This window comes from Lagenorhynchus albirostris, chromosome 20 (genome assembly GCF_949774975.1).
Source record: "Lagenorhynchus albirostris chromosome 20, mLagAlb1.1, whole genome shotgun sequence".
NCBI classification, from domain to species: domain Eukaryota; kingdom Metazoa; phylum Chordata; class Mammalia; order Artiodactyla; family Delphinidae; genus Lagenorhynchus; species Lagenorhynchus albirostris.
This window is the reverse complement of record NC_083114.1, coordinates 36,729,798-36,787,894: the sequence shown is the minus strand read 5'-3', so window position 1 is coordinate 36,787,894 and position 58,097 is coordinate 36,729,798. Positions and strand designations below refer to the sequence as shown.

General features: G+C 51.6%; 3 protein-coding genes and 1 non-coding gene across 11 annotated transcripts; 2 read left to right on the top strand and 2 right to left on the bottom strand.

Annotated features, from left to right (window-relative positions):
* The first annotated feature begins 2,819 nt into the window (after positions 1–2,819).
* On the top strand, positions 2,820–2,891 carry TRNAQ-UUG (transfer RNA glutamine (anticodon UUG)). The gene has a single exon. It is a non-coding gene; the product is annotated as a tRNA-Gln (tRNA).
* A 9,373-nt stretch (positions 2,892–12,264) lies between these two features.
* GNGT2 (G protein subunit gamma transducin 2) lies at positions 12,265–16,597 on the bottom strand. Of its 4 annotated transcripts, none has more exons than XM_060135074.1 (4): positions 16,470–16,560; positions 14,214–14,301; positions 13,365–13,470; positions 12,265–12,915 (listed from the first exon to the last, which is right to left on the bottom strand). In XM_060135074.1, the coding sequence occupies exons 3-4, from the start codon at positions 13,446–13,448 to the stop codon at positions 12,790–12,792; spliced, it is 210 nt and encodes a 69-aa protein (XP_059991057.1). In that variant the 5' UTR covers positions 13,449–13,470; positions 14,214–14,301; positions 16,470–16,560; the 3' UTR covers positions 12,265–12,789. The 4 variants fall into 4 exon arrangements, with proteins under 4 accessions (XP_059991057.1, XP_059991059.1, XP_059991060.1 ...); XM_060135076.1 differs by lacking the exon at positions 16,470–16,560 and adding an exon at positions 15,257–15,586; XM_060135077.1 differs by lacking the exon at positions 14,214–14,301 and having other exon boundaries at positions 16,470–16,597.
* Positions 15,713–26,279, top strand: ABI3 (ABI family member 3). Of its 2 annotated transcripts, XM_060135067.1 has the most exons (8): positions 15,715–16,163; positions 20,996–21,163; positions 22,195–22,371; positions 23,857–23,942; positions 24,125–24,220; positions 24,399–24,532; positions 25,048–25,185; positions 25,495–26,279. In XM_060135067.1, exons 1-8 carry the CDS (start codon positions 16,047–16,049, stop codon positions 25,656–25,658), a joined length of 1,080 nt encoding a protein of 359 aa, XP_059991050.1. In that variant the 5' UTR covers positions 15,715–16,046; the 3' UTR covers positions 25,659–26,279. The 2 variants fall into 2 exon arrangements, with proteins under 2 accessions (XP_059991051.1, XP_059991050.1); XM_060135068.1 differs by lacking the exon at positions 20,996–21,163 and having other exon boundaries at positions 15,713–16,163.
* A 214-nt stretch (positions 26,280–26,493) lies between these two features.
* On the bottom strand, positions 26,494–33,487 carry PHOSPHO1 (phosphoethanolamine/phosphocholine phosphatase 1). Of its 4 annotated transcripts, none has more exons than XM_060135071.1 (4): positions 33,180–33,487; positions 32,001–32,099; positions 29,927–30,036; positions 26,494–28,163 (listed from the first exon to the last, which is right to left on the bottom strand). In XM_060135071.1, exons 3-4 carry the CDS (start codon positions 29,969–29,971, stop codon positions 27,405–27,407), a joined length of 804 nt encoding a protein of 267 aa, XP_059991054.1. In that variant the 5' UTR covers positions 29,972–30,036; positions 32,001–32,099; positions 33,180–33,487; the 3' UTR covers positions 26,494–27,404. The 4 variants fall into 4 exon arrangements, with proteins under 4 accessions (XP_059991054.1, XP_059991052.1, XP_059991053.1 ...); XM_060135069.1 differs by having other exon boundaries at positions 26,494–28,272; positions 33,180–33,486; XM_060135070.1 differs by having other exon boundaries at positions 26,494–28,272; positions 33,290–33,486.
* Between the last annotated feature and the right edge of the window lie 24,610 nt (positions 33,488–58,097).

The window sequence follows — 58,097 nt, the reverse complement described above, 5'->3', positions numbered from 1 at the left end:
ATATGAATACTTTCCATGTTGACTCCTCAAAGCATTATTGTCCCTACTCCATTGTCTATATATTTACAGGCTCATAAGAAACTTGGGAAAATATCTTTAAAGCCCCTAATCCTGGATTTCAGCCCTCTTTTCTTAACCCTTGGCCTCATTGTACTTTCTGGGGTACACTCTGCCCCAGTTCAGCCCTCAGCTGGGATGCCACAGTTGAAGCCACAATAAACCCACCTCCAGCAGAGCCCTGGGCTCCCCCAGCTTCAGGAGCCGCCTTGTGTGGATGCTTGAGAGTCTGTTCTCAAAGATGTCATGGGATGCCATCTTTGGGATGTCACGTGCAGTGGATTTATATTAAAAGAACCTAGTCACACTGGGGCAGGGAGATTACATATTGTCTCCGTTTTCTCTGTTATCATTAAATATATATATATAGAATATGATGCTATAAAGGGTCTCTGAACACAAAATTAGAATGTTGTTTCTTCCTCCTAAGTTCTCCTGTGCCCTCTAAGGGGGTTCAGGGGAAATGTCTGTTAAGGCACTAGCCACACATAAAGGTAAGCAAGTCCCAAGGAATTCACAGCCCAACCAAGGGGAAGAGAGAGGGAAGATGGGAGAGACTGAGCCGCAGAACACAATTTCTTATAATTCCAGTGAGTCATGACAAAAGCAGTAAGGGAGATGATCCTTTTACGTTCCTTGAGGAATGAGCAAGTGGAGGATTTCATTTGGGCTGGTAAGATTTTCTTCAAGCTGAGAAAGAAAGTGGAGGGAACTGCAAAGAACTAGGGAGTGGAGTAGGGAGAGTGGGAATAGGAGGGCAGTCATTCCTTCTCCTCACACCGGATAGAGAAACTGTCATACACTTTCAAAGGATATAATCATCACCCTTTAGTAGCTTTCTACAGTAGTTTTTGAAAACTTAATTTCAATACCCTCTAGCCAGTACAGAACCCTTGTAAGAAGCAAATAGATGGGAAATCTGAGGTCCAGAGCTGCTAAAGTCATTTGATGTTAAGTCAATTTGATATTAAGTCACTCCAGCCTTAAGAGAGGGACACCCTTATCTCATAGGAGCTGAAGGGGAATTTGGTTCATTCTTCAAAATGGAAATCATTAATGTTTCTTCGGACAATATACAAGAATCATAAACGATTTTTTCAAGCAATACAAAAAAACAGGACTTCATAAGTTTACTCCCAGGAGATAAATGTCATCAACAGATCTTTTCGGATTTGGGCTAAGCAGGTTCTTGACTATATGCAACAGAAAGGGACTCTGGGTACCTTACATAGAAAAGGAACTTATTAGGAGGACGTTATAGAGTTCACAGCACCAGAGGGAAAGCAAACTCAGAAAGATGGGCAAGAATGAAGGGGAACTAGGCAACCAGGAACTCAGCCAAGGTCAGGATCCTGGACAGTCTAGTTAGGATGCCACTTCTGCTGCCAGTGGACATGGCACGGCTGCCATCACTGCCCCTGAGGCTCTGGATTGGCACAGCCACCACCGGCAGCCAACTAAGTTCTAAAACGTTCCTGCTTCTGGATTTTAAATCCCATTGGCCAAGTTAAGGACACACATTTTCACTCTGGCTGCCAGAAGCCTGGAGAGTGAGCGTGTCTACCTTGGGGCACACCTCTGCTGTCACCCAGTCCCATGCAATGTTGAGTCTCTCAAGAAACGAGTCAATCAGACGGCCGAGGGCAAATAAATGGCAAATATTCATTACCTGTGTATTCATTCAGCTTTTCTGTTTGTGTATAAGTTGGATTTTATTATACACACTATTTGGCAAGTAGATTTTTGTTTTGGTTTCTTTAGGACAGTATATCTTTTCATGCCAATACAATAAATTCCTGCACGGTATTTATTGTATAGATATTGTCAGTATTTATTTAATCAAGTTTCACTCAATGGACATTTATTTTTATTCTTTACTCTTAAAAACCACACAGCTGAGAACATCCTTGACTAACTGGCACTCGTCCTAGTAGCCCGTTAGGATAAATTTCCAAAAGTGCAATTGTTGAGCAAATGGCATATAAAATTTTATCTGTCGCCAGATTGACCTGAAGAAACATTATCCTTTTACACCTTCACTAAAACTTATGAGAAAGTCCAAAAGGGATTGTCTCTTTCACTGATCTGATTCTAATCTACACGTTAAAAGGAACCATGCCCCCAAGCAGCGTTTAAAGTAGGAGAGGGAGATGGAAGCGGAACTTTCTGTGCAGATTTCTCGGTGGCTCTAGCTACGTGTAACCCCAAGGAATCAGGTGGGGCGCACTTCCTAGCGGCGATTCGCGCTTGGGGCACCTGGGCCTTGAACGGCTGTCCCTCGACGTGCCAGTCAGCTTCCCTCCCCGCTCGGCCAAAAATAACCTCCCCGGGGTAGTCGCTGTGTAAGTAAATAAATAAACAATACGAAGCCCAGGATGCGAGCGCCGAGCCTCCTGCTAGGGGTCTATGGGTCGGAGTCGGCCTTCTCCGGTCCAACACCGCGGGCCTAGCCCCGCTAAGGCCGACCCCGCCAGCCTGCCGCCCCACCCCCCACCCCCCGCGCTTCCTCAAACCCGGTGAGGACCCCTGGAGGAGAGCAGGGAGAGAGGCAGCAAGAAATGACACCCTGGGACCGGGATGGTATAGGACGCCGGGGACGCTGAAGCCCTCGTTGCTCCGTTCCTGCCCGCCAGTTCGACTTGCGGACCAGAGCCCAGGACCCAGAGCCGGTAAACCCGGCACCCACTGCCGTTTTCGAAAGGCAGCCCGGCACGCCCGCTATGTGACTTGAGGAGGCTCCCGGCCGCCAAAAGTAGCGAGCGGGTCCCATGGTGTAATGGTTAGCACTCTGGACTTTGAATCCAGCGATCCGAGTTCAAATCTCGGTGGGACCTCTCTAAAACCTTTTGGTTCTACAATTCCTATTTTGGAGGCCCCTGGCGGCAGTGGCCATCTCAGGCTGTGCCGGCGCCCCCCCGTGACCTACCTGACCGCGATTTAGGGTCCCTCCCTCTTTCTCAAGATGCTTTCGTTTCAGAGCCTGCTTGAAGGTCGCGGTGCGCATGCGCGAGACTCGGGGCGGAAAAGTAAGTGTCTGTGGGAGCTGGAGCGTGACTTTAGCTTGCCGGGGACGGCCGAAGGTGCCCGAGGGATCCCGAGGATTCCGCTTCGGGCGGGGAACAGTGGCAGCCTTCTGGTCTAGGAAACGCCACCGCCACCGCCACCCCCACCCCCGCCCCGCAAGCTGCCGGGAATGCTTCTCCCCATTGGCTAACATGCAGAAGGGCCAAACACTTCTGCTCTGGAAACAGCGAACGAAATAGCCATAGGGAGCCGAGGGGAGCGGGAGGGAATAGCCGACTGCGGAGGAGGGCGTGTGTTTGGGGGTCCGTCCTCCCGGAAGTCGGCCAGATACTGAAGTGTGTCTGTCTGGGTTGTCCGGTACTCGGGCAGTAGACTGCGAGGTTGTCTTTCAGTTGGAAAAAAAAAAAATCCCTTAGTCAAGGAATCCACTCTTCAATCCGTTTCAGCCGGTCAGGGTATCTTCTGGCGACGGTTTCTCGCCGTATCGATGGGCTATTTCTCCCGAGCAGACGATAGGAATCTCTATGGGGTTCACCCGCAGGGCTGAGCGAATCTCTTTTGGCGAATTTGTCCAGGGTCGCTGATTTGGGTGCTGACCAAGCGCACGTGATTTGCAGGAAAGGTTCTACCTCTGGGGTAGCGGGGAAGAGACGTACACGGAGTATTGTCTTCTTTGGATTGGTATCTGGGTTTTGAGAGCTGTCTGTCTCTCGGGGACGAGTGACGAGGGAGCCCGCTCACGCATTTGTGATCCCCCTACAGGGTGACTGGCACTGTGGTTATACGGCCCCGCGCCTTGGGAGGATGCCATGGAAACAGAACCCTCGCTCTGCTCTCCCCAACTCTCTCCTGAGCACCCTTCCTCCCCACTCCACCCCACACACTCCTTAAACATTTGAATGAATTTGTGTGTATGAGCGATCCCAGCTTCAAAAATACCTAAACATGAGACGTGGGAGGACTTGCACTAACAGATATTAAAGCTTATTATCAACTATTAACTGTAGGAATTAAGACAGTGAGGTACTGGTGAAAAGAAAGACAAACATACCAATGGAACAGAATGGAGAGCCCAGATAGAGCCGCATACATACTTGGACCAGTGATTTATGACAAATATAGCACAACAGAACAGTGGGGAAAAGGACCTTTTTTCAATAAATTATTCTGGGACAATTGAGTGTCCATATGGAAAAATATGAAATCAAATTCCTCCCAGTTTTCACTAACACAGCAATACATTGCATGTGAATTATAGACCTTTATGTTAAAAAAAGAAAAAAAAGAGCAATAAAACTTTGGAAGACAACATAGAATATCTTCATGACCTCAGGGTAGGGAAAGTCTTCTTAAGCAAGACACGAAAGGTTCTGAAAGTTTGATATATGTCACCATATTAATATGATATTCTATGTTTTTCTTATCAGAAGACCCCAAAAAGGAAGTGAAAAGTAAGCCATAGAATAGGAAAAGATATTTGTAATGCATAACTGACAACTTGTATCCAGAGTATATTAAAAGCTCCTAAAATTCAGTAAGAAAAAAGACAAACAACCTAATGGAAAATAACAAAAGACTTGGACTGACACTTCATAAAAAAAAAGGAAATCCAGAATAACCGGTACACATGAAAAGATGCAACACATCAGTCACCAGGAACATGCAAATTAAAAGCTCAGTGAGATACCATTGAGATACCACTCACCAGAATGACAATGCTGAATGTTATTGAGAATATGGAATAATGTGAATTCTCAAAGGAGCGTAAATTGGTGGAAAGCAGTTTGAGATCTACTAAAGTTGAAGATATCATACCCTATGATCTAGCAATTTTACTCTTGTACATATACCCACAGAAATGTGTGCTTTTGTGCACTTAGAGACATGTGTAAGAGTTTTGAGCAACATAATAGCCACAAATTGGAACTCAAATGTCTACCTACAGTAGAATGGATAAATAATTTGCAGTAAAGGCCACACAATGGAATATTACACAGCAACAAAACAAACGGACAACTACATGCAACGAAATGGGTGAATTTTTTTTTTTAAGTATTGAACAGAAGAAGGTAGATACAAAAGGATAAATGATAAATTATTCCATTTGTATAAAGTTTCTTGGGACTTCCCTGGTGGCGCAGTGGTTAAGAATCTACCTGCCAATGCAGGGGTCACAGTTTTGAGCACTGGTCCAGGAAGATCCCACATCCCACGTGCCGCAGAGAGCCACAACTACTGAGCCTGCGCTCTAGAGCCCATGAGCCACAACTGCTGAAGCCCGCGCACCTACAGCCCGTTCTCTGCAACAAGAGAAGCCACCACAATGAGAAGCCCGCGCACTGCAGCAAAGAGTAGCCCCCCCTCCGCCCCCGCTGCAACTAGAGAAAGCCTGCACTTAGCAATGAAGACCCAAAGCAGCCAAAAATAAAATAAATAAATTAATTAATTAAAAAAAATAAAGTTTCTAAACAGGCAAAACTAACTACTGTATATTGTCTAGAGCTGCAAACTTAGATGGTAAAATTATCCAGCAAAGCAAAGGAGTAATTCACATATAAGTGAGGATATGTAATACTTTGGGGAAGAGAGAGGGCCATGATTGGAAAGGGGCCAGCAACAGTCTTCCAGGGGTACTGGTACTATTGTATTTCTTGTCCTTGGGTGGAGGTTACATTGATTGTTCACTTTACAAAATTTTGTTAAAGTGCGCATTATGTTGTATGCACTATTCTGAATGTCAATTTAAAAAGTCAAAAAGTGATAAACAACAAGGTCCTACTGTATAGCCCAGGGAACTATATTTAATATCCTGTGATAAACCATAATGGAAAAGAATACGAAAAGGAATGTATATATATATGTGTGTGTGTGTGTGTAACTGAATCGCTTTGCTATACAGCAGAAATTAACACAACATTGTAAATCAACTATACTTCAATAAGTTAAAAAACAAAACAGGGGGCTCCCCTGGTGTCTCAGTGGTTGAGAGTCCACCTGCCGATGCAGGGGACACGGGTTCGTGCCCCGGTCCGGGAAGATCCCACATGCCGCGGAGCCGCTGGGCCCGTGAGCCATGGCCGCTGAGCCTGCGCGTCCGGAGCCTGTGCTCCGCGACGGGAGAGGCCACAGCAGTGAGAGGTCCGCGTACAGCAAAAAAACAAAAAACAAAACAAAAAAAACACAAAAGAAAACAAACAAACAAAAGTCAAAAAGTACCTGCCTAGAGACATGTTTCTGCCATGGTCACAGATGAGAAATCCGAGATCAAAAGTTGTCCACAGAGAGGGAGTCAGGATAAAGATCCTCCATTCTGAGCCAGCCGAACCACATTCAGAGGATCAGGTTCAATTCTAGGGATCCCACAAAGACACTGATAAATTTCATCCTGCCACTAACTGGGTGGGTGCATTTGGGTAAGCAATTTAAATGTTCTGAAATTGTAACTATGTGAGGTGATGGATGTGTTAACTAAACTTACTGTGGTAATCATTTGGCAATGTATACGTGTATAGCAAATCATTATGTTGTACACCTAAAACTTATACAATGTTATATGTCAATTACATCTCACTAAAGCTGGAAAAAAAACTCTGCGCCTCATCTGTAAAATGACAATAACGGTGCCTTTTGCATGGCAGTGCTCTAAGACTTAATAAAATAGTAAGCAAAAAGTCCTTTTCTCTGTGTCCCATCCATGATAGGCTCAATAATGTTAACTGCTAGAAAGATAACCAGAATAATAAACACTGTGGAAAGTCAGATTCTTGAGAAAAAAACAAATGCTTATATGGGAAGGAAAATAAAACTTATAGAGCACTTGTTAGTTGTCAATTTATTTGCTTAGTTGTTCCTAGTCTTGGTTGCAACAGAGGCAGAGAACGAGGACTCGTGGGTGGAAGTTAGAGGGGCAAATGGGAAGAACTTTCTAACAGTCTGAGCTGTCCATCAATGGAACAGGCTTGAGAAATTTTGAGCTTCTGGTGCCTGGAAGTCTGGAGTCAGGGAGCTCAAAGGTCTTTGTCACATGGGGTGTAGGAAGATTTCTGCACTGAGATAGAGGTTGTGCTCCACAAAAGTTGCCCTGCCTTCTGCCCTGAGCTTTGATTTTTTTTTTGAATTTCTGAATTTTATTTTATATATTTTTTATACAGCAGGACCTTATTAGTCATCAATTTTATATACATCAGTGTATACATGTCAATCCCAATCTCCCAATTCATCACACCACCATCCCCACCCCCCTGCCACTTTCCCCCCTTGGTGTCCATACGTTTGTTCTCTACATCTGTGTCTCAATTTCTGCCCTGCAAACCGGTTCATCTGTACCATTTTTCTAGGTTCCACATATATGCGTTAATAGACGATATTTGTTTTTCTCTTCCTGACTTACTTCACTCTGTATGACAGTCTCTAGATCCATCCACGTCTCTACAAATGACCCAATTTTGTTCCTTTTTATGGCTGAGTAATATTCCATTGTATATATGTACCACATCTTCTGTTGATGGGCATTTAGGTTGCTTCCATGACCTGGCTATTGTAAATAGTGCTGCAATGAACATTGGGGTGCATGTGTCTTTTTGAATTATGGTTTTCTCTTAGCTTTGATTCTGCTGGGAATCCTCACGCCCACTGAGGACTTACTCCCCAGGACCTTTCTCATCATGTCTCCAGTGGCTTTCACCATGTTTTGCTTGTTTGTTTGTATGAAGATCCTCAGTAAGATATCGTTTTACATCACAAACCAGTTCACACATACACAAAACAGAAATAAAAGTTTGGGAAACAATATTCACCTTTATTCTATGTAAATTGCACTCTGATATTTTCTATGTTTTTATTTTTTTAAAGCTGGTCTCGGGACTTCCCTGGTGGTCCAGTGGGTAAGACTCCACGCTCCCAATGCACGGGGCCCAGGTTTGATCCCTGTTCGGGAACTAGATCCTGCATGCATGCCGCAACTAAGAGTTTGCGCGCCGCAACTAAAGATGCTGCCTGCCACAACTAAAGATCCCATGAGCCGCGACGAAGATCCCGTGTGCTGCAACTAAGGCCTGGCACAGCCAAAATAAATATAAATAAATAATAAATAAAGAAATAAATACTAAAAAAAAATAAATCTGGTCACAGCTACTAAAGTGATTTCACAACTACTCACTAATGGTTCTGAACCCACCACCATCCCCTCTTCCTTCCCCTCCTAGCTCAGCTTCTCTGAGACTTCTCTCTCTGACACCCCCCTCCACCTTTCCTCCCTTTTCCATCCTCAGTAGCTGAGGGAGAACCTCTCCCTCCTCCTTGCCAGCAGTCTGAGGAGCCCCTACCATGGGTTTATTTCATGGAAGGGCCCCCAGGGACAGCATTGTTGGGAAGGTAGCGTCTGCAGGATGTTGTCCTTGCCTAGAATGACCAGCAGAGGGCAGAACACCAGGACCTCCAGGGAAGCTGGGTCTGTGCCTAGCCTGGCCCCTCCATTATGCTAGATTCCCAGGGCTGTCCATTCATTATCTTTGGTTTATTCATTTGTACATGACATAGTGTATATTCAATACACAATGCCTGGCGCATAGTAAGCCTATAAAGAGGAATCACTCAGTCATTCCACACCCATTTGTTGAGCACCTACTATGTTCTAGGTGCTGGAAATACAAAAATCAAAGATTTGTCCCCCGCCCTCAAGGAGCTTGAAACTTGACTAATAAATGGAAGACTAAAGGAGAGTTTAAAATGAAAGGTTATAGGCTCAGGAGTACATGTAGACACCAAAGGTAAGTGAAGCCCAGCTAGGTAAGGTTAAAAAAAAGAAATCCAGACCAAAGCTCAGAACAGCATGAAGCGCTGTTGTAAAAAGAGGGAAAATGCGCTTGTGTAAAAATGTAAAAAGTGCTTGTGTAAAAAGAGGGAGAATGTTTATATGTGTTGACTCGTATCTGCATAAAACATCTCTGAGAGCTCATGTGAGAAACAGTTAATGTCGGTTTCTCCAGGGAGGAATATAGGAGAAGAGGAGGGAGGCACTGTTCATGGTATGCCATTTTACACTTCTTTCTTAAATTCTGAACTACCTAATTTTGAATGACCTATTCATTCAGTCATAAAGGAGAGAATCTGGGAAAGCTTTCCTAGAAGGGATGCTTCAGCCTAGTTGTGACCCTACATGAATTAGCTGGATACAGAAGGTGTCTCAAGCCCAGCACGAGCTGGTGGAGGAATTAAGAAAAGCTCCACTGATGGAGCCCTGGGGGCAGGTGGGGTGAGCAGTGGGGAGAGCTCAGGCCTCAGGGGTAAGCAGGGGTAAGCAGGACCCTTACCCATGGTGTGGGAAGGGCCTCGGTGCTCAACCCACAAGTCTTGACTTGGTCTTACAGGAGGAAAGCAAGGGAGCCACAGAGAAACACTGCAGCCAAGCGTTGGGGGTGGGAGTAGAGGGGCCAGATGAGGGGAGCTCAGTGGGAGGCTGTTGGAACAAAGGGATAGACTAGATGAATGTGTGAGCAGGGTAGAAGATAGAGTCTTGAGGAATTTGCATCTGATCAGACGGCATGGGGCAGTGGGCAGAGTCCTCGTCTCTTCTTGGCCTTTTTCTCCTTTCCTGGCCCCACTGGTTTGTTTCCTCAGCTCCGATGCTGCAGGTGATGTCACCCCCTTCACCCATTTCCGTGGTCTGGTAGAGAAAAGTCAGAGCGGCCAGGGGGACATGGAGACACTACTGCAGATAAGGTAAGGGGTCCCTGGAGAAAGAGAACCAGGCATGACTTTCTTGACATAAGAGAGGCCAGTTTTGGCCTAAGCCATTTGGTGATGTAAGCCTGGCCACAATGCTTGCCCTTGAACAGGTCTCAGTAATTAAAGATTTTAAGGGAACAAAAGAATGCAAAAGCAAACAACTGTTATCAGGCGAGAGAAGTTATTGTACTATATCAAAGATAATATATCAGTTGTAAAGACTCCCAGTTTTGCCTCACTGGTAAAGATTAGCCTGAAGCGCTCAACCACCAGATCAGCTGGACCCTAAGGGATAATGATGTGGACCTTTTCTGACCCTCATGACTTCAGTCAACTCAAGCTTGGACTCCTGTGGACCCTTCATGAATATGCACGTATCCTTAGCTTAAAACTTTCCCAATGTTATTGTTTTGGGAAAGATCCCTGGTGTTCTCCTTACTTGTTGTAAGTAATAAATCCTTCTCCCGCTCTTTGGCTTGGTTGTGTCTTTTAGCTTGAAACCCACCAGGAGGCAGACTGGGTTTTTCAGGTAACAAAGGTGAGCAGAAGAAACCACTGCTCTACCTGGAGCCCTGATAAGGGTTCAGAGTCCTGAGGAATGAAGGTGGGAGTCCACCCCTGGACCAAGAACTCCAGCCGAGAAGGAAGACACAGCCCATGACCTACACCCGTGTGACTGTAGCCCCCATCTGCTTTTCCTCTCTTACTGATGGAGCCGTATGAAATATTAACACTTGCCCATTAAAAAAAAAAAAGTATTATATTTAAATGTTTCCTCTTCTTTTCCTGCTCTTAAGCAGAGTATATTGGGGTGGCTGAATTTATTATTATTTTTATTTTTTATTTTTTTTGCGGTACGCGGGCCTCTCACTGCTGTGGCCTCTCCCGTTGCGGAGCACAGGCTCCGGACGCACAGGCTCAGCGGCCATGGCTCATGGGCACAGCCGCTCCGCGGCACGTGGGATCCTCCCGGACCGGGGCACGAACCCGCGTCCCCTGCATCGGCAGGCGGACCCTCAACCACTGCGCCACCAGGGAAGCCCCTGAATTTATTATTGAGGTCACAGAATGGAATAGTGGGGTTACTATGGAATTGGGAAAGGAGTGGATGTTTCCCGGGAGATCCTGGATTCTGACCAGTGGCCCATGACCTCACCTGTAGGAGCAGGACACACCGTAGGGCTGTGGCCCACTGGGGAGGGGCTGAGGGAGTTGCAGCTCAATGTATTATGTTAGGTTTGTTTTCAGATCAATGCATTATGTTAGGTTTGTTTTCAGATACTTGCTTTCAATTCTCTCTCTCACCCCCCAAGCCAGAAAGTCGTCAGCATCCTTGACCACCCCCTGTCCCTCGCTTATCTCTCAATGAGATGTCAAGATCTGAAAACTTTATTTCGCAAAGAACTCCCCCTCTAGACTTATAGCCACTGCCCTAACCCACCTCTCCCCTGAGCTCACAATCATCTCCTTAACTCCCTCTCTGCCTCCACTCTTTCTCCTTTCCATCTTGTCAAAAGCTATTCCCTTCTAAATGCAAACATTACCAACCCACTCCCAGCAGATTCAGTGGTTTAGTATTGCAGACAAGACCCTCTGATGGTCTCCAACTCCACCTCTCCAGCAGCAGATCCTAAAAATCTAGGCCTTTCTCTTGACATTCCAACAACTGATCTGATGAGTGTTTGCATACAAACCCGTGTTCTTTTTTTCTTCTTCTTTTTATCTATTCCTCTGTTCATACTGTCCCTTCAACCAGATTAGCCACCCATCCATCCTTTACAACTTAACCCCTTAGGACTCAGCTCCAAGTATCACCTACTTTTCAAGGCCTTTCCTGTCCTCCCTCCCGGGATGCAACGCAGCCACTCAGCTGGATTTGATAGCCCTTCTATGTGTCCCCCTCATGCTTCATGCAGACCTCTCTGACATTGCACTGAATGCACTGCATCATGAACGTCTGTCTGTGGCCCCTTCAGACAGTAATCTTCTTGCTAACAAGGCCTAGGAATTAGTCTTCCCGACCTTAGCAGGATCCAGCCTCCCTTATGCTAATCAAAACCTAGCCTTCTGTGGCTTAAATACCCTCAGCAGCTGCCTATTGCAATGAGGGTCAAAAAGAAACTTCTTACCTGAGCTCACAGCAAGATCCTTTAGACTTGAGCTCATCTTCCTCTCCAGCCCCATGTTTCACCCCTCCCAGGTCTGTCCTCACCCCCCACGCCCCCACTTGCCTGCAACAGTTCACTTTGACAGTTCACATTGCCCTGACTGTCCACCTGTTGTGTGTTCCTGCACCACCCTTGACTTTCTTTTCCCCACAGCAGCACTTACTGATTAAACTGTATCCCTGTTTCATGCCTTCTATGCTAAATTCCATGAAAATAAGAGCCATTTGAATTTAGTTCACTTTTCTATCCTAGCCCAGCATGGAACAGGCACTCAATAACATTCAATAAATCATGACATCATGACTTTACGAGCTCTTTTTGTCACCAGGCCATCTGGGGTGATCCAAATGACCAGGGGGACTTCCACAGGACCGGCCATGAGGTGGGGGGAAAGGACGCCCCCAACTCCAGTCCTCAACCCGAAAGCTCTGAATGGGAATTCTGGCTCCTAGGCAGACAGTGGAGGGGGGAAATGGGAGGAGTAACTGTTTCCCAAGGACTGTCCCAGGTCTCAGGCAACTGCAGTCTTTTCAGACCCCACGAGTTTAGGTGTCCACTGCTGAGCCAGGGAAGCTTTCCTGGGAGTGTTTCCAAGTGGGGTCAGCAGTGACCAGGCGGGTGGTAATGGGAGAGAAGAGTTCAAAGCAGGACTGGGGAGTGGATTCATGATGTACGCAGCCAGGCATCTTTACTCATTCTGTGACTAAGAGAAGGTGAACATCCACTGGTTCCCTGGGCGTCCCAGGATACTTGATTCTGGATAAGGAGGGGGCCGAGGAGGGGCAGGCATTCAGGATGAGGGGCTCCAGTGCCATCAGCTTATCATACAACCACCTTTTTCCTTGAAGGGATTCTTGTCCTCAGGGATGCCTTTGAGAAGAGGGTCGTTTCCCGCTTCGGCCTCCACGTAATCCTTGATTTCCTTTCCTGTCTTAGAAATCTGCGGGAAAGTAAAGTGTGCGTCTAGCCCCTGTCTGTGGCTCGGGATTCACGATTTGTTCAGTCCCAAGAAAGCAGGCTTCTGGGCAGGGTGGGGATAGAGGCCGGAGAGGAGAAAGATGAGAGGCACAGGCAGGTGTGAGTACCTTGACCAGAACTGCAAAGCCTGACTCTTACCCTGAGGGACTTTTTGGCCAGGCCCAGCCCAGGGACAGGGCCGGACACATTGAGCCCTCGAGGCTCTGAGGTTATCTCTTACACACCTTTGTGGGATCAAACCCTGGCCTCCTTCCACTTCCCATCCCATTCCAGAGGCACCTCCTGCTCTTTCTACTGTCCTGGAGAAGGCCCACCACCAGGCTGTCCATCACTTCCTCCTTCGTGTCCCGGCTCCATGAGGACCAGAAGGGGATGGAGAAGAGGAAGCAGGGAAGGGAATAGGAGGCTTACCGGAGCTCTTGGGTTCTTCACTTCCTTCTTCAGCTGCTCCACCTCCATCTTTAAAAGCTCCTTCTCACTGAGCTCCTGGGCCATCCTGCCCTGGAGAGACCAGGTCCTGGAAAGGATTCCACAGCTGGGATTGCAAACCCCCTGGGCTCCCCCAGCTCCCTCCTCTGTACTCCCCACACCTCAACTTCTACCCTCTTCCCTGCTCACCGTATATTCTCATCACTCACCATAGATTCACTGCACCCCCGCCCCCATCCCATTATGAGTCTAGCCTCCAGAGGAGAGGATGCTCCCAGCCTCATGGGGGAGGCACACCCAATCTTTGCCCTTTAGATAAGACCTGTCTATGGAGGAAAAGGGAATCAGAGCATGGAGAAGAGAGACAAGAGTTTCTTTCAGTGAGGCAGATTTGGGAAGCAAAGTTATTGTTCCACCTAATGACACAGGTAGAGGTTTTCAGGAAACTCCAGGTCCTGTCAGAAGAGAGAGTAGTTTAGTGACTAAGAGAAAGACTCTGGAATCTGCCAGCCTCCAACTCTGATCGTGACTCTGCTGCTTCCAAGTTGTGTGGCCTTAGGCAAGTTGCTCATCCTCCTTTAGCCTTAGTTTGCCCATCTGCAAAATGGGTATAATAATGCTAGCTACCTTATATGATTATCGTGAGTGCTAAGAAAATAATGCATGTAAAATATTTTAACACACTGCCTGGCACATAATGAACACAATACATTTATCATCATCTTCATCCTCATCATCACTACTACAGGGTTATCAGGAAGGCCTGCCCAGTGCCCAACCCAATAACTCTAAGGCTAGCTCCCAGCCCAGTGCAACCTTAGCCCCTCTTACCTGCCAAGAAAGAACGTGCACTTCAAGTCTTGTCCCCAACCCAGACAAGATGGAGTTTGAGCCTCCTAGCTCCTCAGCAGCTGAAAGTCTTTGGATAAAGCAGATGGTTTGGAAGCCCAAATCTCTGATGCCTAAGCTGATCATAGGCTCAAGGTTCTAAGCCCACCCAGCAGCCTGAGCCTCCAAGACTGCCACCACTGCAGGCACCCTGCCCCCTGCGTCGGCCCCCCTCCTGTAGTGACCCCTCTGGCTTACAGCCCGCTTCCCTGTTCTCACCCTCCAGCCCTGATTGCTCCCCTTCCTTCTCTCCCAAGCCCTCTCCTCCCCACCTCTGAGCCTGCTCTGAGGCTGTTCTTCCCAATGAGGCAATTCCTAGACCAGCTCCTAACTTCCCTCACCCGAGAAGCCTTGTGTCCCCATTTCGAGCCCCACCATTTCACCTTGCAAGGTTCTCCCAGCTCAATCTTCATTCACTCATTCAGTAAAAATGTACTCACTTAGGACGCTGTGCCTCTCAGCACTTGGGCCCATGGCCACACCTCTAACACCTGTGTCCCCACGTTTTTGCCTCCATGCCTCCCCTTGAGCCCCATGTGTGGGTCTCCCTCAGCAGTCCCCGAGCTCAGGGCCCACGTCCTGATCTCTCTCTTGGTCTCCTCCCAGGACCACCCAAGGGCTGTGCCATTTAATAGTCACTGAGCTCCTGCTCAGGCTGACGCCCGTCCAATGACAAGAAACCCTCTCAAGGAGCAGATGTTAAGGGACCAATGTGGTCAGTGAGGGATCCTCTTCTTTCTCCTGACTCTAGAATGAATGACAGACTCCCCAGTGGGAGGGGCCAGGAGGAGGCCCAGAGTCCATCCTAACTTCCCCTGCTCCAGGATCCAAGTCCCACTCACAGCTCTGAGCACTAAGAAATTGAGATCAGGACAGGACCCCGGAGGTCATCCGGTCTGAGTCTCCTCCTGTGAATGCAGGAACTGGAGCACAGACCTCCTGAGGCGGGCTCAGTGCTCTGGCCACCGCTGCCTCCTAAGACTGACCTGTTAATCTGGAATTTAAACTTAGTGCTTCTCAAAGCCAAGTCCTTCCTGTTGTCCCGAGTCCCTTGTTCTACGCTTAGTCAATTTCATCTTGTCCTGCCGCTATCAGGCACAGAGCATGTATGTACACCAGATCTTCATTGCAGGTAACCCTTCAGAGACTTGATAATGATTCTCAGGGGGCCTCTGGCTGTATCTTCCCGGTGTCCAGCATGGTTTCCCTGGCTGCTGCATCGGTTGTTTTCCACTGTCGCGGCACCACTGCCCTAGGGCCCCCAGCACAACCGGTCTCCGTATCCTCTCCACCCTCCAGTCCCCTGTCTCTTGGTGACTCATCCCCGAGCTTCCCAAGGAAGCCCCCACCCTCTGCCCTTTCCTCCCCTTCCATGAGTGGAAAATCCATCTCCACCCCCAGAGCAGGCCAGCCCCCTTCCTCCTGTCTCCCATCCCAGCCCCCGCTGCAGTTTCCTCTCCAGGCCCAGGGAGTAATCACAGCCGCCCCGACCTTGGCTTCCTCTGCTGGGAGGGATTGGGGGGCTGGGCCCCTGCAAGGGGCCCCCAGCTTCCCCCTTCCCCTGGGCAGGGGACAGAGAAGCACAGGCCCAGGGAGCGAGGACTAACTTCCTCTTGTGCCGGAATGAGCATGTCTGCCCTTTGCAAGTGGGTTTGGGTCTCTCAAGCAGAGGAAACCAAAAGCAGTGAGAGGGAGGGAAGGCAGAGCGACCAATCAAGGGCAGGGTGAGGCGCAAAACCAGCGGCTCCCCGGGGAGCCAGGCAGAGGCGGGGGGCCATGGCGGAGCTGCAGCAGCTGCAGGAGTTTGAGATCCCCACGGGCCGGGACGCCCTGCAGGGCAACTACAGCTCCCTGCTGCGAGTCGCAGACTACTGCGAGGACAACTACGTGCAGGTAAGCAGAGCAGGCGCAGCCCTGGTGGCCCAGCCCCTCCAGGGGCCCGGACCCCCTCCTGACAGGTGCTCGGCCTGGGCCTTGGCTAATCTATCCTCCCACTCCAGGGCGGCTTCATCCCAGTCCCGCAAACTCTAACGCTGACTCGTGCTCTCCAAGCCCCCACTGTGCCCCTTCTCTCTCCCAGAGCCTCAGACATGCCCGGCAGGCAGCGCTACCCCGTCCTGCTACAGGCCTCATCCTAGGCTCATCTCCCTCCTAGCCTTTCACTCAGATCCAGAGGCCCAAAGACTTGTCCTCACACACCTGTTGATGCCATCATTCCATGTTCAGGCTGGCTCTGGGCGAGACTTCAGAAGAACTTCCCATTGTCATGAGCTTGAGATGGACGAGGGAAAGTTCTGCTCCTGAGACCTGAGGGAGAGCCGAGAGATGTCAGACTACGCTAGGTTAAAGAGATGGGGTCTGACTCAGAGGCAGGGAGATGGACAATAAGACTGACGGGAACAGGCTACCGGCAAAAGATAAGGATGGTGGCATTTTAGAATAGTTTTCTAAATTGTGGGGTTGTCTCAGTACCGCAAGTCTGGAGCACGGGAAACTTAACAACGGTCGAGCACCCTGTTATTTCATTAACCTTTTTTTTTTTGCGGTACGCGGGCCTCTCACTGTTGCGGCCTCTCCTGTTGCGGAGCACAGGCTCCGGACGCGCAGGCCCAGCGGCCATGGCTCACGGGCCCAGCCGCTCCGCGGCATGTGGGATCTTCCTGGACTGGGGCACGAACCCGTGTCCCCTGCATCGGCAGGCGGACTCTCAACCACTGCGCCACCAGGGAAGCCCTCATTAACCTTCTTAACCACCTTGTGAGACAGCATCATTATTCCAATTTCATAGATGAGGAAACAACAGTTCAGGGAGGTGAGGTGACTTGTCCAAGTCATACAGCTTGGCAATGGTAGAGAGGGCATCAGCCCAGGACTCCTGACTTCTGACGATGAGCCCTCTCCTCCCTGCCTTCCCCTCCCTGACATGCTGTATGACTTTAAGACAGTTATTTGCACTGGGACCTCCCGGCTCAGTAGGCGTGTGGGAAAAAATAATAATATAAGGAGCAAGTGCTTATGGGAAAATGGCAGATTAAAGAGAGTCAATGGTAACAAAAGTTAAGCCGCTTTGCTCTGCACCCAAACTGCTCTCATTGCCTCCTTCAGTCCTCACCCCAGTCTGTGAGGTGAGGACCACTCCTACTTCACAACCAGGAGGCTGAGCTTTGGAGAATTTAACTCACTTTCCCAAGGTCTCTAAGCTAGTGGTAGAATCTGGATTCGAACCGGCAACTCTGACTCCAGAGCAGCACCCCCAAACCTCTAGTTGAAAATGTTACCCCACGTGTAGATATTGAGTGGCTGATTGTAGCCACTGCATATGAACTGGAATGTGGCTTGTGAACCAGCTCTATTCTCCAAGCACTGGAAGGCATGCTCCTTCTATGGACTAGGATGGAGGCTGGCCTTCCCATTCCTTCAGTATCTTCTGCGCATCTCAAAGCACTTCCAGATGGGTTCTCGTTTGCACACAGTGTGCACACAGAATTTGAGGTTGCAAAGAGCTGAGTCCAATTTCCAAATCCTGGACCTGAGACAAGTTTCCCCTCTGATTCTTTTTTTTTTTTTTTGCGGTACGCGGGCCTCTCACTGTTGTGGCCTCTCCTGTTGTGGAGCACAGGCGCAGGCTCAGCGGCCATGACTCACGGGCCCAGCCGCTCCGCGGCATGTGGGATCTTCCCAGACCAGGGCACGAACCCGTGTCCCCTGCATCGGCAGGCGGACTCTCGACCACTGCGCCACCAGGGAAGCCCTCCTCTCTGATTCTTATACCCTCCTTCTCGGTGGTCATATGGGTTAAATGTAATAATGTATTAAAGCATTTAACCCAGTGCCTCCTCCTTAAGAAGGGCAGGATAAATGGCAGCTGTTACCATTATCACCATCATCATCATCTTTCATCAGAAGGATGGAAGACACATACAGATATTAAAAGTCAATTCTAGTGAGGTGAAGCAGCCCTTGCAAAAACACTCAGGGCATCGGAAGCCCTGACCCAGGTCAGAATCTGTAGATTTATGCTTCCTTCATGCAGAACACTAACTACTAGACCACACAACCAGTTACCTTTCCTGACTTCTCTGACGATCTTTGTCTGGGGAGCAAATGCTAAGGAAGGGTTTGGATGACTTCTCAGAACTGGTCTTAAACAAAGCCTGGTTCCCACACCCTCCCTCCCTCACCCCTCCCTCCACCCCAACCAGGTGTCAGGAAACCCATGGGGAATGGGGGAGGGCAGGCGGGGGTGAACTGCAGAGTTCTCCGTCAGGGTCCATTGGATTTGTAGACAGGGTGATTTGCATGATGAATAAGCAATCAGCCATGAAGATGGATCCCAGACCTTTGTCTCTCCAGACCTCACTTTCGATTAAGACCAAAGCCAGGGGTCAGTAGGCATCCAGGCTCTAGCCTCCCAGAGCTGGGCCCAAGCAGACATTTTTCCTGTTTGGACTGACAGGAAAAATCCAGTGATGAATTCCATATGCCAGTCCAGGGAGGGGACAGTACAGGAGAGGCCAGCTGAGACCAGAGAAGTAGTCACTGCTCCATTCTGGGCCTTCGTCCATCTCCTTGCCTACTAAAGGAAGGTCTTGGACTAGAATAAGACCTGCTATGATTTCCGGTTTGATTTCTTTGCCTTTTCAAGGCACTTGGTGACATATGTTGATGAGATGTAAATTAGATGCAAACGAGCAGCTCTTTCCCTCAGTTGGAACAGAAAGGCAGGGAGGAGCACCTGAGGGGAAAAGCATGGAGGGGGTGTGTGGGGCGGGGTGTGTGTGTGTGTGTGTGTGCTGTCCAGAAGGTTCTAGGCCTGCCCTTTGGCTCAAGCCTGGCTTGGGCTACACTGGAGGCACCCAGGTCTCTCTCAGCACCCTTCTCGGACAGCTTCTAGGTCTGTTCTCCACTGCAGGCCCAGAGGAGTACCTGAGAGCCCTTAGCAAGGAGACCTCAGCGTGCAGCCTTGCTGGTCACTCCGCTGGCCTCTCCCCAGACTTGCCATGGATTGGCCCGCTACCCTCCATGTCCCTGACCTGAGATGAGGAAGCTGTCTGGGGAAGCAAATGACCGGAGAAGCTTTGTCCCAACCCGCACAGTCCGATCTGGGACGGAAAAAAAACCCTCTTCTGTCTTCAGCCACTCCCTGCCCACCCCACCGCCACTGACTGGAAGTGTGGCCCTGGCCAGCACCTGGCACAGTGCCGGGCACGCAGCAGGAAGATGCCCAGCAAGTGTCTGGGTTTGCATTCAATCCGCTGAGTAACTCACAGACACATATTCATTAAGTACCGTCTGTGTATTGGGCACTATTCCAGGACAGGATACAGAATATGACAGATGCGCTCCCTGCCCTCACAATGCTTACGTGTGTGTGTGTGTGTGTGTGTGTGTGTGTGTGTGAGTGTAGATAATAAAGTACATAGATAAATAATTTCTGATAGTGCTAAGTGCTATGAAGAAAAGAGAACAGAGTAAATCTGATAGTGAGTCAATACAGAAGTGGGCTGGGGGAGATCTTAGGGTGGTGAGGGAAGGTGTCTCTGAAGCGCTGAGACTTAATAAGGATTCTAGAAAGAAATACAGCCAGTGCAAAGTCCTGAGGTAGAGGAACTCCCCTGGTGGCACAGTGGTTAAGAGCCCGCCTGCCAATGCAGGGGGAGATAGGTTCGATCCCTGATCCGGGAGGATCCCCTATGCCACGGAGCAGCTAAGCCCGTGCGCCACAACTACTGAACCTGTGCTCTAGAGCCCACGTGCCATGACTACTGAGGCCGTGTGCCACAACTACTGACGCCTGCACACCTAGAGCCCGTGCTCCGCAACAAGAGAAGCCACCGCAACTAGAAGTCCGTGCACCGCAATGAAGAGTAGCCCCCGCTCGCTGCAACTAGAGAAAGCCCGCATGCAGCAACAAAGATCCAACGCAGCCAAAAAAAAAAAGGCCTAAGGTAGAAACGATCTTAGCTTGATCAGGAAGAGAGACCCAATGGCCAGTGTGGCTTGAGGGGCGTGAGTGAGGGAGAGTGGAAGGCAATGAGGGTGAGAAAGAAAGCAGGAGCCAGCCTTGTGAGGCCCTATATAGGCCACGGTTAGAAGTAGCTTTATTCTCAGTGTGTTGGGAAGCTGTTGGAGGGAATGAGTGATTGAAATCACCCTTCCTGGGCCTCAGTTTCTTATCTGTAAAATGGATCAGATTATCGCTTCCCAAACACCAGCTTGAAGACTGGAGATAAACCAGGAGCACAGGAGTCGCCTGAGGAACTTTTAGAGGTACAGATTCATTGGTCTCGCGCCCAGGGGATTCTGGTTAGAAGGTCTGGGATGGGGGCATGAGGTTGGCTGTTTGGTTTTCAAGTCTGAGAATATCTCTTCCAGCCAGTATTGACTTCCTCTTTCCTTTCTACCATTCACCCTTTAGCTCCCGCCCCCACCCCCCTCAAAAAATATCTTCAGGAGGATGGTGGAGCCAATCCTGTGTGACTATTTGAGCAGGGTGCCTTTTCCTTCCCTTGCACCCAGTCCTCAGGGCTGCAGATTCACTCTCCTGATGTCCCCTGAGTCCTTCTTACCACATCATTCTTACAGAAACCTCCTCAAACAGCTGAGGGTTGCCACTTCCTCCCAACTCAGCCCCCACATTTCCTATACCCCATCCCAGCCCAGCCCACCCAGCCGCGGCCCCAGTGGAATATGCTGGCCTCAGTCCAGGGCTGTGTGTATTTCAGGCCACAGACAAACGGAAGGCGCTGGAGGAGACCATGGCCTTCACCACCCAGGCCCTGGCCAGTGTGGCCTACCAGGTGGGCAACCTGGCTGGACACACTCTGCGTATGTTGGACCTTCAGGCGTCCGCCCTGAGGCAGGTGGAAGCCCGTGTGAGCACGCTGGGCCAGGTAAGGGCTGTGGGAAGGCTGCTCGCCTCAGACCCCAACTCTTCAGCCCCACCTGGACATCTTCTGCAGCAAAATTTCTTTCTTGCCTCCCTCCATGTCCAAATGCCCACCTGTATCACAGAAGCCTGGCACTCCCCAAACTTTTTGAGCCTTCTAGTCTTTGTGGCTCTGTCTCGGGGGTGAGCCTTGCTGCCCCATCGGACCAGGAACTCCCCGATGGCAGAACTTTATCTTTCTCTGAATTCTATCCTACATGGTAGAAAGCAGGCTCTCCCTATCACGGTGGCTGCATAGGACAGGAAAGAGGAAAATGGACCCTGTTTCCATATAAACACGGGTGGTGATTTTATAAATATCCCAGACTCAGAGTGCTTGCTTGGCAAGGTCATCCTCAGCCCTGGAAGCACTGCCACCACCACACAGCAACCCCAGCCCATCTAGCATACGCACCCTCCTCCTTCCTTCCTGGATCCTTGGCCAAGGAATTGCCCCATAAACCACACGCACAGATCCAGTTACACATGGGTCTGGCCTGTGCATCTCTCCCATGTTCAGTGTGGGTGTGTCTTTTCCTCTCACCCCAGCAGATTGGAGTTCCCACCCTCTCAGTGCTGTAGGTTTCTCCACAGTACATTCCAAGAGGAAGTTAATTCACTTATATTATTGTCCCCCCAAAGGAACAGCTGATCCAGCCACAATTCTCAGCCACCTCCACTTTATCTCCCTCTGCTCCCAAGCCAGCCCCGTCTCTTCCCAGCATCCCCAGGGATGTTGTGTTTTCTCTTCCTCGGTTCCTGCTCAGCTAATAATAACCCTTGCTCTCTTCCACCAGGAAGTTGCTCCAGAGTGGTTCCATTCTCAACTGGCAACCCTTTCCCCAAATGCTGTCTGCCCTTGAGGACAAGGGCACTTTGTCACTCTTTCTCTGGACTTCCCTGCCTCCGATGGTCCCTCCTCCCACCCCAAAGCCTTAAGGGGAAGGGTGCTGTGCAGAGGCTGCCCCACTGTCATCTCCAACCCTGTCTTTGCAGATGGTGAACATGCATATGGAGAAGGTGGCCCGAAGGGAGATCGGCACCTTAGCCACCGTCCAGCGGCTGCCCCCCAGCCAGAAAATTATCGCCCCTGAGAGCCTGCCTCCCCTCACGCCCTACTACAGGAGACCCCTCAACTTCGGTTGCCTGGATGACATCGGTCACGGGGTCAAGGTAGAGAGAGGGGCTCCTCCTCTTTCTCCAGAGCCCACCCTCTTCTCTTTTTTTTTTTTGGCTGTGTCACGCAGCATGCGAGATTTTAGTTCCCTGACCAGGGATCGAACCTGTGCCCCTTGCAGTGGAAGTGCGGAGTCTTAACCACTGGACCACCAGGGAAGTCCCCCCACCCTCTTCTGCCTCATGGCTCTCTTCTCTCTAGACCCTCAGTTTTCTTCCACAACCATGTTCTTGTCCCAAGCTGCAGTCCCTTTCCGTCCTCACTCCCTAAAGCCACCACCCTAAGTGGCTACCTTACTCCACAAGGCCTCCTTAGAGGAGTCCCTTCACCCCCTTCCTCCTTAAAAATTCTTCATGACCCCTCTCTTCATAACTGACCTTTACTCTGTATCACACGATCTGCTGCGAGTGACATCTGGGCACTCCACCCCTCCTTGTGGGTGGCGGGTGTGTGTGAAAGGGAAGAGGGGGGAGGGAGAATGTCAGGGTGTGTATGAGAATGGCGGGCCAGCCACATGAGATCGGCAACTTCCTCTGTCTGGAGGTTTGAGGTCACTGCACTGAACAGTCACCCCAGAGCTGCTGTTGGGTGGGAAGGGGCTGGGACGCAGCCACTCACAGGAGGACACGGTGAATGACTCTGGCATTTTCTTGACAACCCATGTCCTTCTGAGAGGTGGGAGAGGACACACACCCCCATCACATTTTGCTGATTATTTGTCCCCACACTCCAACATTCCAGACTAGATTGGACGTTCCCCTGCATCTAAATGGCCCCTTGCTATCCTTAACACGCCATCTCCCCCCAGAAAGAGAAAGCACACGCCCTCCTTCAGTCACCAGGCCTCCTCACCAGTAAGTTCTTCCTTCTGTCCAACTTCAATTCTTTATGCGTGGGCTCGAGTCCCTTTTTGTCTTGTCCCTTGTGAAGGATAGCAGAGGACATCAGCCCCCATGCACCCCCTCTAGGTAGGGGAAACCCTGTCACTAACAGAGGTGCTCTCTTGCATGTGGGTTTGCACCTTGTCACGGGTACACTAAATGTTCTGCTCCTCTCTGCCCCAAACTCCCCAAAGCCAGTTCCCCAGGCCTGCGAAAATGACAGGTGGGACATTTCTAAGTCAACCTCTACCTCCTCAGCCGCGCACTGGCGTTGGGGTTTCTCAGAGTCAGGGACCACCAAGCTGAGCGCTGAGACGCTTTTGCGAGCGGGTGGGGCTCAGCCGCTGAGGCTATGCAGAGGAAGTGGCCTTCTGACCGTGCCTGTCTGAGCCTAGGCAGACTTGAGGCCTGGGATCCAGGCAGCGAGCAAGAGTGGGTGGGGCGGGGGTGGGAGAGGGGGGCTGGGAAGTGGAACCGGGAACTTGCTGTGTCCGCGCTCTCCCTCCCAGTTCTCGTCTGCCCCTCCCGCATTTCCTCTCTGGGATGAGGGGCCTATTGCAGGCCCCCCCGGTGTCAGCCCCGCCCCCTGTTCCCCCGCAGGATCTGAGCACACAGCTGTCGCGGACCGGGACCCTGTCTCGAAAGAGCATCAAGGCGCCTGCCACACCCGGCTCCACCACCCTGGGGTGAGGCCTCCCCGCAATTCACACCTGCGCGGCCCCATCCAGAAACCCTACTCCTCCATAGCCCCCTTCAAGCGGGGCGCCAAACTTCCTCCTCCGCCAGTTGCCACCTCCTCCCCGCACCGACCGCCTGCTCGCCTGATGCCTTCCCCTTGACGACACCCCTTCTCTCTGCCCACCCCCAGGAGAGCGCCCCGGATCCCCGAGCCAGTGCAGCTCCCCATGGTGCCGGACGGCAAACTCTCCGCCGCCTCCTCTGCCTCCTCCCTGGCCTCGGCCGGGTGAGCCGCACAGGTCCAGGTTGGGGGTGGTCGTGAAGGGCGGGGGCTTAAGAGGACTCAGGGTCACGGGGGCGGAGCTTATGACGGAAGGGGGCGAGGCCAGTTGGTTGCTGAGTTAGGAAGGTGTCCCCCCCCCCGCCCCCAATCTAGCCGAGCGCCCGCTTTCTCTGGTCTTCAGCAGCGCCGAAGGTGTCGGTGCGGTCTCCACGACCCAGGAGCAGGCAGTACCCCCACCTCCACCCCCTCCACCTGCTGCCTCCGAAGGTTTCCTGCCGCCCCCTCCGCTGGGGGAACTGTACCTGCCCCCAACGGGTAAGGAGCTCTGCCCTCTCCTCCTAGCTCAACTTTGGGGTCGTTATCACCTCCCAATACTTCTCCCCACCCTCACCCTTGTTGGGTCCAACTGGGTCTATGTCAGTGACCACTTTGTCCAAGGCAGGAGTACCGGGAAGAAAGGCAGCGGAGGGAATGAACTAACATAATTTAGCCCCCGCTTTCTCATCCATTTTCTCACTTTTACTTAACCTCCTAGGATCTTCACACTCCCATTTAATAGATGAAGCTGAGCCTGAGAGGTTAAACTAAGTGCATTGGCTCACTCAGTCAAGTGGCAGAGTCTGACAGCCCTACAACTGTTCAATGTTACCGTATTTACTGAGCACCTACTACCTGCTAGAGGCATTGTGGGAGGACCAGGATGAACGGGGGCTGAAAGCAGATTGCAAAAAATGGGTAGATCCTGGGGCCCTGCTCTCCAACACTGAAGTTTCTTGGCCTGGAGGCGGTTGCCTGTGTGACACTTGCAGCCTTTCTGCTTTCCCTCCCAGCCCCAGAGCTGCCCATGCCCCTGGACCTGCCCCCTCCTCCACCCTTGGATGTAGATGATTTGGGGCTACCACCTCCGCCACCACCAGGCTTTGGGCCTGAAGAACCCAGCTGGGTCCCTGATGCATACTTGGAGAAAGGTACTTGACTCCTGGGACTGAAAGGCACCAGATCCTGGGGTCAGGATTCCCCGCTCTTCTAGCCCAGAGCCATTCTCCCCTCTAGCTGCAAAGGGGTGAGGCTGTTGTTCCCCACACCCCCATAGAGAAGAGAAGCAGCCGGCCTGATATTGAATATTATCTCAGCTGGGGAGGAGTCCCGGGGCTTTGGAGAAGGCATCTCCTGCTCCACCCCCCACGTTGCTCCCTAGGGTCCAGTATGTGGGCTCCAGCATCCCTGTGGCGGGGCAGGAGGCACATCTCACGGCACCTTCTCCTCCTGCCCTGCAGTGGTGACACTGTACCCGTACACCCGCCAGAAGGACAACGAACTCTCCTTCTCTGAGGGCACCGTTATCTGCATCACCCGCCGCTACTCCGATGGCTGGTGTGAGGGTGTCTGCTCAGAGGGGTCTGGATTCTTCCCCGGCAACTATGTGGAACCCAGCTGCTGACAGTCCGGGCTCTCTGGGATGCTGACCCAAGCACAGCCTTGAGTGAGCCTCTTTTTCTGAGTCCCACACCGAAGCCAGCTCCACAGTCAAGACTGGACCAGGCCTGCACACCTCCTGGGCTGTGAGCTGTGTCTGTTCCTTCTCCAGAGGCCTGCTGGAGACAGGAAAGAACTGGAAACCAAGGAGTTTGGTGACCTTATCCACAGGGGACCCTTACGCCATGCATGACAGGGTCTCCAGCTGCAAGCGCCAACTTTGAATAAAACTCTGATGCCCTGATTGCCCTGCAGGGCTGGGGAACCGAGGGACTGAAAGGCAGCCCACTTGTAAGGCTCCCGCTAATTGAGCGCCCCCGCCTGCCCTGAGCAGCGGTATCCCCCATCTCCTCGGTGCTCACTGAGCCCTCTGCACTTGACCCCTGTGCCCCTCTGCAGAGACGGGCTGCACCCTGCTCTTTTGCCTGTTGCTTGCTTTGTTATGTATTTAGTTTTGGTTCCCCAAGCTGGGCACTCCTCCCAAGAGTGGGGACCAGCTCCCTCACTTAAGTGGGGCTCTCTGAGAGCAGAGATCACCTCGCCCTCATCCCTCAGGCTGCGGCGCAAGAGATCTCAGCCACCTTCACCTCCTTTCTCTTTTTCTTTTTTTTTCTGTACGCGGGCCTCTCACTGTTGTGGCCTCTCCCGTTGTGGAGCACAGGCTCCGGACGCGCAGGCTCAGCGGCCATGGCTCACGGGCCCAGCCGCTCCGCGGCATGGGGGATCTTCCCGGACCGGGGCACGAACTCACGTTCCCTGCATCGGCAGGCGGACTCTCAACCACTGCACCACGAGGGAAGCCCCTTCACCTCCTTTATAGCTCTGAAACACCAAAAGAGGGAGGAGGGCCTTGGGTTTCCGCTGGCTCTGCTTTAAAACATCATGGCTTTCTGTTCCATACGGGAGAAGGGGGACTCAGAGGGCCCAGTCGGCGGGGCAACTTTGGTTAAGTCCCTGGTTTCTTGCTGCATAGACGAGGCTGGGGTGCGAGGAGATATCTTCGGGGTCTGTGAGGTCCCTGGCTGGCCAGACCCGAGCCCCGGACAGTGTGCTACCTCATTCGACCACAAGGAGGTGTCTGTGCCCTCTGGCTTTTTTCCCTGTGGGGATGCTGACAGGGTTGGGGGGGGAAGGGAGGCCAGGAGTACAGTGTAGGGTCACAGTAGGTAAAACAAGATCTAGGCCTGGGACCTTCGGCAGAGAGCGCCACTCCTCTCCGCGGGGAGTCCGGTGCGGGGGAGGGGTGGTGGAGAGTGCAGGGCCTGGGTCCCCTTGACAGAAGACTGGGGGTGGGAGGTCATGCAGCCCAAGGTTTAACTAAACCTTTAGTTAAAGGTTTAGTTGGTTTAACTAAACCAACGCAGCGGGAGATGTTCTACCCCGCCAGGGAACCCCTTCCTCCCAGCTGGGAGGACCAGGTTTTTGGAAACGCTGCTGCCTGCTCAGGTATGCGCACCACCCGGGTGGGGCAGACTCCGGAATTTGCTTGCAGTGGAACTGGGGGAGGCAGCAGAGCTGGGTTAACTGCATAGACGGGGACAGCTCCGAACTCCCTCTTTCAGTCCCCAAATGGACGAACCTAGGATTCCGGAAATTCCCGGAGGATCATAACAAAGCGAAAGGGAAAGGGGGTAATAAAGCTAGGTGTGTCTTTCCCGACCCCCACCCCCTCACCCCCTCCCCGCCCGGGTGCCCCCTGCAGGCCCCGTCCTCAGCACGTCTTCAGCACCTGTTGCAGATGGAGGCGCACTTCGGTGGCGGTTTCCCAGGGCACCACCCTGGCGCAGAAGGAGCTGGGCTCGGCCTTCTGCGCCTCCTGGATAAGGCGGTGCATGGGGTAGCCCCGGCGCGGGAAGGCCACGTCGCCTCCTGCCAGCACCCCCATGGGGCAGAAGTCGTTGGCGCCGTCGCCCACGTAGAACAGGCGCTCGAAGTGCACGCCGTCGTGGGCCCGCTCGCGCAGGTAGTCGCTGAGCACCTTGTGCTTGCACATGTTGGCGGGGCAGCGAGCGCAGCTGTGCGCGTGGAAGGGCCGCAGCGCCAGCAGCCCCCGAGCGTCGGGCCCCGACGGGTTGCTGAAGATGCGGCGGAACAGGCCGTGGTGGCCGGCGGCGCGCAGCGCACTCTCCACGCCAAAGGTGTTGGCGTCTGAGATAAGAATAACCTCAAAGCAGGCGCCCTGCTTGGCCACAAACTGCAGCAGCTCGCCCATGCCGGGCGACAGGGGGATGGCCTCGTAGATGGCGCGCAGGTCCCGGGGCCGCACGCCCTGCTCGCCCAGGTACTGGAAGACGCGCTGCATGTACTCGTTGTAGAAGCCCTCGCGGTAGGTGGCACGCAGGCTCTCAGGCAGCCGCTGGCCCGGCGCGGCGCGCACGATGGAGTCATCGCTGTTTTCATCCACGATAGTCTCGTCGAAGTCGAAGGTCAGGAGGAAGCGCGGTGCGCCCTGCGCAGCCATCCCGCCGTCCTGGGAGCAGGGGAGAGAGGAGGGAGCAAGCGAGAGGGGGCGCGGCGGGAGCCGGCCAGGCAGAGGCTGGTTAGCGGGCCTCGGCCAGAGGCGCTGGCACATCCAGGACCTGAGGAGGACCCAAGGCTGGTTAAGCAACGCCGTCCCCACCCCCAGCCTTCCCCGCCCACCCCCTTGCATCTCTCGGTTAACTGCGCTGGGGTTTATCCTCAGGGGACCATCCTCCTCGTGAACCCAGAAGGGCTTCTTTGACACCTGCTGCTTCTACTCTCATCCGGGGCTGTGGGGGCTTAACGAGGGTCAGCGTAAAGGAGTGGCAGAGTGGCTTCCAAGGGGGCGCTCCTTTGGGGAGGTTTCTGGACTATTCTGGAGACTTCCAGTGACCCCAGCTGTCCATTGGATACAGGGAGGGTGGGAGGGACTCTCTACTCCCTCTTCCCTAACATAGTTAAGGAAAACCACCCGTTCACCCAAATGCAGCAGCCTCCTCGTTCCCCTTTTTGGCCATGCACAGCCGATGGCTTGTGGGGCTGGTGGACAGGAGGAGCCAGGGAAGACTTGCTAGCTCCACCCAAAGCATGTGGGCGATCAGTGCCAGGCCTGGAGAGGTAGGGGCCTGGGCTTCTGCACTGGCCAGAGAATTGGATTTTAGCTCTTGGAAGAGCCAGGTAGGTGGATTGACTATCCCAAATCCAGGCAGGCTCTCTGTGAGCTGCCTCCAGCCAGTGGCACTGGGCAGGGGTCCGAAGATGGGACACAACTTCTCGGGGGAGTTTTAGGGCCCTGTGCTGACAGCTCATCACTAATCACTTGCCAATTCCCTGGGAGGAACTTGTCAGCAGGTGGGGTTTCTGCGAGAGTCCGAAGCAAGCGGGCAGCAGGAGAAGCAGTGGGGCTTGGGGAAGTCGGAGCCTCCCACACCAGGCCACGACATACCTGGGAGACAGGTAAGGGAGAGGAAAGAGAGCAGCAGTGGCTGAAAAGGCAGAGGAGGCAGCAGGTAGTGGGGACATGGGTGGGGGGGGGGATGAGGCAGGAGTGGGGAAGAAGAGGGCTAGAGGAGGAAGTCGTGCCGGGGCCACGGGGAGGAAGGAACAGGAAGTCAAGACCCTGGGTTAACCATGTTGTGGGGGGCGGGTGGGAAACACAAGGGAGAGGATGGGAGGCAACAGGGCAAGTGTGAGGGCGCGAAGGCAAGCAAATGGAGAGCAGAAGCCCTCTGCAGCCTGGCCCTGCCTCTCTGCCTGCCAGCAGCTTTATGTGACAGAGGGGCAGCGAGCAGATTACGTACAGCTTCAGAATATCCACCATGCTGCCTTTCTGCCTCTCAACCCCCCACCCCAGTTAGTTGAGACAGAGCCACTCCTCTTTCTGGTTTCTTCCTAACTCCCTTTCCAATATTCCTGTGATGTTTATGGCCTGGTACATCCTGTAAACAGAAGGCCAAGCTCCTGATTTCCAAACTGGGATTTGAACCTGCTATCTGCCTCCCTAAGAGAATTGTCCCTTTGACTTCCATCCCTAGAGTCACTCTCTGGTCTCACCAACATCTATCTGTGAGTTTCAGTGGCCCACGATCCCTGGAGTGGAGGATGTAAAGCATCAGGGCCCCACCCCTGGGATGGAAGCTTCCAGGGATTAGTGGAGGCGCAGTAGAGGTGAGGGCAGGCTTAAAAGGGGCTGGATAGGGCTCCTCCCTCCCCATGATGGGAACATGGGAGCTGAGGCCTCATCCTAAGAGACCCCTGGAGGGACCCACTTACCCTAGATAGGCATCGGAGGCCAGCAACTGGAAAACACCCGCTCATGGTCAGTACATCACCCTGGGCACCACCTGTAGGGACTGTTGGCCTCCAGCTGTCGTCCAGAGCTCCTAACAACCACACAAGGTCCGTTTGAGGGTCCCAGTCAGGTGGCTTTGTTTCCTTGTCCTAACCCCTCTCCTGAGCCCCAGGAACCACTCAGTAAAAACAGCCCCTCAGATAGGCCAAGGACCACAAAGCCCTTGCTGGGCACCCTCTTAACAATCCCCTACGATGCTGGAAAGGTTACAGATGATATTATTGGAGACCTAGAAAGTTTAACCAACTTGTGCAGACATCACCCACTGTATGTGGCAGAGATCTCAAAACCAGATCTCAGAGTCTGAGACCAGTGCTTTTTTCTCTGTATGGTCATTGCCCCATTCTTGTGTACGGCACATCATAGTTTACAAATCATCTTCGCTCACATTCTCTCCCTGCTCATCACAATCCCATGAATTCAGCAGATGAGAAGGGCTCAGAGATTAAATAACTTGCCCAAGGCTATGATGGTTCCATGGCACAGAGCCTGGTTCATGAAAACCTGGCCACAGCCTTGCCTGCCCTCTGCCCTCAAAGGGGAAGGGGCAGATGACCAGGCTCACTGCACCACAGCTGGAAGGCCGGGACCCCTGGGCACCACAGGTGATCTGGGACTGTCTTCCTCCCTGGTGCTTCTAGAGGCTGGCAGTCAGCAGGAGTCGGGTTGAAATTTCTGCCGGACTTTGCTATGTAACTTTGGGGACAGGGTTTGGCTTCGTGGGGGGCTTCACCAGTGTAGCTACAAACCCACAACTTCAGTGCCTCCCCTCCATCCTGGGGTTAAATGAGAGACTAGATGCAGCTGGGACAGGTCTGGAAAGCTACTGTGAGCCAGGAGACTAGACAGGCTAAGGAGCAAAGGAGCAAAGGTCTGGCTGGCTGCTTCCCTCTGGTGGTGAGAGTGGGTGACACTGGGTACCCCTCTGACTTTGTCAAGTTGACTCTCCCCAGAGCATCCCAGGACAGCATGGAGAAGCTGTAGCCCTCAAGACAGAGACTGGGATATCCCAGGAGGGAGGGGCTCTCTCGCTCTCCATCTTGAGGTACCCCATCCCTCCCCACTCCCTGACCACACATGCGTTAAACCCTTTTGCTAGGGATGGGATGTGGGTTTCAGCCTTTTCCCTAAGAACTTGTAATCTAGGAATTGAAGAGACACAGTTCAAGAAGATGGGAGAGGGCTTCCCTGGTGGCGCAGTGGTTGAGAGTCTGCCTGCTTATGCAGGGGACACGGGTTCGTGCCCCGGTCTGGGAAGATCCCACATGCCACAGAGCGGCTAGGCCCGTGAGCCATGGCCGTTGAGCCTGCGCGTCCGGAGCCTGTGCTCCGCAACAGGAGAGGCCACAACAGTGAGAGGCCCGTGTACCGCAAAAAAAAAAAAAGAAAGAAAAAGAAAATGGGAGAGAAGGGGAGGGAGCCATGTGAGGTGAAGGAAGGGCACGTTTAGGGGGTTAGAGGTGGGAGGGCTGTCCCCAGGCCCCATCTAGAGGGAGTTTCAGCCTTCCAGAATCCTGGCTGATATCACATGTTCCCCAGGGACCAGGCAAATCCAAAGAGAAAAGGTCAAGGGATGCCACTCCCCTTGTAAAAGCAAACATGGACAGACATGCGCCGGGCAGACACAAAGCTAAAAAAGGGTCTCCAGGAGCCACCCAGAAGCCAACTTTCACTGCCCTTGGTGCTTTTTCTTTTCTTTTCTTTTTTAAATTTGGTGGAATAGTCTACTGGGTTTTAATCATGTTCAAAACTTCTCATAGCAAAAGAAATAGTTACATTTTTTCATCTAATACTAGTATTTAGGGAAATCAGTTAAACATTTATTTGGTGAGTTGCCCTTGTTTTAGCCCCCACAGCAGAAAGCAAGGCATCCTGGGTTTCTCCCCTCGAAACTGAGAAGGCCATGCTGTGATACCCACCCCTACCCCAGAGTAGTCAGAGGGACCCCAGGCCCCGCTTGGATCTGCCTCCTGTGACATTCAAAAAGGTACTCACCTCTGCTAGCTTTGTCCTGAGTGATCAAAACCTTTTGTGGTCACCAAAAAGGGTCCCTCAGAGGAAAGGGGGACAGGACCTCTGAGCTTCTCCTGCAGGCTAGAGTAGAGAGAGAAGGGTTTCATCAGGCTGGCAGGGAGTCCACGTTCTAGTCCTACCTAAAAGCACTGCTTCTCTCCTCCCCCCTCCCCCCTCCCCACCCACCCCGTTCACCTTTTTACACAAGTGCTGCTACATTACATCTATGGGAATAGGGTGCGAGGACACCTGGGGATGAGGGAGGGAAACAAGAATAGGCCCTAAGTTTGAAAGGCCCCTCTTAATGGATGGATGGAGTTTTAGCAGCTTTAACGGTTTTCTACGAGAAACGTGCAGGATAAGGATGTGGTGGGGGCAAGGACCCCAGAGATACTATAGTAACGCATCCTCTTAGTATCAACCACTAGAAACCAGATTCCACCACTAGGCTGGAGTTCTCTCCCTCCCCCAGACAGCACTCCCAACTTCGTCATGGTCTATTCCTTGCTCACCACCACCAGCAGTGAATAGGAAAGGCCCAGAGAGGTCAAGCTAACATCCTGGGTCACACAGCATCAGAATCAAGATTAGAACTCAGGGGTCTCTACTGCCTCTTGGGAAAACTGCAGCCAGAACTTTCCCTATTGGCCCCCTGGGTTGTGAGCTTGCAGTCCTGACTAGCTGGGTTGAAGTCCTGGACCTCTCGTGCCAGTGAGGAAGCTGAGACCCTGAGTCACCTCTGGTCTCGCCCTGCCTGGGTGGACAAGCTCGGAGGGGCTCCTCAATGGGCAAGGAGGTGGCAGCTGGCGGTGGAGCGGGGGGAGAGATATTTTTAGAGGTGGCTGGAGAGCAGGCACTCTGGGACACCCCCAGCTGGCGGGTGCTTCGCTCCAGTGAGGGGCGGCGGGCGGGCAGCTCGGGAGTCGAGGGGACTCGTGGGTGGCAGGGAGCAAGGGAGCACGGATTCCTAAGCCTTGTCCGAGTCGGGGACGGACCTAAACCCGGACAGCCCGTTCCTGGGGTAGGAGAAGGGGGACTCATTCCTCCGCCCCGGAGACTCCCCCAATGACACGCGCGTGAAAGAGCGCTCTCAGACTCAGCGCAGCCGCCACCCCACACTGGGACCCCAGCACTCCCCACCTCGGGAAACCCAGGACTCACGTGGGGAGCGGTGGCTGCAGACGTCTGTCCCGGCTGAGTTGGGAGTGTAAAGAGTGGGGAGAGGGGCTAGCTGAGGTATTTGGGCGCAGGATGGAGCAAGGGGTGCTTACGGGAATTGAAGGGGACGCGGTGTCTTATCCGCCCCCGGATTTCTTGGGCTCCGGCTCTCACGAGTCCCTCCACTCCCGAGGGGCCGTGGATGATGTGCATCTGGACCGCTCTCTCCACTTGCCCCCCATCCCCACCCCGGGCTGCCGCCGCGTCCCCTTTAAATACCCGGGAGCCTGAGCCGGAGCCCAAGCCGCGGTTGGCGCTGCGGCTGCCGCAGCACCCGGGCCCACCGCAGTCCCCGCACGTCACAAGCGGCTGTCCAATCACAGTGGCGCCGGAGAACATCAAGGGGGCGGGCCTCCTCAGGCCACGCCTCCCGGCTGCCCCGGAGGCTCCCGGAGCGCAAGCGAAGGTGGGTTTGGGAGCTGCGGGGAAGGGTAGGAGAGTGGAGGTGGAACGCGTCCCTTCAGAGGGGCGTGGGTGGAGGGCACCCTCATTAGAGCGGCTGCGGGCCTCTACGTAAGTCCCGAGCACACACCTGGAGGTGCCCGGGCTGTGGACTTTCTCCACCGCCGCCTCCAGAGCTCTGATCCCGGAGATTTGCAGAAATGCACCCCCATCTCCAGCCCTTATTCCGTTCTGCTCTCCTAAGCCCAAGAGCAGGGATCGGTTGACCCCGCCGAGGAAAAGCAATTCCTCTCCCACGTGCGCATAGCTAGGTGCCCTCTGCCCTCCAGGTGGAGTCACTGCGCCCCGCTCCTTGGGACCCTTGCTCCCGTTACAGGTCACAGGGGGTTGCCGACTTTCCCACTCCCCTACCCTGTAAACACTAAGTTGGGGACCAAACTCTCTGCCCCTTTGCAAGTAGTGTGGTAAATAAAAAACCCACTTTCTCCTCGCTCGCTGAGTCCTTTCCTAGCCACACCCGCCCCACCCTTATGCCCTCCCACCCTGGTGGTGAGGAGGAGAGAAGATTATGTTTAGAGAGGAAAGAAACTTATTTACTGAGAACGTACTATGAACCGGGTATCGTACTAGATCGCAGCACTTATGGTTGAATGTTGACAGCAGGAAAAATTGAGTTCAAACCCAGGCACACCTAACTCATGGGGGTCACAAAGGGGCTGTGTGGGTGGGGAGAAGGTGGGCAGCCCCAGGCCTGGGGCTAGTCTCCCTGGCTCCACTCCCGGGAGAAGAGGGGGTGCAAATGCAAAGGCCCTGAGTGATCTGGAGGCCAGTGGGACTGGAAACCAGAAAGGGAGAGAGGGTCAGCCAGGGAGTACCCTAATCTCTGTGCCAGGGGCTAGGAGTACATTGATGAATAGGACAAACGTGTGCCATGTTTCCATATATACAAAGGGGAAGCAAGGCTTTAAATCTGCAAACCTGACCCTTAAAACCCTTGCCAGTAACTCCCAGTGCCCCAGCTCCTTCAACTGGTTTGCTGCTCCACTTCATCTCACAGCCCAGTCTTCACGCCTCACCCTTTCCTCCTGCTCCCCTGCAGGGGGCCCTTTCCTTCTCAGGACCACACCCACCCCATTTGCTGAGCAAGTTCAGCCTGGACATCATCTCTTGTCCTGTTACACATCCTGCACTTCCTTTTATTATACTGATCACGTGTGTGCTAACAGAGCGCGTAGTAGGTGCTGTAAATGTAGGGGGTCCCTGGAGAAAGCATGGCTTTCTCGACATGAGAGAGGCCGTTTTTGACCTAAGCCATGTTGTGATCTGATCCAGGCCACGGGCTTATTGTTAACAGGTCTCAGTAATTCATGAGTTTAAGGAAAGTGAGGGAATGCAGGAAAAAAGGAAAAGCCGTCAAGAACCGATAGCTCAGCTATAAAACAGAGTCCTGGATCCTCCTCAAGGGATCTGCATGACAATCTGATACATATCTTTGAGTTCTGTAGGAACTAAGGCCCCTGCCCAGGTGGAGGGTGGAATGAAGATGTTGACCCTCCTGACTTCAATCAAGTAAAGCTTGAACTTTGTTGACCTTTGCCCCAGTTCTATGCTGAATCTCCTTTGGGAAAGATGCCTGGTGTTCTCCTTATTGACTTTTTTGTTTTGTTTTGTTTTTTGCCCTACCGCCTGGCTTGCAGGATCTTAGTTCCCTGACCAGGGGTTGAACCCGGGCCACAGCAGTGAAAGGGTGCTTTAAATAATAAATTCTTCCTTCTCCTGCTCTTTGGTTTGGTTGTGTCTTTTGGCACCCACCAAGGGGCGAACCTAGTTTTCAGGTAACATAAATATTTTTCCATATGTCAGTTCATGAAATCCTCACCACCCTGTGAAGTGGGTGCATGGCTCGTTTTACTGTTGGGAAATCAAGGCACAAAGAGTTGAGCTAGACTAGGGTCACTCAGCTGGTGAATGGTAGAGCTGGGCTTCCAACCTGGCTACCTCAATCATCACACCACACCCTCTCATTCAGTGTCTGCCTCGCTGCTTCTCCAGTAGGCAACGTGAGGGCAGAGACCATGCTTGTCTTATTTATTAGTGTCCCCCTAGTCCCTAGCATATAGACCCTGGCACATAGTAGGCCTTAGATATTTGTTGGATGAAACAAGTCCCCTGCTGTGTTTACCTCAACATTAGTCTCCTCAACGTTAGTGCTCCACTTGTGTTCCCTGTTAAATCTTCACACCAACAGTCACTTTGGATTTATTCCCATTTTACAACAGGGAAATTGAGATCAAATGACTTGTCCAGGGTCACATGCTCTCAGGAGGCACTAGATTCTAATCCCTTTGATGCAATTAGCCCTTTTAACCTTGTTTCCAAATTCACCCCTGGGGCTGAAGGAGGGGTGGGCAGAGAGCTTCCTGTAGCCGCCTGTAGTGAGTTCTTACTGCCTGGTTTCGCCTTCCAGCCACAGGAATACCAAAGTTCAACAGGGGCTTCGTGCAAAGCACCTTTATGGAATAAATGTAGAAACTCCTAGCTCTCCCTGCACTAAAATTTTCAGGACGCAAACCTATTTCTCTCTTTCTTTTTTTGCGGTACACGGGCCTCTCACTGCTGTGGCCTCTCCCATTGCGGAGCACAGGCTCCGGACGTGCAGGCTCAGCGGCCATGGCTCACGGGCCCAGCCACTCCGCAGCACGTGGGATCTTCCTGGACCGGGGCACGAACCCGTGTCCCCTGCATCGGCAGGCGGACTCTCAACCACTGCACCACCAGGGAAGCCCTGTATTTCTCTTTAAACTTTCCCCTCTCATTGTGCCAATGAGTAAGCAAGTTGGATGCTCAGCCATGTGTCTAAAGATGGGGACAGAAGGAATGGGAATTCTCACCTGCTGCCACACCCCATCCCCACCCCCAGCAGGTTGAGGCCTCTGCCCAGCTCTCTGGCTGCAGAACTTCCTCCCCTCCCATGGGGTTCACCTTAGAACTCAGCTCAGTCCATCTGGCAGAGAGCTTGTGGAGATGGGAGTCATCTGAGGTGACAGGGACAGGAGTCCCTGGTGAGCCCTGACTCAGGTGGCCAGGCATGGAGCTCTCCATCTGGTCTTCACAAAGACGATGTAACTCTTGCCCGAGGTTTTGGTTGTAAGGCCTGGGAGGCCGGGAGGCCAGGAATGTGACCTCTGACTCTCCAATCTGCCCGGTGGTGAGAGGGGCGCTGGCCAGAGGGAGGAGCAGATCGCCGCCGGGACGATTGCATTCAGGCACTGGGCACCAATGGGATGCCAAGAACGTAATCCCCACATCAACCCTGGCAGATGGGTTTTAGTATTTCCATTTTACAAATAAGAAAGCAGAAGCTTGGGGACATTAAGAAAGCACCTTGCCCAAAGACGCTGTGTAGCAAGTGGTGGTCAGTCCCGATGTTCAGGTCAGCACTTCTCTGTCTGCAGAAGGTAGAGGTTCCCTTGGGGATATGGTAACTGATGCAGGTGGGCTTAGTGGAAGAGGCCACTGGGAGTGACCCCGCCGAGGCAGTTCTGCAAGATCTGTTTTAGGTGCTCTGGGTCTAAGGCATTGTGCTGGGGCTTAGGGATCAGGGCTGGATAAATCCCTTTCCAGGTTTTTCGGGTAACATTTCCCTCCCTGCCTTCTCCAGGGTAACATTTCCCTCCCTGCCTTCTCCAGCCCCGGCCCCTTCTCCATACAACGGGCTCACCCGGACTGAGCTGTCTGCTGTCCTCTCATTTGGCTTCTAAGCTCCCTCCTTCTGTGAAACAACTTTCAGAGGCTTGAAATCCGCCACTCTAGTCTCTTCATTTTTGCAAATGTCACATTAGAGAGAACAGGGCGATTTAGTCTCTGCCTGCCTCGTGTCCATGGTTACTTCTTGCATCCCTCTCCTCCTCGTATTGTGTGCTCTAAACATACCAGCCTTATTTCAGACTTTCACGTGTGCTTCCACAGGCCCTTTGCACATGCTGTAGCCTCTTCCCACACCATCCATGGCCTCTCACTGAGTTCAGGGCTCAGCTCTGTATGTCACTTCTAAAAGGAAATTTGTTATGCCCACGACCCCTCCTCCCACCTTGATGTCAGGACCTCCCATTCCACATCTCCACAGCACCCTGTACTTGTCCTGGGTGATGGATTAATGTCTGCCTCCCATCAGACTGTCACCTCCACGAGGATAGGGCCACAGTGCGTTTGCTCCCAGGATATCCGCAGCAGCTGCACAGGCCTTGATCTAGAGCAGCCAGCCGCACCATAAATACTTGTTGCCTGAAGGATTGCAGGAGTCTACCTCATCTGCTGGTATAGGGTGTGGCCTTAGGCCTGGAATGAGACCAAAGCAAGCTGTCTCAGCCTCAGTTGTGTTGCAACCTGGCCGTCTGACTGTGGATCTGCTAACAATAGATGGTGCTGGCAGCTCAGCATGTCTTTACACCTTCCTCTGAGCAAGCTGACCCACCCAGGAATCTCCTATCCCAAGGCAGGCCTGTGCTGCTGGGAGCTGGAGGCCTTGAGGGCAGGTTGATAGGAACAATATTTTGGGTTCCTTTTGCCTAGGTCCAGGTGCACCAACAATAAGAGTCCCTCGTGTTTTCAGTAGACTTTGGAGCTTACAAAACACTCTGGGGACTTCCCTGGTGCTCACGTTTCCGCTGAAGGGGGCACGGGTTCGATCCCTGGTTGGGGAACTAAGATCCCGCAAGCCGCGCTGCAAGGCCAAAAAAAAAAAAAAAAAAAAACTTAAAACAAAAAAACCACTCTCTGTAATTCACATTATTTTCCTGATGAGGAAAATGAGGCTGAGAGAGGTTAGGTGACAAGTCCAAGGTCATACAGTCAGTAGAGTGGATAAGGCAAAACTTGAACCCAGGTCTTATGAAACCAGCCAGTTTTCCAGAGGTGATTATACCAGGGGAGGTGATGTGCTGCTAACCAGCAAAGAGTCCAAGATTCTGGCCTTTTTGGCAGTTGACTCTTTTGTTCTTTTTTTATTCATTCATGCATTAATTTGTCCAAGAGACATAAGCTCCTCATTGCCTTCAAGAAGGTCACAGTCCAGTGCTAGCATTTTGAATCTGTGGTCCATCTGGGAATGGCCTGAATTTATTACATACATTTTTGTGTGTTTATGTACCAACATGCATTTTTTATGTAAACTTTCAAAAAGTTTCGTGACACCACCTGCCCTCCTCTCCCCTTCCTGCAAAAATGTTAAGCACCACTGGGGTAACACGTGCTACTTATTGTAAATGGACAGCGGCCCATGTGCTCAACAGTCTGTCCTGCTTGTTTGGGTGACTAAGGCCCCAGCACGTGACCGTCTCTGGCCCACATGACCCATCCTCCCCACTGAGACCCTGGACAGCTCCTCTCAGCCACTTCTCCTGGAGGAGTCAACATATAGAAACACACACACGCCACACGCAGCTCTAAAACTGCTCCTGACGCCAGGAAAATACTTTGGTTTTTCCCTCTGGTATTAGTAACACACAGTACGGCCCACGATGGCTACGTTTCTTGAGGGCTGTGTGGGTCAGACACTATGATGCTTACACCCTCATCTCTTTTCATCCCCACAACAGGCCCGTGAGTTTAGCAGCTTGCCCGAGGTCACACAGCTGGGAAGAGGTGGAGGTGAATTATAAGACAGCATCGCAGGGACAGAGGTGGAGGGGAGGGGGAGGGAAGCTGAATGTGGTCCAGATCCTTCAGGGATGGGGCAGTGGTCACAGCTATTAGCTCCCCATGAGAACTGATTTCTGCTGAAATCATTCCTATCTTCCTTCTTTCATTCTACAACTGTTTCTTGAGCATCTTCTCTGTGTGGAAGATGTGTTGGAGATTGGTAGCCAGCTTCCAAGATGGCCTCAGTGATGCCTACCTCCCGGTGGCCACACCCAGGGTTAGTCTGAGTGAGCTGTGGCATTGGGCAAAAACGAAGGGACATCTCTTCTAATATAGGTTATAAGACTGTGGCTTCCCTCCTGGGGGCTCTCTCACTCTCTTGCTCTTCCTCTTTTTGGATTACTTGCTCTCATGGCAGCAAGGTACCCTGTCATGGATAGTCCTATAGGGAGGCACACAAGGCAAGGAACTGAAGCCTCCGGCCAGCAGCCAGTGCAGACCTAAGGCCTGTCAGCAACTACACAAGTTAGCGTGGACGCAGACCCTCAGCCTGGGTCAGGCCTTGAGGTGACTGCACCTTCACCTCTGGCTCTCAAAAACTGTGGGAGATAATACATGCTAGTTTTAAGTTGCTAAAAATTTAGGGTCATCTGTTACACAGCCATAGAGAACTAAATGAGTGATACATCTGTACACGTATTTCTTACATTCTGTAGAAAGGAGACAGTGGAAGGAAGGAAAGGATGGAGGGAGGGAGGGAGGAAAGGAGGGAGGGAGGGAGAAAAGGAACCCTATATGTTAGATAAGCAGTAAGTGCTATGGAGAAAAATAAAGCAGGGAAACGGGGTGGGAGTGAGGGAGGTTCCATTTAAATAGGGCGACCAGGGAAGGTCTGACTGCGAAGGGGTCAGTTAAACAAAGACCCATGGGTGTGAGCCTTAGAGAAACCTGAGGGGAAGAGCATCAGGCAGAGGGAACAGCAAGTGCAAAGGCCCTGAGGTGGGAGCATGTCTGGATCATGGGACCTACCAGAGCTCGCACTTTGTAATATATTTTGCCTCTAGATTGATCGTCCTAACCAGGCCTGGCTTTGGCCACATCATCAGGCAGCCGCCAGGAGCAGGGAGGTGGTGTGCTGAGCCCCCACTCTTCTACCCCTAAAAGGCCTGCGCCCTAGACCTTGGCTCTGTGGCTGTATTCCTGGGAGTGGGTCTCAGGCTCTTGGGAGGTAGAAGCAGCTGCAGTGCCCATGTTTTCCCAGTCTCCCAGGCAGGCGGTCTGGGAGCAACTCAAGTGAAACTTCAGGATGAGAGAAACGCTGGAGGAAATGCAATTTGGATGCAGAGATCAAATTTCAGAGATCCTCCAATAATTTAGCGGGATAACAGGTAGAACAATTTAACTCCAGCTTCATTTCTGTAGTTTTAGGCTCTTCTTTGCAATGTCTGTCTTTGGAGCAAGCAGAATACAAAGTGTGTGATACGGCCGTATCACGGCAAAAAGTGCCGAAATAAGAACCCGCATCTGCCTCCTAGTAACAGAATTGTTGCTTGTAAGTGACCCATGGCCTGGGGACTCCCTCTTTCTGTGCCTTCCACCCTCTCAACACAGGGATGTCTGCCTTGTCCTACAGTGCGTCCTCAGAGCCCCTCAGGGCTCCGCAATGGCAGGCCCATGACGATAGCAACTGTATATTCCAGATCAGAACGGACAGACAGTGCAGCAAGCCTGAAGTTATACTTAGAGGACAAAGGGACAGAACACTGAAGATGGGGCTTTCTGGGAAAATGAAGGGCCCAAAGCAGCAAATACCCCTGCCCCTAAGAGACCCACTCATCCTGGAGGGCAGAGGAGCCATCCCTTTATTCATCAATGAGTTCTTTCAACAAGCGTTTTTTTTTTTGGCCGTGCTGTGCAGCTTGTGGGATCCTAGTTCCCTGAGCAGGGATTGAACCCGGGCCCTCTGCAGCGGAAGCGCAGAGTTCTAAGCAGAGGACCACCAGGAAATTGCCTTTCAACAAACTTTTCTTGAACACCTACTGTATAGCAGGACTGGGCTAGGTGATAGAAACAATCTGAGCAAGACAGAGTTCCTGCCCTGGGAGCACTTAAAGCCAGCAAGCGCTAGAGACAAGTGTATAGGCCATGGCCTGGTGCTTCAGGGGAGCCTGGGAGGGACACTCATTCCAGTCTAAGGGAGGACCTGGGAGGAGCGTGATGTGTGGTGATGTCGGGGGAAGGGTCCATGAGAAGTGACTTCTAAGCTAAGACCTGCAGTATGAGTAGGAGCTAGATGAAGAGAAGAACTCTTTGCTTGTGCAAAGGTCCTAAAGTGAGAGAGGCGGTAGAAAGGGCAGAGGGCAGAGGGTGTTATGACCCTCATCCCTAAGGGCCATGGGGAGCCGCTGAAGGTGTGGAGCTAGGGATTGACACAGTCACATCTGCATTTTAGAAACATCACTTTTGCTGCTGTTGCTGACTGCCACACGCCCCTCCATGCCCCCCACCCCACCCCTGTGGCAAAGCAGGCTGAGCTGAGGCAGGGGCCTCTGGGGAGACCACAGCCTAAGCTGACCCAGTCCTCAGGGTGTTGGGGGCATAATGACAGGCTCTCCTCTTTTCTGCACCCCACCCGCCCTGGCAGACTGCAGGGTCAGGTTCTGAGGGCTGCTATATTGGGCTCTGGTGGGTGAGGGTTCCATCCTTCCTTTGCCCGCCTTGGGCTGGCTTCCGCTGGGATTGAGGGCTCATTTGTATCTCCAGGTTGGCAGGGCCTCCTCCCCAGAGCCACGGGCGCCTAAGATAACAGGGCAGCCTAGGAGCTGTTTATGAAAAGGCAGCCTAGTGGGGGTGGGCAGGGCCTGAGGGAAGGGTAACTGCTACCACAGATAGCAATTGGGGCGGGGAAGGCCGTCTAAATTACAGCTCCCAGAATAGAGGGACCCAGAGGGAGCGCTGGGGCATCCTACCAAGGAAGTACTGGTAGCCTGCCAGGCCCGTCCGGGCTCCAGGCCCTGCAGCAGGCAGAGGTGGGGTGACCACACGCTGGCAGGGGCTGTGGGGATTGCCCTTCATCCTTGGCCAAGGCAGCTGTGAGGTGGGGCCGGGGCCCGGTGGCAGAGTGGCTCCTGGGGGTTGGGAGAGAATCAGCCTGGTGTGACCTTCTGGAAGGGGCGAGAGCAGGAAGGGAGTGAAAGCCTGGGATGAGGGAGGGGCTGACGTCTTGCTCACCCTGGAGGAGACTCCATAACATGTCTCTGTGGATATTTCACGTAGAAGTGTGAGAAACTGTAAAAATAACAAGAATGACAGGAATAAAAATAGCAGCTATGTGTCAGTCACTGCTCTAAGCAATAACGTACATCGTTCACCCTCACAGCTTGCGTGACATGGGTATTATTACCCCCATTTTATAGATGAGGAAACCGAGGCCCATAGAGGTCAAGTAAGTGCTAAGTAGAGCTAGTGAGCTGTAAACTTTGTCTGACTCCAAAGCCTGGGCTCAGAGTTGGGAATCTGGTTGGAGCCTTTACCCACTGGGTTTCGGTTTTCTCTTCTGTCATAGGGATCATAGTCTCCTGCTCTGTAGAGATGTTGTAGGAATCACATGGGGACAGCATGCTGGGCTGGGAAGATCTTCAAGTCCAAAAACCTGGCTGAACTGTACGACTTACCCACTCTAGGCCTCTGTTTTCTCATCTGTAAAATGGGGATCTCATAGGACCCTCTGATAATCTGATGAGAATATACATGTGGAAAAGTATTTACATCTTTGAAGGCATGTTATAAATCAGAGAGTGCCACATTTCAAATGATTATTATGTGGAAGTGGAATATTCATAAAGGCAACAATTTCCAGTTCACCAGGGGAGCTCACCCATGCCCACTATCCCCAAAGAGAGTCCTTCTTTAAAATATGGACTTGCTCCTTGGTCTATCCTCAGGAGCTATGCAGTTTTCCTATAAGTGGTGGCTTAAAGCAAGGCACACTCATATTCACTTTCTGTGAGGATTTGCTGCCTCCAAACTGTGTTTCTTCTTTTTTTTTTTTTTAACATCTTTATTGGAGTATAATTGCTTTACAATGGTGTGTTAGTTTCTGCTTTATAACTAAGTGAATCAGTTATACATATACATATGTTCCCATATCTCTTCCCTCTTGCGTCTCCCTCCCTCTCGCCCTCCCTATCCCACCCCTGTAGGCGGTCACAAAGCACCGAGCTGATCTCCCTGTGCTATGCGGCTGCTTCCCACTAGCTATCTATTTTACGTTTGGTAGTGTATATATGTCCATGCCACTCTCTCACTTTGTCAAACTGTATTTCTTCAACTACTTGTACCCCAGGTGCTGATTTTCAGCTGAGGCTGGGAACCCCTCCCCACCTCCAAGTTCCCAGCATCAGCTGTTTTTTGTGCTGGGGTCTCTATACGGAGACACAGCCTTGGCCCTGGATGACCCTTGACCCCAGGCTGCTGCTGGCTTCCTGAGCCTCCTGCCCGCCCAGGTGTATTACTTAATGTCGCGCAAGATCCTCTGGCCCCAGCGGAAGTGCGGCCACAAACCCCAGAGGCTGGAACTTGCTGGTTCATCCAGGGAGCCAACGTCAGGTTAAGGGCACTGAGTCAGGGGATAGGAGGGGACACCTGGCCACAGCCTCAGCCACTCCCATCACACATGACTGGCTCCTCTCTCTCTCTCAGTCCCTGGCTCAGGGTCTGTGGTGACTGAGCATGTGCAGGGAACAGGGAACCGAGCCTTCTACCTGCTCCGCCCTCTACCTGGACCACCCTGTGGTGGTCCTTCCCAAGGCCGGATCTCCCTCCTCTCCCCAGGATCTCATCATTCACTGTGAGGAACTGCTTCAACTTGGCACCTGCACCTTCTGCTGAGATTTACAATCTGCTCTTATGACTGCTCGTGGCGAAATTGCCCCAGGACGTAGCTGGTTCCTACGCTGTCCCCAAACCAGAGCTCCTGCCACCATGAGGAGCCCTCTCCATCCTAGGGAGGATTCTACGGAGAATCCTTAAGGGGAGTCATTCACGCACTCATCCGTTCAACGAATGCTTATTACATACCTACTATGTGTCTGGGGCTATTCCAGGCACCAGGGGCACAGCCCTCATGGAGCTCACATCTAATGGGAGAGGCAACCAATAAGTAAATGTATAGAAGGCCGGACAGCTCTATGTGCTATGGAGAACATAAGGCAGGGAAGGGTATTGAGAGTGGGGAGAAGGGCGATATTTATTCAGAGACAGCTGGACGAAGCCCAGCTGATAAGGTGTGGGACGCAGTGAGGGATCCAACTGTGCAGATGTTTGGGGAGGAGACTTCCAGCAGACGGAACAGGCAGCAGCAGGCCAGTGCTTGTGAGAGAGTCGAGTGAGCTGGAAGGGGCCACGGGAAGGACAGAGCTGCTATTTATGGAGAAGCAGGTTTGAAGGATGGACGTTTTGGCTGTGAAGATCTAAACCCAAGTCCCTCAAGCCAGTTAGTTTAATTCAGCTGGAGTTAAGGTTTCAGGTCCCGAACTGCTGCTTCTTCGACTCTGACCGTGTCTGGAGGGACAGTGGCCCAGCTTCTGCCCCGCAGGAAGGGTGTCCTGCTGTTCCTCCTGCCTTTCCACCCAAAGCCTTCTCCAGCTCCCCCAAATCCGGAGAGAAGATGACTTACCTGCCTGCTCACCCTCCTTCACCCCTCACCCAGCACACACCTGCCTCATGTCATCACTTCTATTTATGTCTTCTCTCTCCAGGTACATTGAGGGCAATGGGAGGGCAGGGACTAATTTTAAACTGCTTGGAGTTTATTGCACTGGGCACATGGGAGGTCTCCATAAATGTACTTGAATTGATCGTAGATGCTTAAAGGAGGCCACCTCTCTTCTTGGGGACGCTGGGGCTTCGAGCAGCTTTCTCTGTAAACTGCCTTCATGGGCTTGAGGGATTCGAGAAAGCCTGGTGGAGTTTACCAGGCACCGGGGGCATCTAGGATTCTCCCACCTTGGATTTGACCATCTGAATACCAAGTTCCTGTCACCTCGAGGATGTCAGCTGAGACTGTGGTCTTTCAACCCCTGGGTTCCAAGCAGGTGCCACAGGGGCTGCCATAAGGCAGAGGAGGCTTGCTGAGTGCCCCCTACCCTGCCCCAACCCACTTCAACAGGAGGAGGAGCTCTACTTTTATTTTACATGTGTACAGGTACATTTTCCTTTCGAAAAAAAGATTTGCTACAAATCACACACACACAGAGTCTATAAAACACTGGGGTAGCTGAAAGTGTTGGAAACTCCGGTTCTAGGTCTGGCATGAAGCTGACCAGGTTTGGCCACAGTCTCCTCATCTAGAAATAGGAACATATGGAAATATCTTTCCAACCACAGGATGATAAGCTGTCAAATTCTTCAAATCAAGTGTTCTCCAACTCTAATGACTGCAACTCAGGGAGCAGACACTCTGGTGATTCTGACTCAGGTGGTCTATAGTGCATGTCCTGACAAACATGGCTTTAAAAAAATTGCTAAAAGAGAGGGGAGGGATAAATTAGGAGCTTGGGATTAACATATACACACTACTATATATAAAATTATCTAACCAACAAGGACCTACTGTACAGCACAGGGAACTATACTCAATATTTTGTAATAACCTATAAGGGAAAAGAATCTGAAAAAAAAATAGATACATATGTATGTATAACTGAATCACTTTGCTGTACACCTGAAACTAACACAACATTGTAAATCAACTACACTTCAATAAAAATAAAGAAGTTTAAAAAAAAGATCAAGAGAGCTTCCCTGGTGGCACAGTGGTTGAGAGTCCGCCTGCCGATGAAGGGGACGCGGGTTCGTGCCCCGGTCCGGGAAGATCCCACATGCTGCGGAGCGGCTGGGCCCGTGAGCCATGGCTGCTGAGCCTGCGCGTCCGGAGTGATCCGCAACGGGAGAGGCCACAGCAGTGACAGGCCCGCGTACAGCCAAAAAAAAAAGGTCAAGAAAAAGACAAAAAAGATTAAATTCATTTTTCACTTTCAATTTCATTTCAAAGTGAATGTTTTCACTTTAACAATTAAAATCATCTATCTAAAATGTGCCACAGGACTTCCTTGGGGTCCAGTTAAGACTCCGCACTTCCACTGCAGGGCGCATGGGTTCAATCCTTGGCTGGGGAAGATCCCACATGCTGTGAGGTGCAGCCAAAAAAAAAAAGTACCATAAAATAAAGCAAACAACAATCCTCCTCCCCCCCCCAAAAAAAAATTCCTAAAAGAGAATATTTGATTTCGAGAAGGACATAAAAGAAATGAATAAGAGTGGTTATCTCTGGGGAGGGGAACTCAAGGCTTGAGGGCAGGGGAGTGAGGAAGACTTACATTTTACTATATTCTCTTTTGTACCTTTTCAATTTTTTACCACATGCATGAGTATTTGAACCATATACATGTATGGGTAAATGTAAATTTATTTGAAAAATAAATGTAAAATATTTAGAGCATTGTTCAGGTACAAGGTAAAAAACCAAACATCCCAAATATGACCACCTGCTGTGTTTCCACTGCAGGTTGAAGCTGAACCACAAGGAAAGCCAGCAAACTTGTCCCTGGGGTTTTTGGGGAAAGGTTTTTGGAGACCTCAAGAAAAGGTGACAGAAAGTCACCCAACTGACCTCTCCATTAGGTGTGGCACCCAAGCTGGGTGAAGGGTGGCAGGTCCTGAACTGTGCATATTTCCCTTAAGGGAGCTGCTCATGATGGCAGAGATGGTAAAACAACACAAACAAACAGAACAGAATCAACCAACCCGATACACTGGGAGGGGAGGTGCTGCTTACATGCCCCGTGGGGCTGCGTACTTCTTGAAAACCGCCTTGAGGTTCTGTGCTCGTACTTGGCTGTCTTCTACCTCCAGCACTTGTCTTGCTCATCCTCTGAGTCCAGTGCTTATGCCCTGCCCTATTTATGGGCCAGATGCAAATGTCTAAGGTAAGAAAGCTTCTCATAGCCCCACGCCAGGTCACAGTGTTACTGCTCCCACCGCAGCATCCAACAACTAGCAGTTTAACAGCTTATAGACAGCCTTCCCTTCTAGTCCAGCTGAGCTTCCTTCAATCCTGTAACACAGGCATTATTATTGTCTTCACTGAACAAATGAGGAAATGATCTTGTATCTGCCATCTTGTATTTTGTGGTATGCTCTTGGCCAAGTCACTTCACTTCTTTGGTTTTGTCACCTGTAAAATGGGAGCCGTTGTTTCTGATAAACCCACAGGCCAGGGAACACCTAAGACTCCAAGGGTTCAAAGTGGCTATGTGCCAGGGGCAGTAAGGGAAGGGCAGAGATCAAATTCAAACCCAGATTCTGAACTGGAATATTTCTGCTGCCCCACCAGCCTCAGGAGGTGGCTGTCAGCATCCCATCATGCAAGGTGATGCAGAGATATTTGGAAAGAGTTGATAAACCCACTTATTTTTTTCTTTGGTCATCATTAGGAATTTGTTAGGAGAGAGCGGACAGGCAAAGATATACCTTTATACTTACTTAATAACCTTTTATTGAGTGCTACTATGGGCACAGGTGCTGGGGAGGTAAGTATAATTATGATATGGAGAAAAGGAAGAAAAGTTAACTCCTTACAGCAGGCTATTGCCTGCAGAGAAAGTATCTGAATTAGAATCCTGGAATATTAGTGCTGGAAAATTTCTTAGGGGTTAATAGAGTCCTTATATAGATTGGAAAACTGAGGCCCATAATGGGGAAGGAGCTTGCTCAAGTTCCACAAGTTAGAACACTCAAGTGGTCTTTAATCAGATTTATTAATGAGAAAATAGGAGTGGTCCTCAGCCTCCCACCCTGATGGAGTGAAGCCAGGAAAGGTGGAGACGGGAGGGGGCAAGTGGAGCCATCCAGTAAAAGGAAGCCAGGGAGCCCAAAACAGGGTCCAGGACCTAGGTCCTGCCACCCTTCTGGCTTACATCCTTGAAGCCTGCCATTCCCTCACCAGGGGATGCAGGCAGAAAAAGAGGGAGATTGGCCTGTCCAATTCTGAGCCCTGCAACGGAGGATTTTCCAGAGCTTCACTGTGGGCGCTGACAACGGAGGGATAGGAATTCTCTCGTTTCTGTTAGTTGTATCTCGCGATGCGCTTTTGGCTAAGTGGCTTCGCCCCTCAGTTTTGCCATCTGTAAAAGGGGGTTACTGGCCCCGTCGAGTCGCAGGTCCAGATGGCATGAGGATCAAAAGAGAGGCGAGCAGAGGCAAGATTATTTGTGACCGGCTTTTCCCGAAAAAATTCCGCCCCCCCTCCTCCAGGACCTGTCCCAAAGAGGCGTCTGGAAATTCAACAGAGCCAGCCAGTCTGGGAGTTAAACAATCAGCCGACGAGGGGATCCGCGGAGACAGAACAGCTATTCAGACGGCGGGGGCGGTGAACGGAGGCCGCGCAGCGACACTTGGAGAGAGCAGCTTCGCACACACGTCCCCTCCCGGCCCCCACCCGTTGCCATGGCCGCCCCCTCCTGCTCCCAGCTCCTCCCCCATCCTGCCCCGCCCCGCGCCTGCCGGGCGTCCCTTGCGCTTCCTGGCTCGCGGTCGCGGGAATGCGGAGCGTGTCACGTCCAGGAAGGACGAGTTGACCCGCGGCAGGGCCGGCGGCGGGGCAGGCGGCGGGCTCGGGCGGGCAGCGGCCCCCTGGCCCCCGCCACGCCTCCGTTGGCGCCACGTTCCGGGACGGGTGCGGCCGCCGGGAGCGTCGCTTCTCTGGCCGGGTAGCCGACGCCCTTCCCGGCCACACGTGGCGCTCCCGGGGCGCGGGGCGGCAGCTCGCGGTTGCAGGGCAACGGCAACCTCGCTGGCCCCCTTGGTCACCTCAGGACACTTGCTCAACTTGAGTTGGCAAGTTGGGGGCTCAAACAACTTACGCTGGGCCCCCGCCTCCGATGCCCGGAGTCGAGTCACGAGCCAATCGTAGAACTAACTGTAGGATGGCGTCCCATGGTGGAGCGAGCCTAAGGTTTACCCTGTGCGTTTTACTGCTGGGGAAACAACGGCCCAGAGAAGGGGGTTGATTTGTTCAAGGTCCAGGTCCCAAGGTAAGTTACTGCCCAGCCGGGATTGGGGCCTACGTTTTCGTCGCCCAGCCCAGGGCCCTTTCTCCAACACTCTCCTACCTACATTCAATTAAATCAAACCCACCCTGGGGCTAAGGACAGTCAGACTTTTTGCCAGGAGTGGTTTGGCTGAATTAGTGAAATGCCAGAAAATGGACGGTTTCTAATAAAAGCCTGTCTCCAGGGGCCCAGAGTGTTATAAGGTCTCACCCACTGGCTCCACAAATGACCTGCACAACCTTGCTGGCCGTTTGCCTCCTGGCAGCAGTGGGCCTTCCAACAGCCCCAGGCCCTCTCTTCCCCCAGCACACATGCACAATGGCATTTTCTTCTCTGGCACCTGGAAGGGGCGGAGATGCCCAGAGACCTGATTTGACCTCTGAATGCCTGTTTTTTCTCTACCTTTAAAAAATGCCCAGAACTGGGAAAGTGGGGATGGGAGGTGGATTTGATTATTCTACTGTCTTGTACCTCTTGATGGGGTTCTTCCATTCTACCCACAGGCGATTCTCGAACTGTGTCCCAGAGTAATATTTAGACATCCCTTCATTCTCAGTCTTTATGGAGGGCTAATTTAGCCATTATCCAAACATACCATGGCAGTGTTTCAAACCACATCAAGGAGGACCCTCGGCATATAAGTCCCACTTCAAAAGTAGCTCTTTCTAGGGCTTCCCTGGTGGCGCAGTGGTTGAGAGTCGCCTGCCGATGCAGGGGACACGGGTTCGTGCCCCGGTCCAGGAAGATCTCACGTGCCGCGGAGCAGCTGGGCCCGTGAGCCATGGCCGCTGAGCCTGTGCTCCGCAACGGGAGAGGTCACAATAGTGAGAGGCCCTGCGTACCGCAAAAAAAAAAAAAAAAAAAAAAAAAAAAAGTAGCTCTTCCTAGATCCCTGCCCTGCCCCCAAACAGTTCAGCGAGGAAATTGCCGCTGCGTTGATTGCAAACCTTAGCCTGGTCAAGACTTTCTTTGGTCAGGAAAACCCAGAGGGGAAACTGAGAATGTCAGCTGAGAATCTGGATCACCCCTCAACATGTGTGTGGTTCAGCAAATCACTCAACCCCTCTAGATATTTCTCTTTCCATCCCCATTCCCTTGGGGAACCACTCCATTTTCTCACCTATTAGAGAAACACCATGTCGTCTCACACTGTGATGACAGACCTCATGCCCACAGATGACTGATCTATGCCCATAGAAATAAGAGAGGCACGTCTAAACTCCAGATGTTCGTCATGCCTGTGTACATGATGTATCCATGTAACTTCTCAGAGACTAGGTTGGAACACTTGGTCTGAGGGTTTAGGAATCCTAGGTCTTTCACCTCTCTGTGCCTCTCAGGCATTAGGTCCCAATCCTGGAAGTCAGATTGGGGTCATCACAGACTCTTTTTTTTCTTCTTTTTAATATATATTTTATTTACTTATTTATTTATTTTTGGCTGCGTTGGGTCTTTGTTGCTGCGGGCGGGCTTTCTCTAGTTGCGGCAAGCAGGGGCTACTCTTCGTCGTGGTGCTCGGACTTCTCATGGCGGTGGCTTCTGTGGTTGTGGATCACGGGCTCTAAGTGCATGGGCTTCAGTAGCTGTGGGTCGTGGGCTCTAGAGCGCAGGCTCAATAGTTGTGGCACACAGGCTTAGTTGCTCCATGGCATGTGGGATCTTCCCGGACCAGGGCTCGAACCCGTGTGCCCTGCATTGGCAGGCAGATCCTTAATGACTGCACCACCAGGGAAGCCCCATCACAGACTCTTAAATAAGGAACCCATCTTCAAGACCACCGTCTCATTCTGGAGAAATTCCATAGTTACTTATTTGTATGTTGAGTATCTTGAAAGATGAGATGATCAAGACAGTTCTCCTCCCTCAGGAGCTCACAGTAGGACGATACACAGAGGAAGTGGTGCTTGAGCTGGGTTTTGAAGGGTGGATGGTTGGCCCGGAAAGGTGGGTTGTGATAGAGGCTGGAGTTAGAACTAGACACGTGTTTTCTAGGCTGGTGCTCTTTGCGTACATGGTCAGTGTTTCTGTCATCTTGAGATGACTTGCTGGGGAAGCTGGGGACCTGAATTCCCAGCTGCCTGAAATGGGGCACCAATGCAGCAGTCTGGAAAAGGCCATCATTGTATTCAGCCTTGACCCAGCATCCATCAGCAAGACCAGAGCTGCCTGGGCCATTGAGGGAAGAAACGAGAGACAGCCTCGAAGACACACAGACCGAGCTGGCAGCAGCAGTAGGGATCTGAACCCTTTAAAATCTTGGCATCGCCTGGACGGAAACCAGGGTCTAGCGTTCCCTTTATCCTAGTCCGGGAGAGGAGAGGTAGTTTCCATTTCTCTCTCCACTCGTAGACACCACAAGGATAGCCTGGTGAATCTGAGCATTTGATTCTCGATGATCTGAGTGTGGCTTATCCACTAGTGAAGAAACTATTTCCCAGTCTCCTTGGTCCCTGCTGTCTGGCATGGGGTGCTCAGAGGATGCAAATGTCTCAGCACGAGACAAAGCCAACTCAGAATGGCAAAGTGCTGCTTTAAACACGCGACTATAGAATGAATATCCGGTAAAAATGAAGCTGGAACCTACAGCTGTTTTTTGGGTTGAATATATTGCTTCCCCTCCTTTAAAATATGAATGAATTAGAACTTTTATATTATTTTGAAAGACTGATATAAGAGAAATACCAACATGCAAGTGTAAGGATGAGAAAGGAGTGCTACACGGAGGTCCTGGGACTGACTTTCCGAAGGATGCAGCCTCAGCTCTGCCGTGAGCTTGCAGTGTGGCCTTGATTGGTCACTACTCTCCAGGAGTCAGTTTCCTCACCTGTAAAATGAGGGCTGAGACTCCAAGCACTGTGAAACGTGGAGTTTAGACCTAGGGAACTCAGACTCTTGAAACTGAAGCCCACCAGGCTAACTTTATCCCCTGTCACGTGGATAACAGTGTCTCCTGGTGACTGTCCTGCCTGTCAGTCTCGAACACAGGAGTGAAAGTGGAGGAGGAGAGCCTGCGCCTGGGGCCCAGGCCTGCGTGAGCACGTGGAGGGTGAGATCAGGGCCAGGCGGAGGGGCCGTGTGGCGGTGAGAGGGCTGGTCTGGAGGAAGGAAGGTGGAAGAGGCAGAGGGGCTATAGACAGTGCTGCCAGTTGCTGGTCAGGTGGCCTTAATGGATCCTGCTCTCCCGTCAGGCCCACAAGCTGTGATTCAACTGATGGCGCCGCTCTCTGGATCCACTAGAATGGGTCCCCGAGTACAGTGGAGGTTTCAGATGCTCCACCGTTGGCCTCCTGAGCTGAAGTCCCCAGCTCTCTCCTTGACCCTTCCGTACGGTCTGGTAACTTGGATCACAAAGAGGTGGAAAAAACCAAATCCTCTGAAAAGGGCCCTGTTCTTTCACTCAAGACAGCGGGTGTGCGTCTTCATAGCCCCAACCCAAACATGTCACATCATCCCCCTGTACATCATTCTAGTCATTCTCCTTGTGGCGCCGACCTGGGCAGAGACATGTGGCTCGCTGAGGGTGAGGAAGGTAAATAAAAGAGTCTTAATTTGGTGACTAGCTAATGTTTGAAGTTCTAATTTTATAGCTCTCCAGGGTGAGCACTGTTTTGTGGTCTGAGATTGTCTGGGATATTATTTGCTAACCGAAGCCACCGTCATTTACCTCGGCCCGCCTGCATTCCCGTTGTTTAAAAGTTCTGTGGTTCTAGGCCCGCGTTGGGCTGGCATTTCCCCCAATAAGTTCCCTGATTTTAATCCTCCGCTGGGCCGGCCTACGGAAATGAATGTCCTCTCACCTGGGCCCAGCCTGAGACAGAGACAAAGCCAGCTGGGAAATCAGTGCACCAGTCACGGCAGCTCAGTGGCTTCCTAAACGGATTTTTACAAAGTCACAACCAGAAAGCAAGAAAAGTAACTTCCAAATGCTGAATGCTGACTGTTCTCATTTTTCAGTTCAATGTTCCTGACTCCAGCGGAGCACCTCTCATTCCTCTGACTGGTCAACCTCTCATTTATCTGCTTCTGACCCCTTTCAGGGCTTGATCCGGTCACTTCACACGTGAGGGACTGCAGGGGGCCGTGCTGCATTCATCCTGCAGAGACCCCGACTTCACCCCAACATCAGCACCTGCCCATTTCTCAAGGGGGAGACTTTTCGATGAAAGTCTTCTTCGGATGAATCTGTGCCCACCCACTCAGGCTGGCCACACTCCCTGGTTACCATTCCTGTCATCCACTGACAACATTACAAAATGTGATTTGCCACCATCTATGATTATTAGCCTGGAGAGTTGTGATCCTGAATAGTTTTCTTCCTCCCTGGTCGTGTATTTAACATCAAGTCCACATTAATGGCTACCACACAACAGGTGCTTGGGACAGGTGAGCTGTGGCCTTAAGCTGGGTTCCCTTAAGTTGGGAAATTGGTGATTTGGGAGCTGGAGGCTTCCTGTCCACTCCCATGCTTCTGTTTTTCTTAAAAGTAAGCCCTCAGATAGTGATGCTGCCACAGGCCCTATATCAGCCACGGCTTGACCAGAGAGACAGAACCGGTAGGAGATATATCTGTATCTATCTATAGCTATAGAGACTTATTGCAAGGAACTGGCTTATACAATTGTGGGGGGCTAGCTAGACATGTCCCAAATTTATTAGGCAGGCCTGCAGGCTGAAACTCTCAGGCAGGGGCTGATACTGCAGTCCACAGTGGAATTTCTTCCTCCTCAGGGAAATCTCACCGTTGAGCTTAAGGCCTTTCAACTGATTAGATGAGGCCCACCCAAATTATCGAGGATAATATCCTTTACTTAAAGTCAGCAGACTGTAGATGTTAACTGCCTTCACAGCAAAACCTAGATTGAATTGGTGTTTGATTGAATAAGGGTGTTATAGCCTAGTCAAGTTGATAGAGAACTAACCCTCACCGTCCCTGTGGCAGGAAAGGCAAACCCATACCCAGCATATGTGCTGATTCCAGTCTTGTCTTGCTTCATCCAGAGTGGAAGGGATCCAATGTGGCCAACTTGTTACCAAGTGGCTAGGCGATTTCTTTGAGGAGTGGTGGTGCCAAATCAGGGCCATGGCATTGGCCTCTTAGTGGCGGGTTGGTTGGCAGTAGCTAGGCGAATCTTGGTGAGTGGGAGTCCATGCTAGTTGGACCAGTTATAACTTTCATTCCCTGCTCTCATGGATCTCCATTCATGCACCCATTGAGTGAGCCCTGGGTTGACCAATGATGGAGACTGGCTAATGTCAACTGGCCCAGTTATTTGGTCCACTTGGCATGTGTAGTGTAGACATGGTAGATATTTCAGATGGCCTTTAACGTGTATTGCGAAAATCTTCACACTTCATGCCCATTCCCGTAGGTCATTCTGCATATCTCTTTACCATGCTTCCTTGTCATGATCTTCCAAACTTTATTTCTCAAGTCCCTGGACAGCTAGTCAGACCATTTGCCCCTGTGCGTGTTTCTGGTATGTTCTTACCTCAGGCTGCTTCTCTTTCCACATGCAGTGGATGTCTGGGTGTGCCGCCGAGGCTCTGCCCATGGGAGGATCCTCCCTCACTGCTGTTCCTCGGGAAGACCCAGAGAGGGTGGCAGTGCAGCACGAGTCTGTTCCCAGCGTGCGTCCAGCAAGCCAACCCGTCTGTGAACCAAGCTCTCCTTTTTTCCCCCCCTTCCTTCAGATGATCATAAAGTGCCCCCCCACTCCCATGTATCCACCAAACATGGATAACTAGTGGAGAGGTACCTGTGTAGCGGGAGACATGGGGGTCTGGGCCACGTGCTTGTGTAGCTTACTTGTACGTCTTACTTGTGCCCTCTGTCTTTGCTCAAGTTCAACTGATGAGTCTGACAGAATCGTCCTCGTGATAGGAAGTTCTGGCTGCATGAACACTGATGGCTGTGGTCAGGTGTTCTGTTTATACCAGGGTTCAGTGGCATTCCAGAAGCTGTTCTGCAAAAAGTTTATAATGATCTTATGCAAATAGAATAGACCTGCCCCAGACCCCATGTGTCTACATAATTCTCCTATTTGGGCTTGCTATAAACTCCACATAATTTCTTCACGGCTGCCTCTAATGCCACCGTTGTATGGCCCTTATCTGCGAGGTGGTAGGCCAGCTTGCACCATGGCCTGGACCTGCTGAAGAACGCTTTTCAACTCTGGACTCTGCTCAAAGTTGGCCTCCCTTCGTGCCATCCTTTACATGAGTTGAAGCAGCATTGCCAAGTATGGAAAGATGTCTCCAGAACCCGTAGAGGCCCACAGGGCATTGTATTTTTTCTTTGAGTTGGGAGGTGCGGGATGAAATCATTTGTCCTTTCTTATGGATGCCCTAGGTCACTGGACTCTAAACATAGTGATCACTGGATCACTAAACATTTCACTGATGTGGCAGGCCCTAGAATCTTCTGAGGGATTATTTTCTACCCTCTAGAGTAAACATGTCTTAGCAAAGCCTCCAAAATACTTGCCACTTCTTGCCCCTCCAGTCTGATTCATATAATGTCATCAATGCAGTGTATCAATGTGATGCTATTCAGGATGTCCAGACAGTCAGGTCTCTTTGGACTATACTATATCAGAGGGCAGGAGAGAGAACACAGGTGGAGGGTGGCGGGAATAAGGCCATAGTATGTACATTTATCCATTTAAAGTGAATGTAAATTTTTTCTGCTGCTCCTTGACAGGGATGGAAAAGAAAGTATTCACTAGATCAATGGCTGTAAACCATGGACCTGAGGCTGGGTTAATTACCTTTAGCAAAGATACTACATCTGGCGCAGCAGTTTCAATGGGGCTACCATTTGTTGAGTTTGCAGTGGTCCTTTTTTTTTTTTTTCCTTTTCCGCTGTGCCACGCAGCATGTGGGATCTGCCCCAACCAGGGATTGAACCGAGCCCCCTGCACTGGGAGCATGGAGTCTTAACCACTGGACCGCCAGGGAAGTCTGCAGTGGTCCATTTTAATCCCCTAGGTCATGTCTGTTTTTTGCAAAGGCCAGATTGGTGAATTTAGCAAGGATATAATGAAGACTGTCCTTCCTGTCATGTTCTATTAATCACCTCCGTAGCTCTCTGTAGATCAGCTACACCACGCCCCCAAATTCTGACACAGCCACTCATTATACTTGAATCCACCTTGCCTCTGATGTTTAAGTGCTACCATCTGCCTCCGTTATGTACGGATGCTACCATCCTTATTGCTATTAGGGAGTCTAGCTCTGTACCATCAGCTCTGGTATGCAGAGGACAGACACATGGAGCTTCTCAGTGATGATGGTGTCCCTTACCAGAGATTTCTAATCCTTTTGGTAAAAGGGGTGTCCTTCAGGCCCTCCTGTGGAATATAGTCAGCTGTTGAATTTTCTAGCTCTTCATAGTATATCCACTCCAGCACTCTCACTTCTCTGGGCCTTCCATAGCACTTTTAACTTTTCTACTTCTCTTAGTGTAGGCCATGTCTTTTCTCCCAGTTTCCAACAGCCGTCTTAGCAGTGTATTAGCACCATCTCCTGGGATCTTTGCTAGGGTCCATTATCAGAATGCTCCCATATCAATAAACTGTCACCTATCCAACCTTACACCACCCTATATCCCTTGATCTAGTCCCATAATACTGTCCTGGCTTCTGTTAGTACATGCTGGCTAGGTCCTGCAACTTCAGAATATGGAGGCTGAATCAGTCAGAGTCCAAGGAGGAGACAGAAACCACATTGTAATTTGGACACGAAAAGTTCAATATGTAGAATAATGAAGTGTAATAGGGAATTGGAGTAATAAAGGATTGGCTAGTAAGAAACAAAGAGAACTCAAAGGAGTATAGGAGTAGCAGATCTAAGGAACAGCCAGTACCCCTAATGCTGGGATGGAGTCCCCAAGGAAGAGGCCATCCACCCCTGGGCCAAGATCCGGATCTTGTTGAGAGGATATGGTCGTGGCTCGAAGGATGGCAGAAAAGTCACTGTGGTGACGAGCAGGTGCACTTGCTGGAAGTTTGCCCTGCAAACTCACCAAAATCTGCCCTCCAGGATGCCTGGGGAAGCCATGCACGGGGAGCTGTGTCACTGGAGACAGTCCACTATGAAACTTACTGAGGGGAGTGCTGGGAAATGCTGCTGGCCGCCAGGTGCTGCTGACTGTCATGTACCAGAACTGGACAGTTGGGAAGCTGCCCATGCTGCAGAAGCCAGGAGCTGGAGGAGCTGCAGGAGGCTGGCTGCCAGCAGTGATACACTAGAATTAGGAAGGAAAACCCCTTTCTCCTGCAAAGGTCCTCCATGGCCCTCTAGTGATGAAGCTTAGCATTTTGCCAACTGGCAAAGGACAAATATTTCAAGGGCTCAGATCCATTCTTCCAGAGCAGGCAGTGAAGGGTATATTTGGAGCGAAGAGGCAAAAATTGACAACGGGCACAGTCCTTGTCTTCCTTTGGCAAGGCCAGCACTTCCCTGGCTAGGTTATGTTGTGGCTTGGCCCTAGTTACTGGTTTGGTAGCCAGGAGGAGAGATGGAGTAGACTCAGCAAGGTGTGCGAGGCAGAGGTCTCTGCATCCTCTTTAAGCAAGAGGGGGAAATTAGTCTCTTCCAGGAAGGAGTGAACCACTTCTGCAGTACCAGAGGGTTCAGGGAGACCTGGGACTCCTTGGACTCAGAAGTGTCCCCATTACAGATCTCAGGGTTCCACCCCTTCCCAGCC

Excerpts from the sequence above, each read along its gene's own strand:
- GNGT2 (XM_060135077.1), bottom strand. The coding sequence starts at position 13,448 with ATGGCCCAGGAGCTCAGTGAGAAGGAGCTTTTAAAGATGGAGGTGGAG. Across the intron at positions 12,916-13,364 it reads TGAAGAACCCAAGAGCTCCG|ATTTCTAAGACAGGAAAGGA; the intron begins GTAAGCCTCCTA and ends ACTTTCCCGCAG.
- ABI3 (XM_060135067.1), top strand. The coding sequence starts at position 16,047 with ATGGCGGAGCTGCAGCAGCTGCAGGAGTTTGAGATCCCCACGGGCCGG. Across the intron at positions 21,164-22,194 it reads GTGTGAGCACGCTGGGCCAG|ATGGTGAACATGCATATGGA; the intron begins GTAAGGGCTGTG and ends CTGTCTTTGCAG. Across the intron at positions 24,533-25,047 it reads ACTGTACCTGCCCCCAACGG|CCCCAGAGCTGCCCATGCCC; the intron begins GTAAGGAGCTCT and ends TTTCCCTCCCAG.
- PHOSPHO1 (XM_060135069.1), bottom strand. The coding sequence starts at position 28,265 with ATGTGCCAGCGCCTCTGGCCGAGGCCCGCTAACCAGCCTCTGCCTGGC.